Source organism: Ambystoma mexicanum, chromosome 6p (genome assembly GCF_040938575.1).
Source record: "Ambystoma mexicanum isolate Mex_15411 chromosome 6p, UKY_AmexF1_1, whole genome shotgun sequence".
NCBI classification, from domain to species: domain Eukaryota; kingdom Metazoa; phylum Chordata; class Amphibia; order Caudata; family Ambystomatidae; genus Ambystoma; species Ambystoma mexicanum.
Window position 1 is genome coordinate 447,950,716 of NC_090935.1, and position 72,089 is coordinate 448,022,804.

Below are 72,089 nucleotides of genomic sequence, written 5' to 3' on the forward strand. Positions count from 1 at the left end.
TAGCTGTCTGTGATAGATTGTGGTGAAAATGTGTCAGCAATTTCAGTAGTGTGTTTAATATATAGGGTCTCTTTACGAGTTGGGCAGTATTCTGGTGGTCTGTCAAATGGAATTACTGTTACCTCCACTTTGCCCGCAGAATTGCTGCTGGATTGCAAGTGGTGGTGGTAGAGTTAATCCCCATTGTTTAGAGTCCTTTAGACAATATGGGGCCTTTCTGGTTTACTTCCTTGTACTTGTCCACTGGCCTGTTGATTGTGGACCATCCGCTCTCACTTTGTATTGAACATCGGTCTTCCTTTAGAGTTCCTCCACAACATCCTGATGGACCTGAACAAAGTACTGGATCAAATTTGAGGTTTCCAAACTTTGAGATGGTTTATTAGATTTCCTTTGCAACACCTTCCCACAAAAAATACACTGCATGTCCTCAATGTCCGTTTTACTCTGTTGTTCCTTTATCCAAAAATAATGTAAACTATCAGAAACAGTTTGGAGGTAAAGCAGAAGACACCTACATCACCTCATCATTGCTGCTGGTCCTATGTATGTTTCTTTAAATCCATCTTGGATTTGTTTCCCCAATGGTCCAATGATAACAATTTTTGACGACAACACAGTGTTGTTGTGTACACACATTGTAAAAGCAAAAAGAGAATATCGAGGCTGAGTACCCAAAGAGGAAATACACCAAACGCGGGTTTACAAAGATACACAGATCTTTATTCAAAGTAGCTGAACAGTTTTCAAAGGAAAAAAGTATCAGATAGCTATCTAGCCCTCAGTACATCACAACGAATACCAGCCCGTTCGGTGTGAGAAGTGAGTGGGGCTGTACATCAGAATATTTGCTTTTTTATACAATTTTGTAACATGATGTTCAGCCCATTTGCAAGTTAACCATTTCTCGGGCTAGGGGTTCATGCCGAGTTCACTCTTAATTTATTCATCTATAGGCATATGGATTATTTCTAGTATAGTCACAAATAAGTCACAATGGCAACAGTGTATTCTTTGGATTTAACATTAAGCATTCGTACATGTTTTATACAATGTAGTCAAACAAGTGTTCACATTCAGTATTTAAACAACATTGTGCTTAATATATGCTTGCAGATCAGTTTAGTTGGTACAGGTAATCCTTGATCTACAGGTCAATGAAGGACAAGGTCTCATTACATGACCCTAACATTTGGCCTAAGGGCAGTTTAGGCATTAACTTGCACTTAGGGGTCAAGACGGCCATGTTACAAACAAAAGAACACTGTCCACCATTTTAGAACACAGAATCAAAATGGCGGATGAACCTAAAATGGCAGCTTAATTGATCTAAGGTCAGAACCTTGCAATGCGGATTTCTTCACAGAGCAACTGGGCTTTGGCCAATATATACAGTAAAGGAGGCACAATATAATATCCCGTTTAACAACATGTTGGATCTCACATAGTGCATGTGATGCACTACATATGAGATATGAGGGTAACAAATGTGACTATTTAATTCTGTTTCATAAGGTGTGTGTGTTTTAAAACTAATTTTCTTGCTTTTTTTTACGGATAGAAGGATATTACTGTGTCTTTCCATTTCTACATCCAGTTAACATATTTGCAGCATATCTACCTCATACATTAACTATACTCCAACCTCTGTATTGTTATTCAATTTACACATATGCAGGGATGTCAATATTTTCTTTTTACTTATGTGCATAACCACAGCTCCCGTATTGCCCAGTGGGGTGTTGAATTTTGGAGGTGTGGTCAACTGCAGCAATGACTGGAGGTCATACCTGCGTGTTCCATGGATTTTACCCACTGTTATTAATCCTCAATATGTTGAAAAGTACACTTTATATACCTGAAGGAGTAATTTTTAAGAACTACCTATTACATAAATATGTATACATGTATAAAAACCTATGTGACCCCTCTGAGTATCTTGTAACTGTAAATATAAAAAAAGTCAATGAACTCTAGCTGCCGTTATACAGAAAAACAAATTAGGATTTTCTTTTGGATTTTATTTGTCTATTTGTATGTGATAAGTAGTCCTAGGTTCACTGTTTTGGGGTACACTGAATACAGAATTTCTGCACATTCGGAGTACTGCTTTGATGTTATGAAGAAACGTTTTGCATTCCTCGCAGTCAAAATCATTTAATTGTAAAATCACTCAAATTCACTCAAACCTCGGTACATGTTAATAGTTAGTTTCTTACAAAAAGCCAATTACCAAAATAACCAACTGTTTCTGATCATTCCTGCAGTTTTAATACCAGCCATGATATCTGCAATCTTTCTCTGTTTCCAGGAAAATGACTCTTAGTTTGAATATCTACTAAATTGTAAGAGTAGGGTATGTGTTTGTTTAAGTGTTTGTAATTGTTTGATGTTTCTGTTGTAATTTTGTACATGTCTGTGATAGGTTACAGTCAAAATGTTTCATCCATTTGAGCATTTTACCCCTTTTTATGGTTTTGATTTTGGAAAGTATGAAAGGCTCAGAAGAAGCAACGTGCACAAAAATCAATTGCTGACTGATAGGCAATATTTCCGGGTAAAGGACCAACATAGCAATAATGAGATTGAGGATGTCATGTGCAATTTATGTGGTAAGATTATGAGGAGAGGACCTTCGCACAAGCTGTTGTAAAGCTTGGGTACATCAATGTTAATTCAAAATTGTGTCTGTGTTCATTGAAATGAAGTGGATGAATTATATTGGAAGGCTAATGTGAAACTTAAGGTCAAAGCATATGGAGCAAGATCAGTTCAGCAGTATTTATCATCCATGCCATAGACTTCGAATACGATTACTAGCTATTTTCCACCAACTGATACCCAACCTCAGTCCATCCTGCCTGTGCTCAATCTGTCTAACTTTATCGTGAGGTGACACCCTAGACGGTTTGGGCACAGCTCTTTCAGAACATGTGGCCAATTGCCAGATCTAGGTATATTTTTAATTGTCAATTTTGTACTAAATTGTTTTGAAGAAGAAAAAAACACAAAGACTACTAGACATGGCCTTTGACCGTGAGCAGTTTGTACATCTTTTATCATTGTCAACTGCCTATTTAAAAATACTAACATGCCAAAAGCAATGTTCTTTTGCAGTGTTCACTGTGTATTATACAACACTAACTAGACACTAGGTATGGCTTTCGGGCATGCACATTGTGTATTATATTCACTAACCAGCTACTAGGCATGGTCTTCAACACTATAGTAGTCAGTGGCCATGGCCTTTGCTGTGCAGACTGTACATTCTAGCATATTAATATGCACTAGCTATAGCCCTTAGCCATGTCTACAGACTACAGCTTTTAACATTGCCTGTTTTATATTTTAAAACAGTGATGGGCTACTAGACATGGCTTTTAACCATGCACATTGGTAATTTGCAAAACTAACTGACTGCTAGCTATGGTCTTTGATGATGGTCACTGACTAGAGTATAGAGGAGGAGCCAAGTACCCCCACTCCAACTGCCCCGCCTACATTACCTGAAACGTATGAACCAAAGTATGTGACGTACACTGAACAAATAAATAAGCAAAGAGAAGAGCGTGGGCTCTGTGCAGTACCCATAGGAATACCTATACCTAAGAAAATATGGGAGGTAAACTACCCACTGAGAAAACCATACATGCATTCAAGATAATATGATGGCCATTTGAACGAGATTCCTGAAGAAGCAAAGAAACTGAATCACCAGGATGAATGGTGACGTCATACAAAGTGGAATCGACACCCATATAGAAAGATAACCAGACCAGCGAGGCAGACGATTTATAAAGAACAAAGAAGTACCAAGGATAAATGACATTTTGGGATCAAGATGAAGAGACTTATGCTACAGACCTGATGAAGATAGATAGTTTAAGCGTGTACAGATGCAATGAAACACAAGCATCAAAGCAATCATGAAGCTAACCACATGCTTTTAAATAGATTAGACCGCGGCAAACGCCAACATATACATATATATCTTTATAGATACATATGGACAAGTAAAGGATGAACATTTCCACTACGTATAAAGCAGTACTGAACAAGGCGAGAAGGCCTCTTTCTAGTATGGCAGTTGAGAAAAGCCATTGAATTAAACAGAATAAAAGTGCAGCTAAGGAGTTCACTGAGCCAAGAAAGCCAAGGTCTTATCAAACTGGAATTGGCTGACATTGGATACAATTAACGTGAAAGGACAGAATCTCCTGATCAGAGACGTCAAGCAAAAACAAAAAATGTCAGAGGACTATTGACAATGAAATCAAATACACGAAAAAGGCTCAATTCATGGTGTCCTGTCACGTGATGGAAGAAAGTTGGATGAGCAAGATGATCAAACCTACCCATGGAAGCCGGCTAGTGCCTATACTCCTTACAAATTTTCAGAGAACAGTACAAACTCAAGGCCAACTTCAAAGTACTATTTGACACTGGCCCTTTGAGGTGATGATGGATGATATTTTAATTGGTGAGAAGCTGGTATCAAGACGAGCTTATCCGAACCTGGTTGTTCAGTCTGCATACTGCTAACGTAGATAGGAAAACTACTGATGGGGGTTAGAGCCAGCCAATTGTAGGGGACCACATATTTGGGGGTCCTATATTATGTGTAGCCGATGGGACGTCATACATTTAGTGACGTTCATAGTGGCCATTTTGAAGGGAGGGCTTAGTTGCCCCACCTGATGCTAACTATCCAATTAACTCTTTCTGTTACTCCATACAGATATAGAACCTATGCTTAGTTATTCACATAGGACAAATCCCACTTCCCAATAGTAGTTTGCCACATAGGATCACATTGGTAATGACACAGATCAGCATGTCAGTGATGACCACTTTTGGGTACAAAAGCCCAACTTTTTTATGAAGTAATTAGAGTCAGAGTATCATGCGATTGCTGATGTTCGTTGTACTCCCAAATGTACGATATTTGACATAAAAACATACAAACTTTGCCCAACTATTTGTGTCATCTTGATTATTGATGTATGAATAAAATCTGCTTCCGCATCCCCATCTATCTCCAGGGTACCGCTATTCATCTTAAAGGGCTGGAAGCCTCCAGTTCACTTGGTAGCAGAGATTTGATGGTTTGATAAGATACCATTGGCCGTCGACATAAGTAACTTCTGAGTCTGAGCAATATTGCACAACCTTTGCCATTCGGATGACAGGACGTGAAGTTCCCTGCAGGAGTGGTTAGAATAGGTAACTGCAAGGGAAGGTTTGCCGCAACCCCTTTTTTAAAATTCAAACCCCTCCCACATCTATGCGAAGCGGATCGGAAAGCGGTTCGAAGAGGCAGTTACAAAGGTGTTGATCCGGAGGGTCCAAAGACGAAAAACATGCAAACGGTGAGTGAATAGACCAAAGGGATGCATGCATAGTGAATAGCGGAGAGTAACAGAGGGAGGCGGAATAACATATAACGCAAGAGTAAGAGTGTAATATATATAAATATATATATATATATATATATATATATATATATATATATATATATATATGAGAAAAAAGATATTGATTTGAGTGTGGCCAAGTAATATATGGGGAAGAATAGTCGTGAGTGTGGCCACGCTATGAGGATACGCCCTGTTCCTTGACTTTAAAGAGTGCTAGCACAAGCTTTAATTCAGAGCCCCTTACACGGGACATATGGGAGACGAGATTGGTTAAAGACAATCTTAAAGGAATTACCTTTGTACCAAATCGGAGCAGATGTAGAGGGTACAGCGAGTCTTAAGAAAAGATCGCAAATAGTACATTTGGGCGTTCAAGTTTATCTGTTTGTTTTATGTTGTTGAAATAAGAAAATGTTATGTAAAGGAGAAGCGTGAAGTGGAGACGTGAAAATTGATTGTTTTAAAAATTGAACTTTGATGGATGTTTTTTTAGCAAGATCAAAGTAAACAATTGTGTTGTGACGTGATTGGAGCTTGCGACAATTGGTGCTCGCACATATGTGTATTTTGGTTCAGACATAAATTGTAATTAAAGCATAAGCGAGTATTAGCAAAGAGAAAAGTGAAGGTTAGAAATGGAAGAAGTTACTCCATTAGTGCACCTCTGTAAACAGATACCAAAGCATGCACTTAAATTTAAACAATGGAGTGCAGAGTGGGTTAAATGGACTGCAGACAAAATGTTTATGCCATGGCCACAAGGCGGGTCATTATCGAGAGCAGCCGTGCAGCACATGACAGATATTTGCATGCTGCGTACACAGGAAAAAAGTTCGAAAAATGCCTAGCATGTTTAGAACTTTGGAAAATGTATGAACACGAGAAGGAGGAGGAGCCTTCTTTAGATTGGATACTCAATATATGCAAAGAGGGGGGTGAAGAGCTTTCTGCTCTGCCCACCCCATCTGAAATAAGAGAAAACTAAGAATGATGAAGGGTTATACCCATTAAGAGAACTTAAAACAGCGACGGGATATAGTAATCCGTCACATGAGTCACCTACGCAAAGTAGTCATGAGGGCCCAGAGAAAGATACCGAGAAAGATATAACCTCCAAAGTACTGAGGGACAAGGAGAGACGCGATAAGGTGAGAAGTGATCGAGCAAGTACATCTCTAGATACAAGGAGAAAATAAAGAGATGGAAAGGAGACAAGGATAAAACTGATGAGATAGCGCTCTTACAGACTGAATGTTTGGGAGGTCAGATCTTACTTAAACTTGATGGCAAAAGTTTTGAAGATGTAAGACAGAGGAGATCTAGACGAACAAGATAGGAAAACAAAGAAAGGAAGGAACGATTAAAAGCAAAAGTAAAGATAGACAAAGACGAGAACAGTTATATCGAGATGAGCAAGCTACCAAACAGGAGAAAGCAGAGGAGCAAAGAAAACGTGACAATAGAAAGAGAACAGCCGATGAACAGGAAAGGCTAGAAAGGAAAAGAATAGAAGATGATGAACAGGAAAGGATAAGAGAGAAAAGAATACAGAGACGAAGGGGTGATGAAATACGAAGGGCATTTGAATGAAGGGTTAAAAAAAGAAAGAGGAAGATAGAGTAAGAGAAGAAGCGAGAAAGCGCAGAGAAGTCGAAGACGACATGGAATGCAAAAGAAGACAGAGAGCACTTGATCTTGAGTATTTGGAAAGGGAAGTAAGAAATCCCAATCCACGGGTAGCATGGGAAGACATAGAGGAATTCTTTCCAGAAACCAAGTCATTACCAGGCATGTCTAGAATAAATCTAGAAGACAAATTTGGCTCACAAAGTATTGGGGAAAGGAGTGATAAAGTTTACCACAACATGTAAGCCCAGAAAGGATCACACGGAAAGGGAAAAAATGATTGCCTCGAAAGTACTCAGTTGTATGACACGGAGGAAGCCTCCTGTAGTGCGAGGCATAAGGATCTGTCTTTAGACAGACTAACATTAAGCAGAGATGACAATGAGAGAAGTCGCACTAGTTGGGCACAAGAAGTATCAAACGAAGAAAGGGAAACCTTCCAGAGGGAAGAGAGAAGTGATATATGTCATCCAGAGGGATATTCACCTTTGGATAAAGGAGTAAGATGGTCAGATTTAAAGATTCCTATGTGTAAGGCATCAGAGCCACTGACACAGTCAGACCGACATAAGGGGCAACCCCATGGTTAGAGGGGGGAGTCCTACCTTATGTAAGCTGGCTAAGACCAGGTAGACGACGATGTGGAAATTTTACCCCAGTGGAAGATAGACAAATGATGAGAGATGAGAATGAGTTTGGAGCCCCAGATGGACAGGGAACATTTAAAATGTAAACTCCCGAATTTAACATCCGGCTCTGGAAAATGGATACATGAGTTTGAAAAAATGACGGGAGCGAATACATTAGCTATAGGTGATATTAAAGGTCTTCTGATCGCCATACTTGGTGAAAGAGCTGATGACGTATGGACACGGGAAGGTTACCCTGGTCTGACTACAGTCAACACCACGCACGATGGAGCGCTGTTTAACAATTGTAGAGCAGCGATTTGGAAGGCGCTTTGAGTGCTCTATCTGGACACGTCCGATATGGGAGCTATAATGATAAGAAAAAGGAAAGAGGAAGGCGATCCGTTGCTTTACATTCAAAGGTTTCAAGGTGCTTGGACACTTGAAACTCGCGGGGCTTGGGGGAAGTCTATACCTGTATTTTACCATATATTATGCCAAGGGCTGCCAGAGCAGGTACAGAAGCAGCTCAAAAAATTAGTGGGGATTGAAGCCAAACCATGGTCGGAAATCCAGTTAACCATTGCACATTTCTGCAGACTCATGCAAATCGCAAAAGGGATAATACGCGAAAAATGTGAAGAAGCAGAATTATTTCAGAAAAAACTGTCCAAGTACGTCATTGAAGGTGCAATGTTAACTAGCGTAGGTGCATCAAATTCACAGCAGACAAAGAACATGCCACAAGTAAATGATCAAAGACAGTTTCATCATACAAATAATGGATATGCTCCACGAGGAAAGGGATATCGAGGAAGAGGGTGGCAAGGTAATTAAGAGAATTGGCAGAATAATCAGGGAGGTTTTCAGAATATGCAAAATGGTAATCAAAACATGCATTATGGGCAGATAGGGAGACCGCTGCCCATATTTTGGACATGTGGAAAGACAGGGCACATGGCTCTATAGTGTAGAAGCCAAGGGATGGTGCAAAATGATCAGTTTTCTAGACAGGGAATGCCAAATCCACTTGCATATTTGCACCAGAATGGAAATGGATTTGTGCAAGATCAAACAGTGCAGCAACAAGCGCCGAGAGTGCAGCAAGGCTCGCAATCACAGCAAATGACAGGTAATCAACCACAACGACAATCACAGCAATCTCCTATGCAACTTCAGCAGAACATGAGCATAGAACCGCATTTGACACCGAGAATAGGAGGTGTCACTGTTGATGGAGAAAATCCATTCACGAGTGATGGAGTGAGACTGGACCCGAAATAGGACAGCTCACTGGGAGACCTGATGTGTTAAGTCCTAACTGTAAGGCGGAATCCTCATGGATAGATGTAAATATAGGCGGCAAAGCTTTTTCCTTCTTAGTGGACAAGGGTGCAACATGCTTGTGTGTATGTGAGGGCACATTTTTTACATCTGCCAATGCAATGAATACTCAGGGATTTACAGGAGCGACTAGTCAAGTTTCTTTCACAGAAGAGTTACCAGTCTCCATAGGTGAATACGATATGAAGGTGCAACTGCTTTATTTGAGACAAACACCTGTCAACATATTAGGATGAGATTTAATGACAAAAATGAATATGACCATTTCATTTACAAACAAAGGCATAATATGCTCAGCACCGGGAATGCACTACTTAAACATGTGCAAGATGATCATGGCATTCGAAGGGCAAATAGCACCTTGCGCGATACCCCTTGAACCCGAGCTGTTCCTTTATGGGATACGTATTCTGTTAACATGGCTAACAGGTCTAGTATGCAGAACCATGAGAATGCCAGATGAGTTTCTATTCAGGCCTCAGATACCCATGGACGAAGAGGAGGGGAAAAGTTTTCCCTTACACATGGAAGCAGCTATAGTCTGAGGAAATATGGCTTTGCTTGATGCAACTGATGATAAAAGTAGACGATGGAGCTCAATAATTGCCATGGAGGAAGGTTGAAGAGTGACTGACGTCACTGATGAGGAATTGTTTGGAGATGAACTAGCTGACGATTGTGTAATATTTGAAATGTGCATTAATTATTGGGTAAAAGCGATTAAGAGAGAAGTTCGCAGAGAATGATGCTAACAAAAGAAGTGTCCTCAATATTTTGATGAAGATATGGAGAAAGTGTCAGTTTCATTATGGACACTGGCCCCTATGACGTAGGCTTACTGAAAGGGGTTGGGAAAGTGAAGATTAAATTGAAACCAGGAGCAATTTTACCTCGAGCACGGCAATATCCCATGTCTTCAGAGGTAGATGAAGTCATTTTCAAGACGATTTCTGCCATGATGGACCAAGGTATCTTAATGACGTCAGAGTCACCATGCAATACATTAGTGCCCCCTGTGAAAAATGTAAGGTGGGTTTGTGGCGTTTAATACAAGATTTAAGGCTAATAAACCAAATTGTAGAGTCCGAGTTCTCTTTAGTACAGAACCTGTCTACAATTCTATGTAATATATCTGTTGATGCACAACGTTTCACTGTGATTAACTTGAAAAATGCATTTTTCTCAATCCCGTTGCACAAAGAGTCACAAGATTTGACATTTTTTACTTATGGACAAGTGCGATTAAAAAAAGGCTGCCCAAGGGGTACTTTGAGCCCCCATACATTTTCAACAGAGACCTCCAGATGGACTTGAGCAATATTGCTTTAGAAAGTGCTGTGCTGCAATACGTAAATGAAATTTTAGCTTGCAGCACCACAGATGAAGACTGCAGACACGATTCTGTTCAGCTGAAGATTATACTTGCTGACAAAGGATATAAGGTAGACAAGGAAAAGTTACAATACTGTCAACAAGAAGTGTTGTACATAGGCCAATTGATTTCACGTGAGGGAAAGAAGGGGACCCCTGAAAAAACTGAGGCCATTTTAAAAACAGCTAATCCACAAATGATAATACAGATACAGAGTTTTTTAGGATTATTTAATTATGTCAAGGCATGGGTCTTTGACTACAGCTCGTATACACACCTCTCTTACAGGCTTTGAAGAAAGCACAGGCAACAAAAGAAAAAATGGTGTGGACTGAGGCAATGGAAGGAGGGTTTGATGAATTAAAAAAGGCAATCTGCACAGCCCCAGTTCTAGGGATCCCCAATTATGCAGAAGAATTATTTTTATTTTTGCAATCAGATGGTACTTTTATGACAGCAGTGCTCACACAGAGAACCACGTTGGGGTGCAAGCCCCTTGCATATTACAGTGTAATTTTGGACCCAGTAACGAGAGGTCACTTTGCATGCAAACAAAGTTTGGCAGCCGCCACGTTCGCCATAGAAAAGGCCACAAGCATAGTGATGGGATTTTCTATGACGTTATTTGTTGAACACGTACTATTTGCTATTTTGTAAAAACTGAAAGGTACGTTGACTTCTCAAAGGTCTTAGTCATATCTAATCCAGTGATTAAAGTAGTTTGACGTAAAGTCGTGAACCCAGCTATGTTTATAGTTGAGCCAATCACAGAAGGAGAACCTATACACGATTGCGCAAACTATGAAGAGTTTTGTGATGAGCTCCCTAGAGTAAAGGAGAATGCACTTGCAGTCCTCAAGAATCGATCAAAGTGATGGGCAAAGATATACAGGCACTGCGGTAGTGATACATTTGGCAAATGGAGAATTTCGAGTGCTTGTGAGTACTCGATTGCCATCTCATTATTCAGCACAAGCTGAAAAATTATTGCTTTGATACTCGCAGTCGAGAATCACGCAGACAAGGAAGTGACAGTGTACAGTGACTCCGCCTAGGTGACAGTGACTGTGCATGCAGGATTAGCGCGCTGAAAAAGCTGGAAAAGCTGGAAAAGAAGGGGTTACCTATGAGCGGATGGCACGCCAGTGCAGCATGCAGCCTTATTGGACAGGCTCATAAAGGCACTACAACTCCCAGTGGGCATAGCAGTCATTAATGGAAGGGACAGATTTTATCTTGCGTGGAAATAAAGCAGCAGACGCTGAAGCCAAGCACATAGCAAATACAGATACAAAGATGATGAATATCGAGACCATTGATGTGAATGAAAGGATAAATGTGATGATGACTGTGGTTGAAGGATATAATCATATGCCTAAAACACAGATAGTGGAGCTCCAAGAGGAGGCACCGCAAGAGGAAAATAATTTGTGGAAGAGAAGAGGGTGTTCTTTAAACCCCTCTGAAGCCTTGTGGCAACAAAACAGCACTGGTAAACCAGTGGTGCCTATAGCCTTATTAAGGGTAGTGCTAGAACAGTTACATTACCCAGCGCACACAACTAGGGAGAATCTTGCTGTAACCATTGCTGAGGATTGGTTCGTACTGAACCTAATGGAGCATGTTGCATTTTTTATGGTAAATTGTATTGTTTGCCTACAATTCACGGCTGGGCATACACTGGGCATAGTAAGGGGAGTCATTCCAAGACCTAATGGACATTTTTAGCACTTGCATATCGACTATGTTGACATGATACAAGTATGTTATGGATACAGATACCTACTTGTTGTAGTGTGTCCTTTTTCTAGATATATAGAGGCAGGTCCATGCACACACCCAGTCTCTACCTGTGCAGCAAGGTTCTTAGTATGGGAGGTGTTTCCTAGATGAGGAGTGTGTGAGGTAATGAGATCAGATAATGGACCTCTCTTTGTAAATACATTTTTCGAGCAGATCACCTCGTTGTTTGGTATAAAACACATGTTTTCTTTGGCTTATAATCCGCAGGGAAATGGGATCTTTGAAAAGCTCAATGGCCTGCTAAAGGAAAGAATCACCAAGTTGAAGCTTACTCTGAAAAAAGGGTGGTTGCATTGCCTACCACTGGCATTATATGCATTGAGGAACCAACCAGGTTCTGACCACCACCTTACGCTGCATGAAATCATAATGGGAAGGCGAATGAGAACACCCTTAAAGTCTCCATCCCTAGTTAGAAGTGCTGCTGAGCCAAAGTAAGAAATGTTAGGGCTTGAATTGCAAAACTATTTGAATTGTATGACTTCCAGTTTTTCTATAATTTCAGGACAGTTGCAGAGACAAACACAGAAGGAGATGCTTCAACAACCCAAGCACCCGAATTTCAACTTCCAAGAATTCACCCAGGAGATACAGTCTTATTTCGTAACCACACAAGAAAAAAGTACGACGAGCTCAGATTCAACAGTCCTTTTGTTGTTGAAGATGTAACTCCATCTGCTGTCAAATTGCAGGGTAGGCGCACTTGGATCTCCCTGGGGGACTTCAAGATCTACTCTGGAGAAACCCCTCTGCCTGCACCCCACCGCAAAGAAGCTACAATCATCGGGGAAGAACCACAGCACATGCAGACGAGATCTATGATGAGGAAGAAGGACGCATAACCTGAAAAGTAGAAAGAAAAGAACCCTTTAGTTGGACTATGGCTTGATTTTGGACACTCCCTTTTCACCTATAAAGAAAAAGGTAAAAGGACACATTCACAAACAAAAGAAAACAAGGCAACTTTGTCTTATTATAACTGGCGCTTCTCAGTTGGCCCCTAGAGAGGGCTGCAAGTTCCCAAAGTATTTATATCCAATGTTCTAATAAAATCAAAGCATCAGTTAGATCCGTGCTGTTTTTGCCAGGAATGTTTTATTCACATCCCTGTTTTTCTAATTAGATTTATTCCGAATGTGATCTGTTGGGCAATCATACTTTGCCATCGCATTTCGGTGAAAACCTTCAAGAGGGCTGTATATAGGCTCTTGATTACATCATCAAGCTACGCATAGTCATACATTTTTCAATATAAATTAATTACATTGTTTGTATACAATACATAAACAAATTCACACATACCATTTTGTTTGTCCCACGAGTATTCAATTGGTATGCCAGAAAAAATAAATAAAAAACGGAAATTATCATTTAGTATCACTCTATGTACACAGTTTAAGGATAGAAGAGTGTCCTACCTGATCACTTTCAATGCACTCTCTCTGTCAAATCTGGTAAGCCCCAAAGGCTTTTATTTTGCAACCCTCACGGCTCCAGCCACGTGTGTTGCAGATGCGTGGTGAAACGCATATGTCAATCGTGTCTCTGTGAAAGAAACAGGCTATTAGATAGCCGTTCTAACATGTCTTTAGTGATTGTATGAATCAAAGCGGCGAATGTTCTCTGACGTTTATCTTCAGTTCCTGCGTTGTTCTGCCTTCTGCAGAGAGACATGCATGCGCATGTCTCTTAGTTCTATTTAAACGTTGCCTTGGAGACGGGGTCGAGGCGCCGAGGTCCAACAGGTATGCCGGAGCACGTACGCCTCGCGCCCCACCCCCGAGTGATTACCCTGGGGCGGGGATGTCTCCATGACAACCCCTGAAACGCTATGTGTTGCCAAGCTGTCAGCGCTGTTCTCATGTGATTGACATTAGTTTTGGACTGTTACTGTGATTGCGTGTGCATTGTAGCATAAATGCATGTTATAAGTGTAATAGGTGTTGTATAATTTGTGCTGTTCTAAATTTCTCATTATTGCGGATAACTAGGTATCGCTACCTCTACTGGCTAATGCTTACAGGTTATGTACAAAGCTAACTATCATTAGCTTACTATGTGTTGTATTTTTTTTTCTTCATTTGCGGGTTTCAAACGATAGGTCTTAATGAAAACAGGCACAAGTATAAATGTACAAAAATAGAACTGTAGCGTTTACAATAAAACGTCACATAGGATTTTTCGTCTGAATCGACAAGCAGAAAACCTTCACCTAAACAATGTTTTAGACAATCTAGCACATGGTGTTAGTTAAATTAGAAATATATGTCATTCCAAGTTTCAAATTACGTCCGTTTCATCTGTCGATGTCTGGGCTCCAGACCTGGTTGGCCATTACGATGGCTGCTGTGGGAGTTCATGCGCAATCATGAATGTTTGATTAAAAAAAACACATTAAGTTAATCTCCTCGTTCATTCCTTGAGGAATCAGGGAACTCAAGCGATCTATCCAGAAAGTTTCTCGTTGATTCATTGTTTTGTGAAAGTTTTCATGTGGATCTCTCTTTTCCACTATTTCTAGGATAGCGAATCAAATCTGTGCCAAGTTATGTTTTTTGTCATACCAATGTCTTGCCACAGCCGAAGTTTTGTTGCTGTTACGTATACAGGATCTGTGTTTGTTCCATGTTGTCTTAGCCGTTCTTACAGTTTGTCCGACATAATGCAAGCCACAGGGACAATTTTATGGTATATATCACGTTTTGGGAGTCACATGTTCCAAAGCTTTTTAGTTTTATATTTTCTCCTGTATACGGATGTTTCAAAGAATCACCTTTCATGATGTAGCTGCAATTGCTACAATTTAGGCAAGGAAAAGTACCTGTTCTCTTGGTGGCTTTCTTCTTTTGTGCTGGCCTGGTCTTTACAGGTTTATCTTTCAAATTATGACTCCGTTGATAAGCGAATGTTGAGACTTCTTTGAATAAATGTTCTACACGTTGGTCGCAGGTGACTGTTTTTCAGTGTTTTGTTTTAATAATAGTTTTAATGCGGTTACTCTGTCTTGAGTACTTGGCTACGAATATTAGAGGGGGTTCATCTTCCTTCTTGGTTTTAGTTCTCAATAGATCTTCCCTTTTCAGAGTTGCTATGCGTATTTCTGCTGCTGTCACTTCTTCTTTCATGTATCCACGGTCCAGAAATTTCTGACCCATTTCTTTGACTTCTTTTTCGTACTCTACAGGGTCACTCACTAGTCTTTTTACACAAAGCATCTGGCTATATGGTACATTTTTGATGAGGATTGATTGGTGAAAGCTTAGGAGTAGATTATTCCTATCTGTAGGCTTTCGAAAGATGGTGGTCTGGTATCCTGTGTCGGTTATTCTGATTTGTACATCCAGAAAGTGTATACTTTCAAAAGAGTATTCATGTGTAAACTGTATTCTCGTGTCCTTACTGTTTAGGTACTCAAAGAATTCAAGTAGTTCTTGTTCACTGCCTTTCCATGCCCCAAAGATATCATCGATGTATCTTATCCAGATACCCAGATGTTGTTGCCACCGTTGGTTAAGTAAAACATTTTCGATTTCAAATTTGTGCATGAATGAGTTTGCACACGAAGGGGCCATGGTGGCTCCCATAGCTGTGCCAGCCACCTGTAGGTAGTAATTATCTTTGTATCTAAAGTATGAATTGTTGCTGATGAATTCCAGCAGTGCCATTATGAATTCTTTTTGAGCTCTTATCTCCTCTGCCTTCAGAAGCATCCATTGCACTGCTTCGTTACCCAGATCGTGTGGGATTGACGTATACAAACTCTTAACGTCAATTGTAAAGCAAATGTTTTGGGAGTCAAATGGTATTGAATTCAGATGTTGCAAAAAGTGTGTAGAGTCTCGGATGTATGTACTTGTTTTTGAATCAAAGGTTGTAGGAAGTTGTCCACATAACTACCAAGATGTTCTAGTATGCTGTTTATCCCTGAAACAATTGGTCTGCCTGGCGGTTTGACTGAGTCTTTGTGTACCTTTGGGAGAGTATAAAAGTGTGGTACCCGTGGGTAAGAATTTGTCAAGAATTTTTTCGTGTGATGGTTTATCTACTCAAGTTCCTCTGCTTTATCTAGAAGGATCCCCAGATTTTCTTTAATTTCTGCTACTGGGTCATTTTCTAATGGTGCATAAGTATTGATGTCTCTCAGTTGTCTTACGCATTCTTCATCATAGTCCACCGTGTTCAACAAAACTAGACCACCACCTTTATCTGCAGCTATTATTGTGATGATTGGATCACCATATAAATCTTGGATTAATTTTAACTCGTGTGGTTTCATATTGCGTCCAGTTTTAGATTTAAAATGCATTTTTTCAAAGTCCCTTGTTACCTGTTTTTGAAAAATGTCTACTGATGGGACACTATTAGGAGGGATAAAGGTGCTCTTGCTCCTGAATTCCTTCAATTCTTCTTCTTTTTTGTTCCCTGTTTCCTCATTTTCTAGTTCGCTAAAAAACACTTTTAGCTTCATTTTTCTGATTAGTTTGTATAGTTCAATTTTGGACTCAAATAATATGCTGTCATACATAGGCACAAAGCTTAACCCTTTTTTAGTGTCTGCAGTTCTTGAGTCATTAATATCCTTGCTGATAGATTTATCACAATGTTTTCTTTTGTTGTAACCTTGTGTTCGGTTTCCCTCTTTGTCTTTCTCTTCCCCCTTCTTGTTCGCCTCTGCCTTTCTCTAAAAAAGCTGTTCTTCCTCTTGTCGAAGCTTCTGAGGGCCTTGTATATCCTGAAGCTGTTGGTAGATTCTCTTCTTCTACGTTAGTAGACTCTCTTTCAGTGTCTGTTCCTGAGCTGGACGTCTCACTGGTATTTGTAGGTTTTGGTTTTCTTATTGGAGGGCCATATTTATCCATCCAAGTATAAACTTCATCCTTCAAATAGTCATATGTATCCCTTTTGAATTTTTGGATCTATTTGGTTTCAAGCTCTGCCTTGTAGTCTGCTAGCTTACTGTTAATCTCTTCCAGGATTATGTCAACTTCTTCTCTGTTTAGTGTTGCCACAAGTTCTTTTTATATTTCTTGAATTTTGTTATTAAGGTCGGCCAAATTGTTGGCTAACTCTTGTATGTGAGTAGTATGAGGTCCAGGGAACACTTATTTAATATAGCCTCCCATTTCTTGACAAAGCTCTTACTCTCTTTACACAGTGTTGGTCATAATTGTATTCTTAGCCCTCTAGGGATCCTTTGGCATTTATGGTATCTCCCTAACGTGATGGCATGTAATTTGCGATGTATTTCTTTGCGTATAAGATATTCCAATTGTTTAATCTGTTGTTTAGGATCTTGTGTTTTAGTGCTGCCTGCCCCAAATCCGCTGTCTTTAATTAGCCTGAGAATTGATTCTGCTTCTTCTGTTGTGAAGCCCAACATATCTGCTCTTTTGCTTGTTAAAGCCTCAATTTCTATAAATGGCATTCTTTCTTCCGTCTTGTTGTACTTGAAGTTCAAGATCGATGTGCATCCACCTCAATTGTGCTGAGGAAAAAACTAGAAAGAATACCAGAGAGGTGGGCACCACAATGTTTACTCACTTCTATTCAATGTATACATCTCTCAGACACATTCAAACACACTGTGCATCCTAGTTGCAGAGTAAAGGAAGAATAGCATTCTTAAAAGCCACAGTAGCTTATTGACTTTGGACTGAGGCATGTTTAAGACTTGATAAGAATAAGGATATGCCAGATTCTGATCGTGGACACAGTAATTGGAAGAGGGTACAATACCCTGATTCCTTCTACACAGAGTTCTTGTTTAGTACTACTCATGGTGTTACCCAATGATGACCTTTCTAGGCTCATACTTATTTCGAGTTGATGTTACGCTCTTATCCTATGTTGGTGGGGAGAACTTGCTGCATTTCAGCTTATATTCAAAATCCTGACAATGAAAAGCTCATAAGAAAATTGCTCATAATCATCACTGAAGAATTTTTAAAGTTACCTGAGTACAGTGAAGAAAACACAAATGCCCCTATCAGCTGACGCAGCACATAGACTGGTCCGTGTGGTGTTCTTTTGTCTAATTGAAGAATACCTGCATCTAGTTGCAAGACATAAAGATGGGGAACCTTTCTGAGGGATCCAAGAAACACTGCAAACTTCAATGTAATCCTGGAAGGAATTATAACACAGGTGGCAATCTATTCTGAAAGAAATCACAGAGCTGTGTAGAAACTTTCCTCCTAGGGACACATCGAGGAAGAAAAGAAAGCACAACTTTTGTTCAAACTAACAGGGAAGCAACATGTCATGTGGACTGAAGCAGATTCGAGGTATTAATTGGGAACTGATAAATGAAGCAGATTTCATAGAGCCACACAGGGGACATTTTTCTTCACAATAAAGAAACATTTGCATCCCGACTGGTGAACAAACTGGTTCCAGAGAAATAGAGAAATTCATTTCTTAAAGTATTCAGAAAGCAGATAGTTGATCGAGAACGAATGCTGAATGGAGACAACAGCTTCCAGAAATAATCTAAATATGCAGAGATATTAAAGTTTGTTTTGTCCTTCCTTAGCATCAAAGGATCGAGATGGGGAACCTGAATAGTAACATTGTGTTGCCCTATGAGAACAGACACACACATTGTGCAATAAGTAGATGCTGTAAGCTCACATATCATTGCATCATCTACACATGCATTATATTCATGCGCATATTGCTTTCATTGATAGTGAGAACTGCATTTTATATCGAAGCGCATGATGCAAATACTCCTGGATATGTTTCTGAGCTGAAGGAAAAAATGGATGTTGTTAGTAATAAATCACACACAGAACTTGTTTCAGAAATTGTGTTCAAACGCCAGAAACAGGGTTGGCGAATCGGACAAGGTAAGGGGTTGATAAAGGTTGGACCTAGACAGATAATGCATGCAGACACACCTGGTCCAGTGACAAGAAGCCCAAGCACAAGTCCCACAGCGAAATCACATGCAGAGATTATAGCAGAGTCTTTATGGCCATTTTTGGCTGTTGCTAGAAAAAGACAGATGGATTAAGTATGACTTGCTGAAATTTCGTCTACACAGGGAACCCAGATGTTGATAGAAAACTACAAGAAGAGTTTGAGAACCAAAACAAGTACCCAAGAAGATAATTATGAACTGAATGAGTATCTGGACAACACAGCACACTTGGGAAATAACATATGGTACCAACACATGAAAGAAGTTGGAAGAAGGATGTCAGATGAAGAATGCTTTGTATGTGCACTCTTGCCATACAGTATGAGAAAGTCAAAGGTCTTCATAGCTATTGTAATTGATGTCCTAACTGCACTCTGCATAGCGCACCTAGCTAACTGTAGTACCACAGGACAGTTCATGGATCAAACATCCTCTCTCAAATGGGCAACTAAAGGAACAGATCTGAATGAAGATGACTATGTTCAAGACATAACGACAAGAAACAATGCTAAGACAAAAACATTGTGATCAGATATGAGAAACCTGCAGTAAAAGGAACCAGAATAAGAAGATAATTGAATAAAAAATTGAAAGTTCCAGGACACTCCACAGAAGACAGCCGCAGATGGACAAACAGAGGACAGATGCAGATTTGGGGAACTGTACTATCACCAGATGGCTGTGAAGAAGGAGTAGTAATAATGGGCTACTACCAATCAACAATTGAAAATGCACAAATGTTGTGTAAACTACTATGGCCAAAACTTTCTAAACTACTGACATGGGTTGAAGACAGAGGAGGGGACCCCTGCAGATAATACCAATGGAAAGTTCTAAATTGTGCTTCAGAAATAATGGTACAAGACATATGGGGGAGAATCAGAACTGTCAACAAATCTTTGATGCACCAGGAATGAATATCGGAACAACAGTAATCATGGATCATTATTGGGCATGTGGATCCAAGGCCCACATCAGACTGCCTAAAGATTGGGGAGAAATCTGCACATTGGTGAATGTCCATGTTCTTGCATTGGTGATTCCTAAAAGTGACCTGAACATTGATAGTTTCCCAAAAGCAGATGCACATCTGAGGAAGAAGAGATCTGTGGAGCTGATAAAGTGAATAAAGAGAGACAACTACTTTTCAGCCAAATCAATAGAAGCTTTTGACTATTTCGTATGACCATAGACTGGTCAGCCAGACTTCTTCAGTGTTCACGTTGATCTTAATACCAAGGATCTAGGATGGAGCAAATATCAAATGGCTTCAGGTCACCATATGGGAATTGCTACAGATGATTAATACTACCATAAACAGATTGAATGCAATCAGAGAAGAATTGAGAGATGTAAGGTTGATGACCCTCCAGAACAGATATGTGCTAGACATGATTACAGCTATGGATGGAGGTGTTTGTTCCAAAATCGGAGAATCATGTTGCACATTTATACCTTCTCATGATGATGATAATGGAATATTGACAGAGGCCATAGACATGCTGACGAAACTCCATGGCCGGATGATAGAAGAGGTTGAAGACATTGGTGATGACAGCTGGTTCGGATCACTCTTCTTGTTGGTTCCACAATGGATGGCAGATATGTCCACATTTCTTGGAGCTTTATTATTATTAGTGATGCTTAGATTCTGTGTGATCACGAGAATAATCTCAAAATGCAAGAAGACAGCAAAGAAAGCCATAGGGATGAAGATTATGATTGATGTTGAACCAGGATGGAAGCCTAAAGATCTGACTGATGACGAAATCAGAGACTTTGTGAAGGATAGTATCCATGCACCTGAGGGAACAAAGTTCCTGTATCCAAAGAACCATAAGAAATATGTGGGAAGATGGATCTATTGCAGTCCAAGTGAACAGTGCATGCTCATGACATGGAACAAGGATGAGCATGTGAAATCTGCTGGATGCTTGAAGGGAGTCATAAAGATATAGATCCCTAAGAAACATTTCTTCAGACCAGGAGGTCTGGATGTGGAAGATGATGTGAGAGTGGTTGATAAATCGCCCAGAAGGGCGAGTGTAGAGGAAGAGCCAAGTAACCCCAATCCAACTGCCCTGCCTACATTACCTGAAATGTATGAACCAAAGTATGTGATGTATGCTGAACAAATAAATCAGAAAAGAGAAGAGTGTGGACTCTGTGCAGTACCCATAAAAATACCTATACCTAAGAGAATATGGGAGGTAAAGTACCCATTGAGAAAACCATACATGCATTCAAGACAATATGATGGCCATTTGAATGAGATTCCTGAAGAAGTCAAGAAACTGAATGACCAGGATGAATGGTGACGTCATACAAAGTTGAATCGACACCCACATAGAAAGAGAACTGGACCAGAGAGTCAGACGATTTATAAAGAACAAAGAAGTACCAAGGATAAGTGACATCTTGGGATCAAAGATGAAGAGACTTATGCCACAGACCTGATGAAGATACTTAGATTGTTTAAACGTGTACAGATGCAATGCAACACAAGCAGCAAGGCAATCATGAATCTAGCCACACATGCATTTAAATAGATAAGACCGCGGTAAGCACTAACATATTCATATATATCTTTATAGATACATATGGACAAGTACAGGATGAACATTTCCGCTACGTATAAAGCAGTACTGAACAAGGCGAGAATGCCTCATTCTAGTGCGGCAGTTGAGAAAAAACATTGAATTAAACAGAATAAAAGTGCAGCTAAGGAGTTCACTGAGCCAAAAAAGCCAAGGTCTTATGAAACTGGAATTGGCAGTCATTGGATACAATTAACGTGAAAGAACAGAAGCTCCTTTTCAGAGAGGTTAAGCAAAAACAAAAGACATCAGAGCACTATTGAGAATATTATAAAATACACGAAAAAGGCTCAATTTATGGTCTCCAGTCACGTGATTGAAGAAAATTGGATAAGCGAGATGATCACACCTACGCACGGAAGCCTGCTAGTGCCTATACTCCTTATAATTCTCAGAGAACAGTACTAACTCAAGGCCAACTTCAAAGTACTAATTGACACTGGACCTTTGAGGTGATGGTGGATGATATATTAATTGGGGGGAAGCTGGAATCAAGATGAGCTTATCCGCACCTGGTTGTTCAGACTGCATGCTGCTAACGTAGGTAGGAAAACTACTGACGGGGGTTAAAGCCAACCAATTGTAGGGGACCACGTAGTTGACGTTCATAGTGGCCATTTTGAAGGGAGGGCTTAGTTGCCCCATCTGATGCTAACTATCCAATTATCTCTTTCCGTTACTCCATACAGATGTAAAACCTATGCTTAGTTATTCACTTAGGACCAATCCCGCCTCCCGATAGGTTTTAGTAGTTTGCCATGTAGGATGACGTTGGTAATGACGCAGGTAATACTGGGTCACTACCAACCAACAATTGAAAATGCACAAATATTGTGTAAACCATTATGGCCAAAACTCGCTAAACTACTGACATGGGTCGAAGACAGAGGAGGACCGCTGCAGATAGTACCAATGGAAAGTTCTAAATTGTGCTTCAGAAATAATGGTACAAGAAAAATGGGGGAGAATCAAGACTGTGAGCACATCTTTGATGCATCAGGAATGAATATTGGAACAGCTGTAATCATCAATCTCAACGTCCCTACAACTGCATTTTTTCCTTGAATTTCAAAATTGTTTTAGAATGTATTACTCACCTTTATGTCCCTGCAACTAATTTTTTTCCTCGATTTAGTTTTTTCTTTTTTATAATGTACTACTCACTTTAGCGTCCCTGCAAATTGAGTGTTTTCCTTGAATTTCAGGTTTTATTTTACAATGTATTACTCAACTTTACATTAACATTCCTGCAACAAAGGTTTTTTCCTTGAATTTCAAGGTTTTTTTTTACAAAGTATTACTCACCTTGACATACCTGGAACTAAAGTTTTTTCCTTGAATGTCAAAGGTTTGTTATTCCATACATAATTGACATTAATAATACAGATTATTGGCTAAAGAAAACAATGCATCTTGTGTAGAAACTAAAATAAAATGATATCATGTGATATGGCATTTATAACACACTTATACAAAAGTATTTCAAGGCACGACGCAGCAAGGGAGGGGGAACAGAGGGAGGACAGAGACAATGGTCTTACTAGGCCAGGTGAAATTGAGATTGCGCAAGTGCAGGGGAAGGGGAGGGGAAAAGAGCCTGGGGAGGTAGAGGGGGACAGTGCTGCATGACAATCGTTTGAGGGATTGATCCCAGGACTTGAATACTACCTCTTTCAGTTTATATCGAATCTTGCAAGCAATTGCTGCCGACCTAATTCGAGATTAGAATCCTGTCGGGAGGCTATAATTGAATTTAGACACATGCCATGAATTGCGGTGGGGAATCATTACCTGCTCACAGATGTTACAAGCACTGACTACCTAGTCCATGCAGTCACAAACACCTTCTTCGCTCGACCTAGTTTTCTAATAGGTACACCCAGTCCATCAAGTATTGATACATCATTACCGGAAATAGGCCTTGAAACTACCACAAGGTCGAAACACGTGTCGGCTGTGCATACCATAGAAGAAATCACACCCAGCATTGGAATATTTTGTGTTTTGAATACTGTTGGGACTACCCTTAGCAATAATTATATGTTGAGACTGTTTAATCCTGAGCATGAGTCGACCTTTCCAATTTCTGATCTTTGAGTGATGTTCATGGGATCACAAAAACAGGAAGTGCGGTCAGCAGGTGGAAGGTGCCAGGGTAAGTGCAGCCAGCAGGTGTCCAATAAGTGCAGGGAGGGGACTGTGGGATTACAGATACAGGCCCAAGTTCAAGGGTTGCCAGGAGGTAGTGCGGGTGTGCACCGGGATGGGCAGGGACATGGGCCCAAAATCAGAGGGTAGCCAGGTGACCAGTGCGGTATTGGACAGGAGATCAGCATGGGAGAGGAAGAGAAAAGCCAGAAGCAAAGAGGAAGGTCTTGAGGTGCTTCCGAAACCAGAGATTGTTCTCCTCAAGTTTCAGAGAGTCAGGAAGGCTGTTAAAGAGGGAGGCCCCAGTCGAAGAAAGAGATCTACCCCCAATGCATTGCTTAGAGAATGGTCTGACCCTGAGGGAGTTGGAGGTGGAGGAGCAGAGAGCCCGAGAAGGAAGGTATTTATGAAGAGAGAGTTGGAGGTATTGAGGACAAAGGCCCAAGATGGCCTTGTGGACAATGAAATTGTACACCCACATTCCCCCCAAATAAACCTGTTATTTAAAAACTCTGTTTAGATATGTACTTAACTTTTTCAAGTGTTTACATTTATATGTACTGTTGATGAATTGAAAGCTATTAAAGTGTTACAGTAACAGTGTTCACAGACTACACTCGATATATCTTAAATTAAATCTTTACAAGACTACTGCCCACAAATATATGTAAACATGTTTTTGGCTACCAAGAATGCATGTGCGCCTAAATGTGGCAATTTCTGGTGGGGTTTAGCCCCTTGCAAATGTGCCACTCTGGTTCACCCCCAAATCACTGATCCCATGTGGCCATATATTCTTCTTGTACTAACAAAGAGTAAAACGCCCGTGTCAGATTCAAAGAGATACTTGATTAATGTGTTTTTGAAATACTGTGTTAGATAAGACACCTGGACCAATGTACCATCACTCTTGGAGGTTCGGGTCAAATGCATAGATGATATATATTGTGTATTGAAATGTATGTGTAATGCTAAAATGTGTGTGGCCAAAAGGGCAAATACAATGACGTGGACATTGCCTGACCCTGCACCCCTCCCAGATGAGCCCAGCTGACCAGCGTGTTCCAAGAAGTTACAAGTCGGGAGCTGACCAATCCTAGAGCAACACCCCTACACAAAGTGTAATGTCTAGTCCCCTTTGCCCAATGAGCACTACTTATTGTATCCCCTGTAGTACACGTCATAGATGATGTGTTTTTGTAATATAATGTGTGTTTTCTGTTGCTTGGGCAGAGCGCTCTCGGAGTAGCAGAGTCCTCTGCGTGCCCTATTTTAACTTTATATAAAGACTTGTTTTTTACCTCACTCGCAATTGGTCCTGGTCTCATTCCTTACTCTGGTGCGTCCATTAATGTCTATTATTTGGTTATTTCATTGCAACTGTGGAGAATGCCAGCTTTCATTTGGTGACCCCGACGTGATAGCATTCTTTCGTTCCTTTAGTACAAGACGTCCCCTGGCTACAGCTGTGAGATCCAGGACGCCACTGTGAAAGCTGCCGACCTAGGGCAACTGGTACCCGTACAAGTGCTCACATTAGGACAGAAGGTTCCATGGCTCCCGGCTTTTCAAATGCCAGGCCAAACTGCTCACCGGAGCCGGGTGTGGCCATTGAGTGTGGGGCGGCACCTTGACAGACCGGGTCCGGAGGCTCTCGGATTAATACGGACACGTGAGTATCAATTGCGAGAGATCCTAAAAGAAGGTGGGGGAAACGGGAAAGGAGTCAGATTGAAGTGTTTTGAGAATATCGGGTGGGGATAGAAGCGGGGTGTCTTTTCTTTACTGCAGTTTCTTTCGCATATGGACATTAGGATTTAATAAAAGGTTAAGAGATGGACAGAGGTATGGGAACCTAGCTCCGCGAGGGGGTAGAAGGCGGCGCCGCGTAGTAATATCTCGACTAGTACAGGATTTAAATAGTAAAAAAGTGAACAAAGCAGAAGTCTTGTATAAGGAAAAGAATCAGAGCAGTTTTTAGAAACGCCTTTTATTTTTTCTTCCTTTCTTGTTTCTTAGAGGGCGGTCCAGGAGGTGCCAGGACAGGGGTGAGATTCTAGGTGAAATAAGGGGAGGGGGAATAGGGGACAGTAGGCAGGGTCTATGTTTTAATTTTCATGTATCACATTTTGTTCAATGTTGCATGATCTATATTGTGTATGTCCAATTGTGCGTTACACGTCAAGTGGCCAATGTCCTGTTTAATTTTGGTTTAAAAAGTGTGGTGTTTGAAAGTCTAAGAAAAAGGATCTTGTGGAGAGCATTGCTATACATTTGTTGAAAAAAAGCTTTTTGTTCTTAAGAAATTGGTTGAAATTGATATTAGATTGTCCATAGTCGCACGCACACCCCATAGGTCATGATTAATGCACGATGGGGGCAGAAACGCCAATTATGCATATATGTCAGAGTTTACCAGTGTATTGTGAAAAGATAAAAAAATACCACAAACAATGGCTCACGGAAATGAAAGGGAAACGTATGCCCCAGGTGTGGCCTGAAGGTGGGTCGTTTGATAAGTCAGCACTAGACATGGTAGCAACATACTTGACCATTACATATAAAGGTAAACAGCTCCAAAACAGAAGAGAAGTGTTGGATTTGTGGAGGTTATTCAAAGAAATACCCCCAAGAAGGAATAAGGGCCAAGACACGATACCCCAGGCAATGAACAGCGATGATAGGGGGGAGAGTAAGGAAAAGATAACAGAGCCTACAAGAATATACCCAATGCTAACGAAACCTGAAGATGCATATAGTGACCCCATGTATGTACCAAAGCCAAGTACACCACTGTGTCATCAGCAACAGCCCCACCCTCATACGATCCAAAAGGGTTGTTTGGACAGATGTGCACCCCTCCAGTAAATATAGAACATCTAACACAGGACTTAGACACATGATTAACAATGACACAAGCAGAACAAACACGGCTCAGAGGGATATGTGAACAGAGTATGCCTTTACAGAGCGGCGAGCGGACCCCGCCACCCCAGACGCCCGGTACCCTTGTAAACAAAGTCAGAGATGACTGGAAAAAGTGGGAGATCATGTTTTGTATTAATAATGCCCCTGTCAGAATAATACAAGTAGAGCAATGAGAGGAGCAGGTGAGTACGGGGCAAGAGAGTGTGTCATCTGAAAGGTAGGAAGAATACTGGAGCGATCTAGATGAAGAAGAGGAGGGGAATGGAGTAGGTGAGGTGTCAGGTGAGACGTCACTGCTTAGAGGATCAGCGCCCGGCGAACCAGGGGAAGAGGAAGGGTGACATCAAGGGAGACTAAGAAATAGAATGGGAAGGGTGGCGGTAGCACTTAAAAAGGGAGTAAAGGTGAGTGCGGGAAAAGAGAAGAGCAAGTTACAGATGCCACTGATACATAAGGGAGCAGGGAGGCCACATCATGTCCCGTTGTAACAAATGGATAAAGCAAATCTATTGAAAACATTGCCTCCACTTTCAGGAGGAGCGTGCAAATGGATATACGCATTCGAGAAAAATACTGCTGGGGTCCCCCTAGCAATAGGTGACTTTAAAGGTTTGTTAGTATCTGCAGTGGCCGATCAGGCTAACAGGGTGTGGGCGAAAGCAGGTTCCCTGGGCTCACACTGCATTGTGACTGCTATGATGGAGCATCATTTAACACTGTGAGAGCCTGAGTATGGGACGCACTGAGGAGTACATTCCCAGACACTCCTGATTTGCAGTCAGTAATGCAGTGCACCATGGGGGAGGATGAAGATGCTGCAACTTACATTCTTCAGGTGCAAGATGGCTTGGGATCAGTCCACCTCCCTTTTTTACTTCATAATTAAGAGGGGCCTCCCAAAGGAAGTACAGAAAGTACTCGATAAAATTGCAGAGATGGGCACCAAAGGCTGTTCAGAAATGCAGCGCATCATAGCACACCACTGTAGGAGGATAAAAGAAAGGGAAAAGGAGACGGTTGGCAGACAAAGCAAAGTTAGTACACAAGAAATTGGTGAAGGTCACAGCAGTAGCTGCTGCCCTCCCCGCAGAATGGCATGGAGATGGGGAAGAAGGGCCAACAGCAATACAGGCATGAATGGCGGCAAACTGGGCAGCAAACGGACAAGAACAATGGGCTGGCGAGGAGCAGTATGGAGGGCCACAATGGCAAGGACGGGTCGGAAGAGGAGGACAAGGTGGGAACAGGGGGCCGACAAAGGGGCATGGAGGTCAGGGGCCCAGAGGAGGAGGGCAAGGTGTGTGTTGGAATTGTGGTAGATGGGGCCGCTTTTCAAGAGAATGTTGCAGCCTTCCCGTAGCACCTTACTAAAAGGGACAACAGTATGGCCACCCCCACCCGGGTAGCCCCTATGGCCTACCTATGGGTGGATAAAGACGCGAAGTACAAACAGATCCCCTTTATGAATATGAACACAGAGCAACCCCACAGGATACAAAGCAATATCCACAACCATAGAGTCACATGACACCTGCACGCAGCAACCTATTCGCCACCACAGCAAATTGCGCACCTGCACCATTCAGAGGGAGAGCAGTGGTGGGAGACAATGTTTTCCACAATAATGAGACAATGAGACATTCAGCATAGGACAGCCCACAGAGAGCACTTGCGTGTCCAGTATTATCGACGATCCTCCATGCAGACGAGGAACCACTGGTGGGGGCGGAGATAGGGAACAAACAGTTCAACTTTATGGTGGACTCATAAATCATGTCTAAAAGAAAGCCGGTTTCCGGTTTCAGATCGTAAAATGGAGATGCAACGATTTTCTGGGGCATTGGTCGAGGTTCCATATACTCACGATTTGGATGTAACATTGGGGGGAAAACAGTGCAGGCACCCCTGTTACCTTATGAAGATTCAAGCATAAATTTACTGGGGAGGGACACAATAACACCAGCAGGAGACAGCCCAAGTGCACAATTAATGCCTGGGGTGACGGTATATGTGCGCAGTTTTGTACGGCGATGGAATGCTCCACGATTTCATGGCCCATATATGGTAATACATTGTACGCCTACAGCGGTCAAAGTAAAAGGGCTGAAATACTGGATCCATCTATCGGACGTGCAAAAAGCACATGATAGTGTTGTAATGGAAGGGGAATTAAAAGTTGAGGAAAGAACAACGAAAACGTAGCGCTAATGATCATGCAGAAAATAATTGTTATGCTTGAACTAAAATGGCGCTGATGCGCAATGCATTCTGGGAGCACTCGGAGCCATGATGGATATTTATTTCATGCCGCAGTGAAGAGCTGCACACATTTTGCTGAGTGTTAGATTCACGATGCTGAGAAAAACATGCTTTCCAAACCTGGTATGTGGTCAAGGATATTTCTGCTGGGAAAGCTAACTTTGTTATGGTTTGCCACTGTTCTCTGTGGAGCGTGTTTTTAGAGAAGGGAGGCACTGCGCTTCTTGGGGGGAGCTCTCGATTGACCCAGCTGGCAACCGTCTACGTTCAAAGTATTTGCTCTGCAATTGCATTGGTGATTTATGTTTGTTCCGTGCACTTTGGGGAGAGCAGTACAATTATACAGCGCAAGATGAAACACAGAATTATAAAGAGGGGCAATGAAAACTGAAATGCAATAAAAGAAAAAAAAAGTGTACATAGAACAGAGAAACAAACGTATATAGAAATGATTGATTTCCACAAAATACAGAGCACCTATGTTAATAATTGCAAGAATTGACTGTCTCTGTTCCCTTCTCGCCCCTCTCTCTCTCTCTCTCTCTCTCTCTCTCTTGCTCTCTCTCTCTCGCTCTCGCTCTCTCTCTCTCTTTCTCCCTCTCACTCTCTCTCTTTCTTGTTTCCCTCACACCTAAGTACAACAGCGTAAAGGTGACCATGTAATAAACTCTTGGCAGTAGCCAGATTGTCCGGATCATGACCGTATTCCATGAACTGGACAATCTGGCCACTGCCCATGGCCAGAGGCTACACCTCAGTCATCAAAGGTATATCACTATTTTTTTTTGTACCTACATTATGACATTTTTTGTACCTACATTATGACACTTGTCAAAAAATAAAACACAGGCACATTTGCAAAACCATGCTTTCAGGTCCTTGCCAATGCTCCTTACAGAAGTTTGCTGGAAATCCACATATGTTTTATTTTTTCAAAAGTGTCAAATGTATTTTAGACCTCCCCTCTAATTTTGCCCCTTCTTGACAAAATCCCACCAAACTTTGCCAAAACATTTATATCCAGATCTATAATTCTTTTGAAAACCTTTGTGTAGATTTGTCAAATGGCACCACATTTATAAGCCTTTACAATATTTTGGGACACCCCCTCTAATTGTGTCCCCTATGGACAAAATCCCATCAAACTTTGCAAAAACATTTATGTCTGAATCTATTAGCAGTTTGCCAAACTAAGTGTAGATTCGTCAAATTGTACCTCATTTATAAGCCTTTACATTATTTTGATGCACCTCACGCTTCACTCCAACCAATCAGCAAGCACACCATCTGTCCGTGGACATGACGTAAGCCAATTGGCCAATTGTTGTTCTGTCCGCAGAACAAACAGGAAAGTGTGTCAGCGGAGCGTACATAGATATCACACTGTTTTTTTACTTACGTTTTGGTCCTTTTAAAATAAAACTACTGAATGGATTTACACCAAATTAACAAAAGCACGCTTTCGGGACCAAACCGCCACTCCTGCCACAAATTTGGTGAACATTTGTCCAGCGGTTTGGGCTGTAGGCGTGAGCAAAGTTTTTTCCCATTATGTCTATGGAAAAAAAAACATTTTGGGACCCCCCCTATAACTTTGCCCCCTCTGGATGAAATCTCACCAAACTTTGCAAATAAATTCAGAGTATGCCATATACTATTTTTTGCAAAGTTGGTGAGGATTCGTGCATGGAGAGCAAAGTTATAAGCCGCCCAAAAAAGTGGTCTTTCCATGGGTTTAGCAACTTAACCATAACTATATATATATCTGTATTCCTCTTGTTCTAATCAGTAGCACATTTCCATTTTTTTCTTCTAAAAATATTTATACTAGCTACTAACAGAATGGATATATTTGTTCTTGTATTACTTTCACTTAAAAAATTCTGAGTACCATTAATTTGTTCAGCTGACACATTTCCTATTTTACAAAAGTATTATCAATAACAGGTATTGTTGTTTTATCTGCACTATGTATATGCACAGATTTGGGAACAATGCTTTTTGAAATATTATATTGGGGAAACTTTACATATCTGCAAGCAATCCTTCCTTTTAGCACATTGTTGTTGCTTTGTTTGAGGGCATCAGAAAAAAGCTGTAAAAAATATAATTACTATATGCACACCTAGTCTTGTTATGTTATGTTATGTTACTTTGCATTTATATAGCGCCTTATGTACCAATGGTCTGATCTCATGGCGCTGGTAGTTTGAAAGCCCCCGGGAACCGTAGTTCAAGTCAGTAGAGAGAGAGAGAGAGGTAGTCATAAGGTGCGTGTGAACACTGGATATGTGTGCAGCATGTGTGGTATTTGTGTGATAGCTGCTTCTTAGTGGTAGGTGTGGTGGTTGGGAGATCATGAGTATGTGTTCCTTCTGGCAGGTTGTTATCCGGACCGATTCTGGCTGCGTTAGGCCTGAGGAGAATGCCTAGGCTGGCAGGTGTGTAGCCAGCTGTGTTTAATTAGGATGATGGGGAGTATGAGGCAGGTTATGGTATGAGAACAGCTATACCAAATTTGTCATAGTATCGCTGTGTTCTAGTTGAGTGGTGGAGTATAGAAGAGAGTTTACATTAGGTGCTTGTGATCGAGCGTGCTCCAACCGTTCCATGCACTCCAACTGTTCCATGCACTCCAACCGTTCCATGCACTCCAACCGTTCCATGTACTAAAACTGTTTTTGTACAGTGTCCATTCCGTGCCCTCTATCTGTTTGCATGTATTTGCTCAGTTCTATGCACTCTATCTGTTCAATCAGTTCTAAGTATTCCTTCTGATCCATGCACTTCGTCCGATCTATGCATGTTTGCCCTTCATCATCTGGTCCACATATTTCATCCGTTCTACCCACCTTGTCCGTTCTACAGGCATTATCTGTTCCACCCATTTCATCCATTCTACCCACCTTATCCATTCTACAAGCATCATCTGTTTCACCCACTTCACCTGTTTAACACACCTTATCCGTTATACAAGCGTCATCTTGTTTCACCCATTCTACCCACCTTATCCGTTCTACAAGCATTATCTGTTTCACCCACTTCACCCGTTCTACCCACTTCATCTGTTACACCCACTTCACCTGTTCCACCCACTTCACCTGTTCCATCCACATACTTCTTCCGTTCCACCCGCTTCAGTTACTTCACCCGTACCATCCACATACTTCACCCGTTCCACCCACTTCACCCGTTCCACCTACTTCACCCGTTCCATCCACATACTTCACCCGTTCCATCCGATACTTCAACCATACCATCCACATACTTCACCTATTCAAACCCCTTCACCCGTTCCATCAACTTCATATGTTCCATCCACTTCATCCGTTCCATCCACTTCATCCGTTCCATCCACATACTTCTTCCATTCCACCCACTTCACCCGTTCCAATCCCTTCACCCGTTCCATCCACATACTTCACCCGTTCCATCCACATACTTCACCCGTTCCACCCACCTCACCCGTTCCATTCACATGCTTCTTCCGATCCACCCACTTCACCCGTTTCATCCATATACTTCTTCCGTTCTAGGTACTTCGACTATTCAATCAGCTGCTTCCGCTCTGCGCCCTTCATCCGCCCGCGCCCTACATCTGCTCCACGCCCTACATCCGCTCCATGCTCTGCATCCGCTCTGCACTCTACATCCGTTCCACACCCTGCATCCGTTCCGCACCCTGCATCTGTTCCGCACCCTGCATCTGCTTTGTACCCTACATCCGGTCAACACTCCACATCTGCTCCACACTCTACATCCGCTCCACACCCTACATCTGCTCCACACCCTTCATCCACTCTGCGCTCTCATCCACTCTGCGCTCTCACCTGCTCTACGCTTTCATCCGCTCTACGCTTTCATCTGCTCTCATCTGTTTCACACTCTCATCCACTCCGTGCTCTCATCCGCTCTGGACTTCCATCCGCTCTACGCTTTTATCCGCTCTATGCTATCATCCGCTCCACGCTATCATCCCCACTACCAATTTCATCCACTCCACCCACTTCACCTGTTCCACCCACTTCACCCATTCCACCCACTTCACCTGTTCCACCCACTTCACCCGTTCCACCAATTCCACCCACTTCACCCGTTCCACCCACATACTTCTTCCATTCCACCCGCTTCACCCGTTCCTCTACATTCTTTTTCCGTTCCACCCACTTCACCCATTCCATCCACATACTTCTTCCGATCCACCCACTTCACCCGTTTCACCCACATACTTATTCCGTTACAGGTACTTCCACTTTTCAATCGGTTGATTCCACTCCGCGCCCTCCATCCGCTCCGCGCCCTCCATCCGCTCCACGCCCTACATCCGCTGCGTGCTCTGCATCCGCTCCGCACTCTACATCCGCCTCACACCCTGTATCCGTTCCGCACCCTGCATCCGTTCCGCACCCTGCATCCGTTCCGCACCCTGCATCCGCTTTGCACCCTACATCCGCTCCACACTCTACATCCGCTCCACATCCTACATCTGCTCCACACCCTTCATCTGCTCTGCGCTCTCATCCGCTCTGTGCTCTCATCCGCTCTGTGCTCTCCTCCTCTCTATGCTTTCATCCGCTCTATGCTTTCATCCGCTCTCATCCGTTTAACACTCTCATCCGCTCTGTGCTCTCATCCTCTCTGCGCTTCCATCCGCTCTCCTCTTTCATCCGCTCTATGCTGTCATCCGCTCCATGCTATCATCCCCTCTACCTATTTCATCCGCTCCACTGACTTCATCCGCTCCATTCACTTAATCCGTTCATCCTGCATTATCCGTTCAACCCACGTCATTCGTCGCATGCACTTTATCCATCCCAACTACTCCGTTGGTCCCATGCACTACATCCGTCTCATGCACTTGATTCGTCTATTCCATTTGTTCTGTTTATTCCATGCACTCTTACATTCCATGTCATCTATCCGTTACATGCCCTCTATCTATTCCGTGCACTCTGTGCACTCATCTGTATCATGTATTCATCTTTTCCATCCTCTCATCCATTTTATTCCTCTCGTCTACTTTGTTCCTCTTGTCCATTACATTTATTTCATCCATTTAATTAATTTCAACCACTTTACAGCTTTCATACGATTTATTCTTTTCATACACTTCACTGCTTTCATCCACTTTACTCGTTCTATTCTGTTTGTCCTTTTTCATTTACATTAGCGGATATTAGTTTATGATTTCTCGCTCGGATCGTGATGCTGGATTGTTATTTATGATCTAGCAGTTTGGGCTAATGTCATTGAATTGTTGTTATCCAGTTTGAGTTAAGAGTCTATTTTATGGGAAGAGCCATGTTTTCAGTAATTTGCGGAAAGACACGAGGTCCTCGGTGAGTCGGATGTGGGGTGGCAGTGTGTTCCACAGAGTGGGGGCCATGGCTGAGAATGATGATCCACCTAACCTGACTGAGTTTGTTTTTGGTGTGACTAGGAGGCCTGCAGAGCTTGATCTTAGAGTATGTGCAGGGTGATAGGGTTTTAGTTTGTCTTGAAGATATTGAGGTCCGGTTTTATGCATTGCTTGGTGAGCGATGCATAAGGTTTTGAAGGTCACCCTTCAGGCAACCGGAAGCCAGTGCAGAGTTTTGAGGGCTGGGGAGATGTGGTCTCTTGGGCCGAGCGCTAGTAGCAGTTTGGCTGCAGCGTTTTGTGCTCTTTGTAGTTTAGTCAGTTGGTACGCGTAGACTCCAAGGTAGAAGGGGTTAGCATAGTCCAGTCTTGACATAACAATTGATAGGACCGCGGAGAGTCTGTTGGGAAAGGAGAGGTATGGAAAAATGCACCTAAGAGTTTTAAGGTGGAAGTGGCAGGACCACCACTAACGACGAAGACCATAGTGAACAAATAATATCAACTTACAACCAAGGCACGTTAAAATTGTTAGATCTCCATGCCCCTCTAAAAGAAAAGAAAGTCAGACCCTATTCCAAGCATCAAAAATGGTTCACCACCGAAGCAACAAAGCTTAAGAAGGACAAAAGGAACCTTGAGAGGAAATGGTTAAAAGATCCCACCGAAATTAATAAAACAAATTGGAAGATGGCAGACCACATTTACAAATCCAAGCTCATAGATTTGAAGAAAAACTACTACAACGACATCATTGGCACTGCGTCAAACTCCACCGGAAAGCTTTTCCAGATCCTCAAATCCATAGACAAACCCCTAACACTCACCCCACCCTTTCAACCAACTGAAACAGATTGCGAGAATGTTCAGACTGCATTCCAAAACAAAATTGCCAAAGCCAGAGAAACCATCATTAACTGCTTGACCACAAACACTTCAATTAAATCCCACCTTATAGAAAACAAAAACGAGACAGAAATTCCAAAATTTCAATTCAGGTCCATCACACTCGATGTAATGAAGAAAACACTCTCTTGCATGAGGTGCACTTCATGCTCGGAAAATGTTTTACCACCTAAATTAATTCTAGAAAACCCTGATATCTTTGCCCAAACTGTACCCAACATCATTAAAACGGTCACGGTCACTCCTTTACCAAAAAAACCTGACCTAAACCAACAGCACCCAGCCAATCTCAGACCTATCACGAACTGCAACTTTCTATTGAAGATTATGGATAAAATAGCTATGGAACAATTCCAAAGCTATGTAGATGAAAACAACTTACTACAGGAACAGCAAACCGGATTTAGATCCAGCCATAGTACCGAGTCCGCGCTATTAGATCTTCAAACTGAAATGCTGTCTATCTTAGACAAAGGCAAATCAGGACTTTTGATATTATTGGATTTCTCGGCAGCATTTGATCTGCTAGATCACACAAAGCTCTGAGAGGCCCTTGAAAACACAGGCAAATGTTCATCAGGGGCAATTGAATGAATTGCCTCATTTCTGAAAAACAGGCAATCTAGGATCGTCTGGGGAGACAAAGCATCAAACACCAAACCGGTCGTCTGCGGCGCCCCTCAGGGGGCCAGTTTTTCCCCTTTGCTCTTCAACCTCTACATGCGCTGCCTTTGCACCATGCTATCCCAGATGGGTATTTTCTTTACCAATTTTGCCGATGATACCCAATTGGTGTTTGAACTTAGTGGGGACTACAAATTGGATAACGACAGACTCTCATCCCTATACAACACCATTGAGTGTTGGATGAAAGAAAACTGGATGTGTTTGAACGGCTCCAAGACCGAGTTTATGATATTTGGCTCCACATAGGCCAGAAAGAAATTGAGTCCTTCTTACTCTTCATTCTCTATCAAGAACACCCAAATTCCTATATCAGTAAAAGTGAAGACTCTAGGAGTGTATCTTCAAGCTTCACTAGGTGCTGAAGCACATACAGCTTACCTTAAGAAAAACTGTCAGTATCACCAAATTCTCCTCAAAAAAATCAGACCATTGCTAGATCAGAAAAACAGCACGATCATCGCTAGAGCCACTATACTGTCTAGACTGGATTATGGTAACTCCCTTCTGTTAGGAGCTAACAGTAAATGTTTGAAAAGATGCCAAACAATCCAAAATAATGCCGTCAGAACGATCACAGGAAGAACTTGGAGAGAACACATCACCGGAGAAAGGAAAGCTCTCCATTGGTTGGCTATGAAAGAGAGAATCTCCTTCAAGTCTCTCACCATGGTTCACCGTTGCTTATATGGCAAAGCCCCGATCTACCTCAAAAAACTATTTAAGTGGTACGAGCCACCTAGGCGGCTTAGATCCTCTAACACAGGTAAACTGCAAACCACTAAAACGCAAAGGCAGCACGGCCTCGGCAAGGCCTTCCCGACCTTGAGTATAGAAAAATTGAATGAACTTCCCACTTCATTGAAGCTCGAATCCAATTACCTCCTTTTCAGGAAAAAATTGAAAACATTACTTTTCAAATGAATCCTGGAAGCATACCACACAGAATAATAATGTAACACTGACCCCACATATCTTGTCCCGTCTTGGATTTCTGTTGTCTTGTCTACTTGTAAGCGCTCTGATGCCCGCAGGCTTTTAGCGCTATGTAAACAAATATAAACAAATAAATAAACTTTGAGACGTTGTTGACTTGGCGCGAGAGGGTTAGGTCTGAGTCTAGGGTGCATCCAAGGTTTTTTACTGAATTAGAGGGTGTCAATGAGTTGCCCATGGCAGATGGCCAGGGTAGCAGGTGTGGAAGAAGTTTGGTGTTGCCACATACCATGAATTCAGGTTTGGAGGGGTTTAGCAATAGGTGGTTTGTGGTCTATGTGATCTATGTCGAGGAAGCAGGAAGCGAGGTCGGGCAGTTGGTTTTTGAGTTCAGGAGTTTTAGAATTAGTTGAGTGTCATTGGTGTAGTTGAAGCACAGGATATTGTACAAACAAATTATTCGTGGGAGGGTGGCCATATAGAGGTTAAACAGGAGGGCTGTTAGGCATTCTCCTTTTGGAACTCCAGTGTTGCCTGGTCGGGCGTGGGAAGAGTAGGTGGAGAGTAGGGTTATTTGGTTCCTATTATTGAGGAAGGATGCTATCCATTTGAGAGCGTTCCCACAGATTCCTAGGGAGTGGAGGCGGTCAAGCAGGATTGTATGGTTGATTCTGTCAATGGCAGCGGATAGATCAAGAAGGATTAATGCGGTGCATCCCGCAGAATCTGCAGTGTTTTTACGGTCATCCCAGATGGAGGCTAGGGTGGTTTTGGTTCTGTGTCGGGCTCTGAAACCTGATTGAGCGGGGTCTAGGAGATTGTTGGCTTCGACAAAGGCATTTAGTTGGGAGTAGGCAGTTCGGTCATTGAGTTTGGCAAGCAACCTGGGGTTTGAGATGTGGCAGTAGTTTTTGGGCTCGAGAGGGTTGAGGGAAGGTTTTTTTATAAGAGGTTTGACATGAACCATTTTGAATGCGTCGGGAAAAATTCCCAAGGAAAGGGAGTCCTTTAGGATGGTTCTTGCGTGTTCTCCTGTGCAGGTAGATGCAAAAATTTCTTTGAGGGTTGTGGCTGGGCAAGGGTCCAGCGGGGACCCGGATGGTTTGTGGGCAGAGAAAAGTTTGAGAAATTGGTCGGTTGATATTGGATTGAAGGAGTCGAACGTTGGTTGGGTAGTGGTTGCAGGTGGTTGGATGGGCGGCATGGTCAGTGGATTGCCTAGAGGGTGTAAGAGAGCTAGTTTGTTGGTTAGAGCGTTTGTTCTTTCGAGAGCTGTGGTGCAAAAGTGGAGAGAGAGTGAGTCGCACAGAGATTGTGAGGGGGTCAGAAGGGTGGTGGTACATGTTGGTTTAGTGAATTCGGCTATGATTTTGTGAAGTTCTTTGCTGTGGTTTTTACAGTTTAGGAATCGGGAGTTGTAATGGGCTTTTTTTGCTTTCCGGATTTCAGCCTTGTACTGACGAAGGTGCCGGGCCAAGGTCGATCTGCTCAGGGGTGTTTTCTCTTTCCGCTATTTGCGTTCTAGGGATTTATATAGTTGTTTAGTGGTCTTCAGTTCAGGTGTGAACCATCTAGGAAAAGGCCACGGCGGGCTGATGTTTTGCAAAAGGGTGTGAGCCGCATTAGTGAGGTGTTGAGCCATGAGTCAAGAGTGTCGGAGGTTAGTTGTTCATTGAGTAGGCAGGTAGGGGGAGGAGACTGAAGTAGGATATTTAGTTTCTTCCAGCATTTGCACAGATTGAGAGGTTCTGGTTCGGGTAAGGGGAGCGGGTTGGGTGAGCGAATGGTGAAAGAGACAATGAAGTGATCTGACCAGATGATAGGGGTGGGGTGCTTTAGATGTATCAGGTTGTGGGAGCTGAAGATGGCATCAAGTGTGTGTCCTTTATAGTGAGTTGGGCCGTTTATGTGGGAGGTTAATCGCATCTAGGCCGTCAACCAGAGAGTGGGTCATAGGGTTGGTGGGAATGTCAAGGTATATGTTGAAATCTCCTAGCAGGGTGAGGTTGGGATGGTTTAGTTGGAGGGTGGCAATAGAGTCGCAGAGGTTGTTTGAGAATTGTCTATTGTAGCCAGGGAGTCTGGAGATGATTAGTAAGCTGTGGGAGAACGAAGGGGGGAGGGATAGTTTTACGAGGAGTGATTCGCAGGAAGCAATGGATGGTTGGTTGTCGGTGATTGAGGCGTGGAAGTTAGATTTGAAGGCGATTGTTATTCCTCCTCCTCTAGAGGGACAGTTCAGTGGGATGAGGGAGTAGTCGGGGGGAAGGCTTCATTAGCGATAGGGGTGAAGTCGTCAGAGAACCAGGTTTCTGTGATGAAGACCAGGTCTGGTTTGTCAGAGGTGAGGAGGTCAAAGATGCTGTGTCTGTTTTTTGCTACGGATAAGGCATTAAAAAGGATGCAATTTACTTCGGTAGAGGCGGATGATGTGGGAGTGGCAGAGATGGGGGGTGGGAGGGGAGAAGGTGGAAACTGGAGAGAGAGAGAGGGGTGAGGTGGTTGGTGGTTGATGTGAGGATTACGCGAGCAGAAGAGTTGGTGGGGTTGTGGGGGAGGGGATGGGCAGGTGTGTGGGGGTTATTGGATTAGGCACAAGGGATTTGAAGGTGGGGTGTGGGGGCTAGGAGTTTCAGTTGTGGACGCTGAGAATTCAAGGGAGAGGGGTTTCAGGCAGGGTGAGGCGGGGGGAGGTTGGCGATGATCGTGAATGGGAGGATGAGGTGCTGGGTCGAGACAGGGGAGGCAATGAGTACTGAGAGATTGAGGGAGACCAGGTAGGTTTTCTCTTCAGTGTCTTTGTTGCGATTGGTGTGTGAGAGTGGGTAGAGGATCAGAGGGGGAAAGGGGCATGGCTACTGTTCTTGCTAGGGCGAGGCATGCAGTTTTTTGGGAGGGGAAGGAATGTGGTCGGAGGGGGATGATGGTGGGAGTTGATGAGGAAAGTGGGGGGTGAATGGTTGCTGGGCTGGATGTGCCCGGGAGGCTAGTGAGGGGAGCGGGTTTGATCATAGTAGGCTGATGGGTGGAGCGGTTGGGAGGAGCAGTGGTCTTAGGGTGGTTGGCTTGCCATCGTGCCCCTCTGGCTTGGTGTTTGGAAAGGGGATGGGTAGGGGATGTGGTGGAGGGGGGGATAATTTGTGAAGGGGGACACGAGGTAGGGCTGGCAGGAGGGGGGGCACACGGGAGTCATTTTTGGCAGACCTTGGTGGATTGGCTGCACTCATGGTTAGTAACTGTGATATAGATGGGTTGGATGATTTCGTTCACACCATCCCACCTTCACTATATCACTGGATGTTAATTGTTCACACTTTATATGATTAACAGTACCACAGCAGTACCTAGCAATTATTTGCACTTTCTAAATTCAACTATACCACTGGGTGAGATTATTCACGGTTTCTAGGTTCAACCTAACAGGGTGATATTTATTCACGTATTCTAAGTTGTAATGTTCTAAATGCAAACTAGGCCGCAGATATGCCTTTAGGCAGATTTTAAATGTAGCTAGACCACAGAATATGCTATTAGGCAAACCTTCAAATGTAATTAGACCACAGATATGCTATTAGGCACACTTTCAGATGCAATTACACCACAGATATGCTGATAGGTGGGCTTTCTAAATGCGAACTGGACTACAGATATGCAATTGGGTACACTTTTTAAGTGCAACTACACGACAGACATGCTATTAGGTGGACTTTCTAAATCCAACCAGACCGCAAATATGCTATTAGGCAGACTATCTAGTTGCAACTACAGCACAGCTACGCTATTAGGTAGACTTTCTTCTAGCAAACTAGGATACAAATATGCTATTAAGCAGACTTTCAAATGTAAAAACACCACAGATATGCCTTTAGGTTGACTTTCAAGTGCACCTAGATATGCTATTTAGGCACACTTTCTAAATAAAACTACTCCACAGATATGCTATTTGGTGGACTTTCTAGATGCAGCTAAACCACAAATATGCTATTCACACCCTTTCTAAGTGCAACTACACCACAGATATGCTAAATGCTAGATGACACTTTCTAAATGCAATTATACAAAAAGCAAAACTAGACCACAAATGCTATTCGGGACCCTTTCCAGATGCTATTTCACCACAGATATGCTATTAGGGACCCTTTCTAGATGTTATTTCACCACACATATGCTATTCGGCACACTTTATAAATGCAATTACACCAAAAGCAAAACTAGACTACAGATATGCTATTAGGCACGTTTCAAATACAATTATACCACAGTTATACTATGTAGGAACACTTTCTAAATGCTATTTCATCCCATATATGTTATTCAGGACAGTTTCCAACTGTAATTACACCGTAAAAATGCTATTAGGGACTCTTTCTAAATGCTATTTCACCACAGATATGCTATTCGGCACACTTTCTAAATGCAATTACACCACAGATATGCTATTCAGCACATTAGGTGGACTTTCTAAATGCAATTACACCATAAATATGCAATTATGCAGTCTTTCTAGATGAAAACTACACCATATGCTATTAGGCAGAATTTCTAAATGCAAACTACACCACAGATATGCTATTGGACTGACTTTCTTATGCAACTAGGCAATGGGTATGCTATTCGGTACACTTTCTAAATGCTCAACAGATATGCTATTGGGTGGATTTTCTAAATGCAATCTAGACCACAGATATGTTATTAGGCAGACTTTCAAATGCAACTAGACCACAGAAATTTTAACTTTCAAATGCAACTAGACCACAGATATGCTATTCAGCACACTTTCTAAATGCTAATACTCTACAGACATGTTATTAGGCAGACTTTCAAATGCAACTATAACACAGATTTGCTATTCAGTGGACTTTCAATTGCAACTAGACTACAGATATGCTATTAGGCTATGGAGTGCTACTACTCCACCGATATGTTATAAGGCAGACTACAGACTTTCAAATGCAATTTTTAATTGCAGACTAGACCACAGGTATGTTATTAGGCTGTGGAGTGCTACTACTCCACAGATATGTTATTAGGAAGACTTCAGACTTTCAAATGCAATTAGACTACAGATATGCTAATAGGCAGACTTTCAAATTCAACTAGACCCCAGATATGCTATTCAGCACACTTTCTAAATACAACTTCTCCACTGATATGCTATTGGGTGGATTTCAAATGCAACTAGACCACAGATGTGCTATTTAGCACACTTTCTAAATACAAATACTCCACGTATATGCTATTGGGTGGATTTCAATTACAGCTATTAGGAGCACATTCTGAATGCAATTATGAGACAGGTATGCTATTGGGCAGACTTTCTAAATGCAACTTTCTACATGCAAACTACACTGCAGATATGCTATTAGGAGGACTTTCTAAATGCAATTATGACATAGAAATGCTATTGGGAGATATGCTATTAGATATGCAATTTTGTACATGCAAACTACACCGCAGATATGCAGATATTCGGAGGACTTTCTAAATGCAATTATGCCACAGATATGCTATAGGGCAAACTTTCTAAATGCAACTTTCTAAATGCAATTGTGCCACATATATGCTGTTTGGGCAGACTTTCTAAATGCAACTTTCTAAATGCAATTATGCCACAGATATGCTATTAGGAGGACTTTCTGAATGCAATTATGACACAGGTATGCTATAGGGCAGATTTTCTAAATGCAACTTTCTAAATGCAATTATGCCACAGATATGCTACTAGGAGGACTTTATAAATGCAATTATGCCACAGATATGTTATTGGGCAGACTTTCTAAATACAACTTTCTAAATGCAATTATGCCACAGATATGCTATTAGGAGGACTTTCTAAATGCAATTATGACACACATATGCTATAGTGCAGACTTTCTAAATGCAACTTTCTAAATGCAATTATGCCACACATATGTTATTTGGGCAGACTTTCTAAATGCAATGTTCTAAATGCAATTATGACACAGATATGCTATTAGGAGGACTTTCTAAATGCAATTATGACACATATATGCTATTAGGAGGACTTTCTAAATGCAATTATGCCACAGATATGCTAATGGGAAGACTTTCTAAATGCAACTTTCTAAATGCAATTATGCCACAAATATACTATTAGGAAGACTTTCTTAATGCAATTATGACACAGATATGCTATTAGGAGGGCTTTCTAAATGCAATTATGAAACAGCTATTGTAGAGGACAGACTTTCTAAATGCAACTTTTCTAAATGCAATTATGCCACACATATGCTATTAGGAGGAATTTCTAAATGCAATTATGACACAGATATGCTATTAGGAAGACTTTCTAAATGCAATTCTGAAACAGCTATGCTATAGGACAGACTTTCTAAATGCAACTTTTCTAAATGCAATTATGCCACACATATGCCATTAGGAGGAATTTCTAAATGCAAACTACTCCACAGAATGAAGAGTTTACAACAGATTAGCTTCCAGGGTTGAGTGGTAGGGTAGTATGGTGTGAAGTAATTGCTTCTGTCCCAGCCCTTGCCACACTTACTTATTTGTTGGCTTCTAGCTTCTCCTGCGGATACCTGCAGATACGACCTGGAGCCGTCTTTGTAAGATCCGTCCTTTGCCTCAGGTCCTTAGCCGATGGGCTGCCAGGCTGAGGGCTGCCCTGGGAGAACTGGCAATGGAGGGGAATCCTCCCGTCTGGACCAATCATAGCAGGGGTGGGCGGGATGGAGGAGGGAAGGCCCGGTAGAGTCAGGAAGTGGGGCTAAGGGAGCACTAATGGAGCGCAAAATAAAGCTAAACAAGAATGCCTAGTGGCTTAAAACGAAGAAAAGTGCAGCTGCGCCACTCACCTCACTCGCGTTGTAAAGAGCAGAGAGTGAGCAGTGCAGCTGACTAGGTTGGGAGGCTGTGGGCTCAGTAACCAATCCGAGCGGCGGTGAGCAGGATGGGAGGCGGTATGGAGGAGGGAAGGCCCGGTAGAGTCAGGAAGTGGGGCTAAGGGAGCCCTAAGGAGTGTGAAATATTGCGTGGCAGGGAGGACACTGGACAAAAAAAAGCTAAACAAGAATGCCCAGTGGCTTAAAATGAAGAAAGGTGCAGCTGCGCCACTCACCTCGCTCGCGTTGTAAAGAGCCGAGGGTGAGCAGTGCAGCTGACTAGGTTGGGAGGCTGTGGGCTGGGTAACCAATCGGAGCGGGGGTGGGCGGGATGGGAGGCAGGATGGAGGAGGGAAGGCCCGGGACACTCAGGAAGTCAGGCTAAGGGAGCACTTAGGAGCGCCAAATATTTTGGGGCAGGGGGGACCCTAGACAAAAAAAACCTAAACAAGAATGCCCAGTGGATTAAAATGAAGAAAAGTGCAGCTGCACCACTCACCTCACTCGCGTTTTAAAGAGCCGAGGGTGAGCGGTGCAGCTGACTAGATTGGGAGGCTTTGGGCTGGGTAACAACATACAAAAATTGTTAAATGTGTTCTGCAATGTAATCCTGAAAACGATAGTGTACTTGTTTATTTGGCAAATTCTCACCCAAAAATAATTTGGAGACTATTGCATACATAATGACACTACTGAAACCTTTCTAATGTTGTTTATATGTGCATATTTAACTAATGTGGCCATTTCTACATACATTAAGTATGGGAAATGTAATTGATCACTGGGCCCTGTGTAAAAACCCACAAATCTAAGTGAGTTACATTGCCCTGCAGTAGAACTCAACTAATGTAATCAATAGCTGAACACTATGGAATAACTGAAGAACCTTAAATGGTGGCTGGGCTTTGTGGGAGAACCCATGTTACTTAAAGGACTTGTGGGCACTTTAAATAGAGCCTGGGAAACATGAGGGATTGCTGCAACATATTAAACAGTCCATTGTAAATTATTATGTTTTTGTTACAATTCAAATATTCAGGAATATTTTTGCACAATGCACAATACAATTTCTAGCAAAGCAACATGGATGTTGATCTCTTTAACTACTACAACATTCCGTTTACCAATGACAAGTATCATGAAAATGCATAGGCCACTTTTAAGATCAATGCTAATTTGGTTGTGATGTTGACAAATGTTCCTTGCCTTATTTGTGGATATTTCTGGATTATGCCAGTTTACAGGGAAGGATAATCACCACTGGTAAGTTATCAGTAAACATGTATTCTCTTGCAAAGTGGTTTGGTAATTATACACTAAGCTTTTGGCTACAATATTTCAGGAAATACAAATGTCTTTTGGGCTTTCAAGCCAAATGCACCAGGTAAATGGTTTCTGATAAAATGTGAAGCAAACTGAAGCAGCTGAATTCACAGTTGCAAAGGCCTCATAGTTTGCATCTTTTAGCTTTTCTGCAGTAATCCATCAAATGTCTTTGCTTCTTCTTGTAAAGGTATGACCTTGCAAATCCCATGGTTTGTGCAATTCTTTCACTTCATATGTGCATGCTTTATCATGAATTTTTAAGTTGTAGAACAAATGGTCACTGTGTTCTGTAAAATTAGCTCATGTTTCATTCAGGCTTAGCATCTTGAAAATGTAGTGTGCAAACCACAAATGCATCACAAACTGAGAAACCTGGTTGCCAACACCAATACATTTATATTTGAGTCTAGCTTTTCTGACACAGATTTGAAAGTATATTTCATAAATGCATTGCATCCAGAACACTCTGGGTAGTATACTGTTTAGCACCATTGCAACACATGAGCACAACCTGTGTGCTAGACACAACAAAATGTTCATACTAATTCATAAAGAATAAGCAGCAACCATATTTGGCACTTTCACAATCTGCTTGGAAATGGTATCCTAGGGTAATACAGTGACCTGCTTTGGTGGCATACCATAAGATAACGTATGTTGTTACAAAATGCACAGGCATATGAAGAAGTCAAATGAATGGGGGTGCATAGTAACTCTTACCATCAAACAAGCACCATACCTCTACCCTTGAAAGATATTGCAGCTGTGTATGTGCTTCATAGTTGGATATCAGTTTTGTCCCTCTGACCCTATATTAGTGACTATTCATTGTGTCAGAGTAGTGGAAGTCTTTGAGCGAGGCCTTAAATATGACAAGTCCAATTATGGGTCACACCTGCCACCTTCTCTTGAAAAGTGGTTAGGCAATGATACTTTGAGGTTATGGTTTCAGTATGCCAGGTACTACTAATACCTTTTGGGATTTCAGGCCAAATGCACCAGGTAAATGGCATCTAACAAAATATGAACCAAAATGAAGGAGGTTAAAGTACAGTGGCTAATGAATCATAGCTTGCATTTGGGCGTTTCATCAGTAATGCATCAAATGTCCTTGCCTCCTTTTGTATGGCTATGACATTACAAATCCCATCGTTTGTGCATATCGTTCACTTCATATCTGCATGCTGTATCATATATTCTTAGATTGTGAAATAAATGTTGACTGTGGCCTAAAAGACCAGCTCACATTTTATTCAGGAATGCTATCACGGAAAATGTACTGTACCAATCACACATGCATCCCAACCTGACAAACTCAGTGCTCATCCATTGAAAGTCTATTTTGCTCACATTATTTATGCTAAATGAGCTGTGCAATACCATCCCAGATTATTCAGGCACTCAGAGCAGAATTTTTAAGAATGCAGCACTTTCTATCTTATGTCTGATCCAGCTACAACATTTTGAGATGGTTATCAATTGGGTTAAACATGAAATGCTTCTTCAAGTAAGGATATTCATTTGGTTTACCTGGTTGAGCTGAACCTGAACATCATAGTGAATACCTGTGCCTTTGTAGGTAATGCTGTTCCAGCAGAGCTACTGAGGGATCTGCCTCTATGGGCAATTGGACTCATATATAACAATGAAGACATGCTAGCATTCATTTTGGTCAGACGGTTCAAAGAATGAATGTTCAATTGTTAGTCATATATTTTAGGGATGTTTTTCCCATGTGCATGCAGTGGTGCTTAAAATTATACTAACCACAGTTTCTGGGTGCAATACATTGATGTAACAAATCTGTCACAAAAAAGCCAGACTCAATTTCACATATATTGTTGAGGTAACTGAGCATAGCTGATGTACAAAATACAATTGGATGAGAGCTAGTGCTGCACTGTTAAAATATGCCCCATGTAGAACTCTGCTCTTAGTGCTGGAAATTGTGGGATGGTATTGTGCTGTTCAAATAGCATGAATAAGATGAGCAAAGTAGAGTTTCACTGGGTCAGCACTGAGTTTGTTAGGTTGTTATACATCTGTGGTTGGCTCAGTACATTTTTTGCATGCCAATCCCAAATGAAAAGTGAAATAAACTTATACACCACAGTAACCATTTCTTTCACAGCTTAACAATTCATGATAAAGCATGCACATATAACATGAAAGATACACACAAACCATGGAATTTGCAAGGTCACACCTAAATAAAAAGAGGCAAGCATGTTTGAAGGATTACTTCAGGAAAGCTGAAATACAAACTGTGCAGCCTTAGCCATTGTGAATTGACCCCTTCACTTTGCTTCAAATTTTCTCAGAACCCGTTCACCTGGTGCATTTTGCCTGAAATGCCAAAAGACATTAGTAGTACCTGGCATACTGTAGTCATGACCTCAGACTGCAATTCCCAAATCAATTTGCAAGAGAAGAAATGTTCACTGGAAACTGACTAGCTGCAATTAACTTTCCCTGTAAAATGGAAGAATCCATGAATTACCACAAATAAGGAAAATAACATTTGCCAACATCATAACCAAGTTAGCATTGATCATCTTCTCTCCATCATGAGCCTTGTCATATTTAAGGCCACATTCAAACACTTCCACAAATCTGATAGAAAGGGAGTTACTAATATGGGCCCATAGGGAGGAGCTTGATATCCAACTCCGAAGCACAAACACAGCTGCAATGTTTTTAAAGGGTAGGGGTATGCTGCTTGTTTGATGGTAGGAATTGCTACACCCACTCATTTGACATTTTCCTATGTCTTCCTATGTCTGTGCATTGTGTAACAACATGTGTGATCACATAGCATGGAACCCCTTCCAAAGCACACAATTTCTAAGCAAATTGTGAATTTTCAGATATGGTTGCTGTTTATTATTTATTAATTACTAATAACATTTTGTTTTCCCTACCACAATGGCTGGAATCATGTGCATGAAATGGTGCTACTTACAAATCTGTCACTGAAATATTAGACTCAATTTCACATATATTGTTGGTAAGGAAATTGTAGATAGATGAGGGACATAATGCAACAATTAGACTAGAGAGCAAGTGTGGCAGTGTAAATAAATGACCGAGGTACAGCTCTGCCCTTAATGTGGGATGGTATTGAACATCTCATATAGCATAAATAAGATCAGCAAAGGCGAGTTTCAATGGATGACAATTAATTTGGTCAGGTTGTGATGCATTTGTGTTTGGCACAGTACATTTCTGGATTGCTAAATCAGCATGAAACATGAACTAATGTTATAGACCACAGAGACCATTTCTTTCACAGTAAAAGAATTCATAATAAAGCATTCACACATGAGGGAAACAAATGCACAAAACATGGGCTTTCCAAGGTCATACCTATATATAACAGAAAGACATTTGATGGATTACTGCAGAAAAGCTGAAATGCAAAATATGAGGCCTTAGCCACTGTGCTTTCACCGGCTATTTCTCATTTGCTCAGAAACTCTGGTGCATTTTTTGCCTAAAACCCCAACAGAATGTTGCAGTACCTGGCATACTGTTGCCATTATCTCAGTGTACAATTCCCAAACCAATTTGCAAGAGAAGAAATGTTCACTGGAATGTTACCAGTAGTGATTAACTAGAATCCAGAAATCTCCACAAATAAGCAAAAGACTATTGGCCAACATCATAACCAAGTTAGCATTGATCAAGTGTACTCCATCATAAGACTTTAATGCCACATTCAAACACTTGCACAACTATAACACAATAGCAAGTCACTAATATAGGGTCACAGGAAACAGCTTGATATCCGACTACGAAGCACATACACAGCTTCAAAATTTGTCAGGGTTAGAGTTATGCTGCCTGGTTGATGGTAGGGTTTGCTATGCACCCCCATTCATTTCACTTCGTCCTATGTATGTGCATTGTGTATCAGTATATGTCATCACATAGGGCCTCATCAGATGTTTGGCTGTGTCCGAGCAGTAAATCCGACAGGATTCTGCCAACACAAATAGCGTTACTGGAAGTCGGTCCGGCGCTATTAGCACCAGATCCCAATATGCTGTAAGGCTGTGAGTCTCCTTTTCTTTAAGAGTCTATACGACTCTATGTGGCATGCTGGTTGCTAATACGGTGGTGCAACTTGTGCTGCAGTAATAGTGCCACAAATGGGGGCAGAAGCACACCAGAATTACCTCCAGCTGAAAGGTGGAGGTAAAGCTGGGTGACTTTAATACCAATTCATAGTTGGGCGGAGCGGTAATGCAGCAATAATAGCATTACCACCATATTTATATAGCTCCATCCTGCTTAAGAGGAGGTTCAAAGTATAGTACCCAAGTGGGTCCCTGGCCTCCCAAAGAACATATGTTTATGAAGTACTACCAACATTTTTGTCTGACGAATACCCACATTGATGGTGCTGTACATTATGGTACCCACAGTGTGCTGGATGCAATGCAGTGATGCAATGTATTTTCAAATCTGTAACAAAAATGCTAGACTCAATTTCAGATAATTTTTTAGTGTGCATACAGTGGATACATAATTTACCTAATGCAACAAAACTCAGAAAGAAATACCCTATTTTTTCAAAATAAAATGTGATTTCTTCCCTAACAAATAACGTCTAAGACTTCTAATCACATATTTCAAAAATTCACATAGCCACAATGTCAGAAAATTATCCAATAAATCCTTGAACAAAAGAGTGAGGAATGAACTTTAATATATTTTTATCACCCATAACCATAGCAATTCATGTACTACTGCTCGAACACTCTTCAGAAAACATTTAAATACATTTTGGAAAACACTACTTTCCATGTAGTACCTATAAACTGTACTAAAATACAAACCTAAACATACTTTATACATTTCATGTAAACAACAATTAAAAATTATACATTAAATATTTAAAAAGAACACAATCAGTAACCTTCAGCAGCTGAAAAGAATAAATAGATCTTAACAGTAGCCAAACATAGAACATTTGAACACTCGGAGTTCTAGATTTAGAATGTCCAAAGTTCACACAAAGGTCATTTTCATAGCTTTCAATAATCAATAATACAACAATAGGACTGTAAAAAGCAAGTAAAATGGGCAACACATTTTTATTACAAACTATAACAATCAATAAACCCCAAAACAATCTTTCTAAAGACTACTTTGTAGAAGATTGAAAAACACAATTAAATAAAAAACATTGTTTTACTAGACAAATTACATAACAAGCGGCTATAACTGCGGTCACACGGGGGAGACATCTCATAAGCACGGGTACACATACATTTTTCCCATGGACTGAAACACACATATTGCAAAGGATTCAAATTTAAATCACAAATGCCTTGAGGTGAGAACATCCAAACAGAAAGACATGTAAACATCTGTGCGAAAACATCTATGAAATAATATGATCACTGCACAAAAATAGAAACAACTATTACCACGGGTGCGACCAGCAGATTCATACCTGCGGCTGCTAAAGCCTGCCATAAAGCACAACGTCCAATTGGAGCATTGATTGCCACGGGTCTGTGTTTCAAGATTCAAAAAGACTTATTAACAAGGTGCAAAAATGTAAACAGCACAAAGATACATGTGAGGGCATAGAATCAGAAACACATGTAAAATTGTATAGTGCAAAATCCATGAAATATCATGATCAATGACCCAAAATTGGCATTGTAATACCCATGGCTAACTAGGTAGCAGTTACAGCTGTGGCCCCACCAACCAAAAATCACACAATGTCCCATTGGGGTACTTCTAGCCGCAGCTATAATTTCTTCTGACAGTACGCACTGTTTCATTTATTTATTTATGTATTTATTTACAGTTTTCTTGTTAGGCTCTTATACAATAAGAATATACTGTTTTCAAAACACCCACAGGGCAGGGAGGGAGGGTACATTACAACACAATATTGAGGAGAAGAGGAAGAGGGACAAACCTACTATGACTTGTGAGTATTCAGAATGTGCAAGTGCAGAAAGAAAGAGGGAAGATGGGGGTAAGTGCTGGGGAGTTCGAGCTCGTGGGTGAGCCATGGAGGAAGTGCTAGGAATGATGTTGAGTGCTAGAAGGCCAGAGCCGCAGGAGGTGTAAGTGCGAGTCTCCAGAGCAGAGGGTGTACAGATGCAAAGTGCTGTGGATAGACAGCAGCTGGGAGTAATCACTGAGGAAGGTCAAGGCCCCAAAGACACATACGGGCCAAGGACACTGATTCAGAAACTATGGGACTAGCAGAGGAGAGGGGGAAGGAGGAGGAAAAGAGGAACGTCTTAAGGAGCTTCTGGAATTTGAGATAGTCCTGCTCAAGGCACAGGGAAGGGGAGGCTATTCCAAAGGAGGGAGCCTGCAGAGGAAAGTGAGCGACCCCCTGCCATATTTTTAGCAAAATGCTTTACACACAAAGAGTTGGTGCCAAAGGTGCAAAGAGGTCTATTTGGAGAGTATTTAGTGAGATAGAGTTGAAGATAGTGTGGTCCCCAGACCCGGACAGAATTGTGGATGATGCAGAGGGATTTGAATTTAATATGTGCAGCAACCAGGATCCAGTGAAGATGTTTTAGAACAGGAGAGATGCGGTCCTTGGGCTTAAGGCCAAAAATAAGTCTTGCTATATTCTGGGTAAACTGAAGGGGTCACAGAGTGGAGGCAGGAAGATTCAGGAGAAGGCTATTACAGTAGTCAAGCCTAGAGAGAACTAGGGCTTGGGTCATGTTGAGACTCTGCTGGAAAGTGAGAAAAGGTAGAATTCCTTTGAGAAGGAAGAGCTGGTAGTTGGACTTCTTGGCAATATCCTGAGTGTGAGGGAGGAAGGAGAGAAAGGAGCCGAAGATGACTCCAATGTTCTTCATTCTGTTGAAGGAGCAGGGGGTGTACCCAAGGAGGAAGGCCAGAGTGAAGGGAAGAAAGAGGGGGCAGGGGTCCCAATGGGAAGATCTCATGTTTACAAGTGTTGAGGCAGAGATCATTGGAGGTGCACATGGACTGGATGGCAGAAAATCAGTCAGGAATGATGGAGGGTGCAAGAGGGTCAGCAATGAGTGTGAAGAAGTACTGTGTGCCGTTGTCAGGCAGAGACTTGAAGGTATCCACAGGAACAGCTGAACCCCGGCAGTGCCTCAAAGGCATGACACACTCAACTTTTTTTTTTCGAGAACTGAGCACACCACACCTTCTGTACCCTCAGGGTAATCCACAATGGAAAGAAGAGGGAACAACAATTCTGGTTACGCACAACATTCAACCTCTACTTTCCAGAAAACCCAGCCCAAGTATATCATAGGTTTACCTTTTATTCCTCTGCTGACTGCCTAGATGAAGAATTTTAGTTCAGTCACTGACTGAAATGTGCAGGAATATAATGTTCTTGGAAGTGCTTCTTCACTTGTGGACAGGGCCTAGAGTCTTGGGTGCATGGCCGAAGGCCATGCACCCAAGACCAAAGTTATAAGTACTGAAGTTATAAGCCAGAATGGGTGTGATATGCTGCGGTGTTCGTGGTTGTGATATGCTGCGGTGGTTGTGGCCAGGGCCTGAAGTTATATGCATTGAAGTTATAAGCCACCGTCGGCTTATAACTTCTGTGGGAAAAAAAATCCATGTCGGATTTAAAAAAATTATTTTATGTTGGAGTCTATTTGTTTGTTTTCAGTGTTCACTTGTTGTTTCTGGCTAATGATCTTTCTCTTGGCTTGTTGCAGATTATTGGAGCAGTTAGATACCTGTTGGCGCATTCTAACTGCCTATTTTTTATAATCATTTAGTGGTATTCATTTATCTGTTTGTTTGTTACAGAATCTTGGGGCAGTTAGATACCTGTTGGCGTATTCTAACAGTTTATAGTTTTTTAATTGAAGTTCTATTAATGTTTAAGTACAGATTATTTATTAAAATTTGGTTTTAAGAAGATTAAATAAGTGTTTGTAAGATTTGCTGGTAATCTCCGCTTTAGAGTAATGGTACTATCATTACATTGGAACCATCCACATTCCTTTTTTATGTATGCAGTGTAGTGACCTGCATTGGTTGTGGCTCCTGCGTGGTAGATTATACCTACTGTTGTGAAGGTTTTCTTACTAAGTTATACTTGACCATGTGTGAATCCAGTCAGCTTGCAGTTGTTTTTGGTACCATCTGCATTGTAACATAGAAGCATTAGTATTACGTATTTACTATGTGTTTGTATTATTAAGGTGGAGCAATTATCTGAATTGCAGGTAGTACATAATATACCATGGTTTGCATTTTGTACAAGTTGTTGAAATGGAACAGATTCACAATTAGGTATAGATACATACACGAAGCACTCATTAGGCATTTGTTCCTGTGTCACATTGTTGCAGAGAGTGCATGTATTTTTCCACATGTATCAAATCTGGAATATTTCATTTATAGTTATGTTTTTGTTTTCCAGTACTTGTAGTAAGTACATTAGAAATTCTTGTGGATCTTCTTGTGAGTTTATAGTGAATTTCACCATTCCAGCACAGTAGTCCAATTCTTGTCTTATTCCATGAACACTATATGTGTTGTCAGGATTGTTTGTTGCATTTCTATGAAGTACTAACATTTGCAAACACAATTGGTCTGTACTGTGTAAGTAAATGTTGTCAACAATTGGTGGCAATTGAAATAGAATATTCATTGCTACATTTGCGTAGCAATTTACCCCAATTATATTTGAAAATTTGAATGGACCAGATAGTTCTGTGTCCAAGAAATTTTTTTGGAGTTTATGTTGCTTCTTTGAAGAAGTACCTGAGTTACTTTGAGTAATAGGTTCTTCTTTGGTTGTGGTAATTGATGAAGTATTAGCTTCTTTTACTCGTGATAGTGCTACGTAGTTCATGCCTTCTTTAAAGACTGTGTTACCAATATCTATCAATGCTTTGTCTAGGGTAAGACCTTGGGATTTATGAATGGTGACTGAATATGCTAGAGTTAGAGAAAATTGTTCTCTGCGTACCTACATGTCTTTGAAGACAAGGCATCGAGCTGTTGAGCACCCTATCCTTTTTACTTCTGAAAGTTCGTCAAAGAGTATATTGACAAACTGAATGTTGTTGTCACGTGGGTATGTTTGAAAGCCAACAACTGTACCCAGTGCTCCATTAACTAGTCCTTGCTACAAGTCAAGGTTACGTTTAAGCATTACTCCACAGTTTAAGGATAATTTTAATATTTTCTCCAAACCATCTGTGTTGTGGCTTGTTCACATGTGGGTAGTGTCATGCCATGTACGTCCAGTTTGTCTGTGGCGCAAAATTCAGTTTGTTGGTTGCATTTCTTTTTTCAACATTGTTTCATTGAATTTGGAACAGCTTGCAAGAGTTGGCATTAAGGACATACAATTGACATTTGTGTGCGCTAATTGTACCATAACATCAGTAGCACGTGAGTTATGGCCATAAAGTGCATGGATGTGCCGGGTTTTTAATATTGCTTGTGCTTCTTCAGATAATACACCAACTCCAATACTTTTTAAAATGTTGGCGTAAGTGAGGTCTGCAGATTGGAGCATTTTTTCTGTTAATTCCCTGTATTGGAAATGTTGCCAAAGGTTGACATTTCCTATGGTGCCAAAAGTTTTACGGCAGAGTTTGTGTCCTAAGGTTTTAAAAATAGGTTCACCTTTCACTGTTGTGAATTGAAGAAGATCTCTGAAATCAATAATGTATTTTCCTCCTATTCGTAGTTTGTTTTCAGTACTTCTTGCAATCTGAGGTAAATCAAAGCCAACATGCTCACTTCATCTATTAGTAGCATTTTCATTTGTTTTAACACTCTGCGTAGTTCCATTGCAGCTTGTGTAGAAAGTTTGTAATATTCTAATTTGTTTTGGTGTTCTTCTGGAAGGAGTAGTAATTGGTGTAAAGTGAAACCACCTATGTTGTAGGCAGCTAAACCTGTGGGGGCAGTTAGAACAGCTGACAGTTTGTTGTTTGTCAATTGTTGAAGGAACTTGCTGATGATTTTGATTAAGAATGTTTTGCCTGAACCAGCTTCACCACTGACGTACAGTAGTATAGGTATGTAATTTTGGCAGGGACATTCTTTATTTTCATGTTGTACACCATGTGCAATTTATTTTGTTATTTATTGAAAAGTGATGCGCTGCTCTGTGTTCAGTTTTGATTGCAGTACATTTAAGTCTTCTGTATCTTCTTCATAGTGACACATGGTGTTCTCTACTTCTGTAATATCTAATTCTGCCTCATTTGGTATTAGTGGCTGTCCCAGTAGTTCTTGATTTCCTGTTACAGAAGGTTGACTACTTCTGGGAGTGTCCTTATCTAGTTGGGCCTGGAGTTCTTCTTCGTGTTGCTGTTCATTGTGCAACATTGTTTTGTACTGAGTGAAGTTTATATCAGTGATAGTGTGACTCATAGGAGTCATAGTTTTCTAGTATTTCTTCTTCTTTTCTCCATGGTTTAAAAAGTTCTAGCAGGGACATGTAATATAGTTCTTTCTGTTGAGGAGTTTTTAATGACAATTTGATATGATTAATTAAGCTTTGTTTGGTAAGTTTCACTAAGCGGCCTTCACAATCTGTCACTCTATATCTACTTTTTCATCAGGTTTTATATTAATTTTGTATGAAAGGTTTTGGGCTACGTGGTATAGACACATGGTTTCCAAAGTGGTACTCCTGTTCGGGTAGTATGTGTCTAATACATTGTTCTTCAAAATGTCTTGGCTGTTGGGATCATTTTTGGATATTATTTCTATGTCCTCATATGATTTGAGAACTCTTTTTCTAGATTTAGCAGGACCAAGCCATACTATATTTTCAGATTTTCCATACAAAGCAGTACCGGTTAAATGATCTGCAGCTTCATAGGAGCCACATTCTCTATGAGAGAGCATTTTTATGTCCAAGCTGTACAATTTCTGAGATAGTGTTTTGTCTGATGATAGGTCATTCCAGAGGTCTGGAAGCTCTGTTTTTTCTGCTTTTGTTAAGTAGGCTATAACATATCGTGCAACTGCAGTGGAATTGTCTGCAATGTACTGCACATCTATGTTTGCATTCCATAAGAGGGCAATGATTGTATTGTAATCATTGATATATGTTGATTCTTCTGTTCTTTTTATCTATATGTGTTCTTAGGTGATTTACCTTTAACACTATGGCCCTCATTATTAGTCAGGCGTTAACCCTTAACGCCTGATTCACACTTTAACGCCTGCTTTTTGCAGGCGTTAAAGTCCAAGGCGCTAAGCGACCTTGGTGCTAATCACGGCACCGTAATTTACGGTGCCGTAATTAGCGCCTTCCCCGTCCCCATTATGCCCTATGGGGCAAAAATGGGAATGGGGAAGGGCAAATGGTGAATGGGGAATTACCGCCCCACTCACCTTGGAATGGGGCGGTAATTCCGCCATCCACCATGGCAGAATCCAGCATGGACCATGGTGCTAATAACACCATGGTCCACCGCCTGACTTGTAATGAGGGCCTATGTCTAACTGAAGACATGAAGTTGTTCACTTCACCTGTTTCTGTAACTGGTCTAGGGAAACCAAAGCAGCATTTGGTGTAGTATTCCCTTTGTTTTTGTATTTGCGACAATATTTGAAACATTTGTGTCTTTGAAATTGTACAATTTGTGCATGAAGATCACTATTTGTTGCTTTTGATGGAATTTCACAAGTCACATATTTTTCGATAAACTGTAAAACAGTGGAATCACTGTCTTGACCAAATTTAGGGTCATCTTTAATCCATAAAAGCATGTTGATATCTGGTACTCCTCTAGCTTGGTATTCTTTTCTCCAAAAGAAGTGTTGCAGTTCTCCAAGGGGAGGAACAGTTTTATTACAAATAAATTGTAGCATAGCAATGAAACGATGGTGGAAATATCTTGAAACATTAACAGGATCTAGAGAGCAAAGTTCTCCAGGTGTTAGTATATCTATGTTTTTTTTGTTTTTGTTGGATATGCGTAGGAAATCATGTAAATCTTCCCATGCATATTCTGCACAACTTAATGTAACAAACCAAGTGGGTGGGCCAAGGTTTCTTATCATACAACGTACATCTCTGTGACGTCGTAACCAGTACTTTTTCGTACCACGCATGTTTGCAAACAGATTTGTAATGCTTGAATGTAAAAACTCACCTTTTTCTTGCACTTTTTGTATAGCTGACATATTTTGAACGTGGGTTCCTGATTTCAATATGTGTGCAACTCCGTAACATAGAGTTGCTAGTTCACTTTCAAAGAGTAGGTGGAATATGTATTCCACATTTTGTCTAAATCTGTGATCTTCAGAATACATTCATAATGAGCGGTATTCTGATGCAGTTATCTGAGTGGGTCTATCATGGTACCTTCCTCCTTTGCCAGTAGGAAAGAGTAGAGGAAAATCACGTGCTTCTATACTTTTTTCCCATATGCTCATTCGTGATCCTTTGGTTTGTCGCATTTGGTATGTTTCAGTTGTTTCCCTTAAGTCTTCTTCAATATTTATTCATTTGTAGTATTCATTATTGTCTTTCAAATATTGCAAGGCTTGTCTAACTTTATGTAAGTCCACGAGTTGTTGCCAACATTTTTTGTCTTTTGTTGGTACACCATTTACTAAGACAATTAAAGATTGCGGTATTGGTAGTTGCGCTCCCAGAGTGTGCACATTTTCTTTCAGATCTAATGGTAAATAAAGTACTTTCCCACGAATGCCTTTCACCAATTCAGAGGGAGGTAATTTTGCTGTTTTTGGTTAAAGGCGTATTATTGCTTGAAATGGGTGCACTGTTTGAATTATGATGCTCTCATATAAATTGAGTTGTTGCAGGGGTTTTGGTAGTGGGAATAATTCCAAGTTATTTGTGATAGCACGTGAAGGAGTGTGGTTGTTGTCAAGTTTTGTAGTGCAGTAACTGCAAAGTATTAAGGGGTAAGTTATTTCGTATTTGTTTTCTGCTACAAGGTAGATAGCTAATTCAAACCATTTGGAATCTTCATTGTCTTCTATTGTGTATGTTATGTCAATAGTTTTTGTGTTACTTTTATAAAAAGTTCTGCAGCAACACACACACATGGTTTGGTACTTCAGCGGATGTACTTTTAAATTTTAGTATTTCTTTTTTGTTTGTGTGTAGTAGAAGTTTGCCATGTGCAGAATTGTTGCTAGTCTGTCGTAAAGCTATTGCATTTTGTAAGTGGCTTTCACTTTCAAAATATTTTCTCTGGATACGGTCGATTTCTTCTTGTAGGTCTTTGGGTGTACCATGTAGAAGAGTGTTAGTTAAATTGGCTAGTTCTAAAGCAGGACATTTAGCATAGTACAGTTTATAGACTAGATTTCTTATAGTTGAATGATGTGTTGATATCATTTGATATGATGGAAGGTGCTTTTGCAAATAGGTCCTGAAATGCAGGTGAATGAATGTCCTTGTAGTCCTGTGTATTTGCGCACTGGACAGGTATCCATATTTTGCAGCACTTTCATTTTGATTTTGTCTTTACCTTTCACATACTGATTGAGGAACTGGCGTAAAGATTTGAAAGATTTTTTGGGAATTTTGCACATTGTCTTGCATGACCTTTTGTATACTGGACGTTCTGGTTCAGTTGAATGGACAAGTAATTCTGAGCTTTTTGGTGATCTTTTTGTAAGCAGTATTTCTTGTTCCATTATGGTATTATTAATTTTTTTTATAACCTCATCCACTGCTATGAATGGCAATTGTGTTCCTTTGGTTTTGTTTGTATGCGTCTTCACTAAAATATGGTTCTGTGCTCGTGGTGTGACTCCATTCACCTACACAAATATTTAAGAAGTTATTTTTGTTGAAATTCTGTTTATTGAGAAGTTTCTTTTGTAATTTAGTAGTTAGTTTTGTTAGTGCTTTCATTCTGTTAAATACTAAAATGAATAACTTTCTTTTCAGAAGGATTGCACTGTCTATTAAAGCTTCTAAGATTAATTTTCTACGGTAAGTTTGAAGGGTTGTGCATGATTTGTCTCCTGGTTTTATAAGATTCTGAAGGACTCTGTGGCGGAACATTTTTGCTAAAATACTTTTTTTGGTATGGTTACTTGCTAGTATATCAAGATTTATAGGAGCAGTTTTAGCAGTAGTGGTAGCCGAAATCTTGTTAAGCATTTTTTGTTTCGTTTTACATTTTGATATAGGAGGTAAAGTTTCTGTACTAGAAGCTTGTTTTGTTTCGCTAAATTACTGTATTAGCTGTTTTGCTTGAACATTTTGTACAAACTCTGGTAGAGATGGATGCTTATTTTGGACAATTTATTTTCATTTGCTCTATTTCTGCGTTGCTTTCTACGGACTTGCTTTTTGGTAGGCATTCTTTGGGGTCTGTTGAAAAAAAGAAGAAGGTATAGATTGGGCCGTTTTGCAATGTATGTGTGCTGTGTGCATGAGTGTCTCAGTATGATGGGAAAGATATATGTGGTGGTGTGTGATTTTGTATTGGGCAGTTAAAATTAGTTGGGAAGGCTATTCTTTATTTGTGTGTTACTAAACTGCGGTTCAGATGAGAGTAGAAAGTCAGCTAGTGGTGAGGAGAAGCATTAATAGTAAATGTAATGGTATAAAATTAAAACAGTTATTTGTTTTGTAATACTAACATTCTAAGGGTTGAGTATGTTATTTGTGTTCCAAAAAAACAGGGATTTGTGTGCCATTCTGCCTGCTAATCTCTGTTTAATAAATGGGGATTTGTGGGCAGAATAGTTCGGAAATCACTGTTTGTTTTGGTGTGCAAATTACATGAATGAACCACACAGTGTCTTTGAGGAACAGTTAGAATATTAAGGTAGTATTGTACTTACTCTTTTTTTGTGGAATGAGCAGGTTTCTTCAGATATGTTGTTTGTAGTTCAGATGCTGCTGATTTTCAGGAGAGTGGACTTCACTGCAATTGTAAAAGGAAGAAGTTAGTAATTGTGTGTGTTTATAGCACTGATGTTAATGTAGACGTTGATTTTTATATTTTTGTGGTAGTATTCTTGTTTGATATCTGAACATAGCGTATGCATGCATTTAATTTGACTATGCGCAGCCTTTATATTTTATTTACAATATGTTAGTTTAACATGCTTTGCAAATTAGTAGAATTTTAAGTTCAAGTTTAAAGGTGTGTTGTAGATAGCAGACAGGTTTGGAAGTGACAGTTGATTATAGTATATGGGAAAAATTTCAATAAATTCATTTTATAGGTAGACGTGCCAACAATCGGGAGCCCTTGAGAGGGATATTTCACCACAGCAATCGGGAACATTTATTTTACCATAGGATTGCATTGGGTTTAACATTCATTTTGGTGGCAGACAGTAAAAAATAGTGCGATTTTTCAATGAAAAATCAGGAGTCACGCACCTAAATCGGGAGGGTTGGCATGTATGTATAGGTTATGCGGGAGACAGTAAAAAATGGTGTGATTTTTCAATGAAAAATCGTGAGTCTCGCACCTAAATCGGGAGGGTTGGCATGTATCTATAGGTTATGCGGGAGACAGTAAAAAATAGTGCGATTTTTCAATGAAAAATCGAGAGTCTCGTGCTTAAATCGGGAGGGTTGGCTTGCATGAATAGGCTATACAGGTTTAGTGGCATTACTATGGCATTACTCTGTTTATATGCATTCATAAGAGTTGTACATGTACTCTGAATAAAATATGCATACCGGTATTTTGTATTCATGCATGTGGATATGCATGGAGCTGTAAGTAGAAATCTTGGAGACTTGAACAGAAGTTTTTGTAGTATGTGCTTTCCAATGATATGAGACTTGTACTCAGAGTGATCAACAGTACATTTGAAGTGCGGAACTCTGATGATGAAGTTAGATGTAGAGGTCTTGGATGTGATTGGTGGATGGTTGTGTGACTGCTTAGCTTTATTCAATGAGAGAATGGCACCGAGAGTGATGTGGAAAGTGTAGAAGGGCTGGCTAAGAGTTACATGCCGCATGGACACCACAGCTGTCCGCGGATAGGGCGTGCCACATCCGGGGTTTTCCAGCAAATCCAGTATGGAAAGGGGACTGTAGGAATCAGCCAATCAGATGGTGACTTTGTGGATTTTTGAAGAAAGAGAGTGTGTGTAGTGAAGATGTCAGAGGTGGAGAAAGTCAGGGTTTTGGTGCTCGGAGAAATGTTTGTCCATGGTTTACAATGCAGGCATGTGGCAAACAATTTTGATGTTAAAGGAGTGGAGGTGGTGTGGAGCGCTGTGCCTGATTGCAATGTAGTGGGAATTCTAGAAGTTTGTGAAGATATGCGTAGGATGAACAGTCCCCATCTGGTAGTTTTGCACTTTGGTGCTTTCCATTTGGCCTACTTGAGTGCCCCTATTTTGTTGGCAGATTTGGAACAGTTGGTTCAAGCAGTAATAAACCTCCTTCGAAATGCGAAAGTAATTTTTTCTGGATTACTACCTAGGGCAATATGGGACAATAGTTCTATTTTTTGTCCTCAGTAAAACATTGCTAGGTGTGCAATCAATCGAGGCATGTGCGCTTTCATGCTTAGAGCTGGTATGTTTTCCTGTAATAATGAGAATATTGATTTGAGTAATGCTGTTTATTTTGAAGAAGATTGTATTGTTTTATCTTTTTTGGGAAATGCCATGCTGTTTTGGAATGTAAGGGTTGCTTTGGAGAAGGTTATGTGAAGATTTTAGTTGGAAAGTAAGAAGGAAAAAAAAAAATACAAAATAACAACAGGTGTCTGTCAAGAATCTGCAAAAACCCCAAAAAAACAGCTCTTTTCAGAGCCCACCTCAAAGGGGAAATGGGGAACACTATTTAAATGTACATTCACCACGCTCAGATCTTTGATATGTCCGCGGACATGGCGGCTGTCTGCGGACAGTGTGTATTACATACGGGGAATCTGGGGTGGAGAGGCATGCAAATGAGATAGAGTGAAGCTAGGGATTGGTCAGTAAAGTTTAGTGGGTGTGTTGTGTAAGGAGAGATTTTGTGAGAACGTCTTTTTCCTGAAACAAGAACAGATAGTTATGGCTGTGTGTTTTTTCGAAAACAGATTATCTGGATTTTGGGAGACTCATGGATACATTGGTTGGAGATGCTTGGAGAACGTTGTGGAGTAGCTGCAGATCTTGGATTCCCTCATGTGGAAGTGCACTGGCATGGAGTGCGTGGAATGAAGTGGCTGGACTTGGTACCTCTCTGTGCTACTTTAGAGACAGAGCATCATCCATACATAATTATAATTCATTGTGGAGGGAACAGTTTAGGACGTGTGTCTGGAAATTATTTGCAATTTGCAATGAAAGAAGGACTTGAGAAGGTCATGGACATGTTTCCAAATTCCCAAGTAATTTTTTTCTCGTAATGTGCAAAGACAACTGTGGCTGCATTCTTCTTTATTGGTCCACAAATGGAGAAAGCAAGGCACACATGCCTCGATAAGGCTGTTTGTGCCTTTCTAAGAGATGATGGCATGTTCTCTTTTCACAATGAAAATATTATGTTTCGTAACACATACATTTTTCACAGAGATGGAGTCCATCTTACTTTTGCTGGCAATCAGATTTTTCTGAGAAATGTACAAAATGCATTATGACCTTTTTTGGAATTAGAATGACCTATTTTGCAGTAGAAGTACAATGAAGATCAGCTATGGGGTGTGGCCTTTTATAGGGGTGGAGGAGTGTTCCTCGCGAACATATCAAACACCCAAAAAGGTTCAAAAGTTTATGAAAAAGTATGTGGAAAGCCAGGGCCATTGTCTGGGACATGTGAAATGGTGAATTTTTACTGTAAAATAATTTCGATTGTCTGAATAAGTTCTTTTAAAATGTTGGGGAACCGGACAGTGTTCGCAAATTAGGACACGCACTCAGCGTGGGTGTGGTCACATGATGATGTCGGGAACACGTCCTCAAAGGGAACGGGTGTCCGCAGGACACCAAATGCATGGGAACAGTTTTGCGCATGCGTGCTGTTCTACGGTGTTCTACAGACAGTGTTCGGGTCCAGAAGCTAATTAAAAGTGCGACACAAGTGAGACGGACAGTTACGGACAGGCACAATGTTCGCAGGATTTACGGGTGTGGTGCGCATGTGCGTAGATGTTCTGCAGATTGTACAGCCAGGTATTGTGTCCTTAGGACACCTCCATTTTGTTTGACTACAGACATCCTGGACACCGTGCATGTTCTTTGGACAGTTTCAACTTGCCTGCAGACGGTACGGACAGGTATAGTGTCCTTAGGATTCATCCATTTTGTTCACTTACGGATATCTCGGACAGCAGGTGTGTTCTAAGAACAGCTCCATCTTGTTTGTAAATGGCATGGACAGGTATAGTGTCCTTAGGACACCCCCATTTTGTTCATTTACGGACATCCCGGACACCAGGTGTGTTCTAAGAACAGTTCCATCTTGGTTGCGAATTGTATGGACAGGTGTAGTGTCCTTAAGACATCCAATTTTAGTAATTAGGGACAGGCCGGAAAGGCACGCTGTGCCTGGACATTTTAACTGCTTAAAAAGATAATAATAAGACACAAAGAATTTCATTAAAAGAAACATACATGTTTTTTATTACATACATATACACAATTTATAAAAGAGAGGGGGAAGCAGAAACTGATACAAATACAGGGGAATTAGGGGTTTGGAGAGGATGGTTAGGAGGGGATGAAGAGATGGACGTCTCATAAAAACGTTTATCTTGGTGTTGAGGGTTTGGGGATAGTTCACTGGGACATGGAGAGGGGGCACAGGTACAGGTGGGACAATGGTATTACATTTTTTTTTTTATGTTGTCCTCCACTAACTATTTCAAACCATTGAAATTGTCCTTGAGCATGTCTATTTTCTGTTCCATGCGTTGCAGAGTCTTTTCCAATGTGTCTTTTGGTGTAATATTTTCAATGTTTGTATGGTCTGTTAAAAATAAATATATATATGTTAAGTACACATAAAGTAATGATTATTAATTTGCTTATATAGAGAAGTGTCTACCATTATTATCACTGTCTTCAGACATTTCTTCACGTGCATTATTTTCCTAAAGCCACTCCAAAGTACTGCACATTTCTGTGTGAAAACCAAAAATATATAAATTGTAGTGTACCTAATACAAAAAGTTCAGAAATATATAAGAAAAATGATGTTTACTTACTAGTTTCTGGTAAGTTGTATTTGTAGTGTTGTGTAGGTCTACTGTTGCTTCTAGCTCTGCAGTTTCTGTGAGGTAATTATGTTTGAGGCATATCTTTTTTGTTATGGTATAATCCATTTTATTGCATATGGTATTTAAATGGATGGTTGATGTGTTAAATATGTAGGTTCCACTGCTTATTTATTATTCCATATAATGGGCCTCATTACAACCCAGGCGCTAATGGGATAACGGCGCCGTAAAAGGCTGCGGCGCAATTAACCTATTAGCGCCTAATTATGAGGTCCCTTTGCGGAACCCGACCTGAACGGCTGGTTTTACCAGCCGTTAAAGTAGGGTGCCGCAAAGGGACCTTAGTGCTAAGTACAGTGCCGCAATTTGCGGCACCGTACTTAGCGCCTTCCCCATTCCCATTGAGCCCTATGGGGCAAAAATGGGAATGGGGAAGGGCCATGGTTGCATGGGGAATTACCGCCCCGACAACCTCGGAATGGGGTGGTAATTCCCCATTCCGCCATGGAGGACACCGGCATGGACCCTGGTGCTAATAGCACCATGGTCCTCCGCCTGGGTCGTAATGAGGCCCAATGTGTTTATGTGCTGCTTTTTGAACTTGTGCAGTGTGTATATGGTATGATAGAACAATTTCAGGTAACCCTTGAGTATTTGTGCAGTGTTGATGTCGTCCGCGACCGTCCGCGGACATCAAAATCATTAGCGGGGGTTCGGTATGTTCTATGTTACGTGTATATAAAGTAAGGGAATCCTAGTAAACATCTATCAAATTTACACTATGAAAATGTATTTTCAGTAAAAAAAAACATTGTTAAAGGGACGTTATGGTTAAGTTGCGCTACTAAAAACCTACGAAATTCAGTAAAAAAAGTTGTTAAAGGGGAGTTATGGTTAAGTTGCGCTACTAAAAACCTATGAAATTCAGTAAAAAAACTTTGTTACAGGGACATTATGGTTAAGTTGCGCTTTGATGTCCTGGGTGTTAGTCTTAGCAGTGCACGGTGGTGGCGCGAGTTATGGTTGCTTACCTTACCATAACTGGCGAATTTCAGGGGGTTTTCGGTTTTACTTGGAACCATAACGTCCCTTTAACAAAGTTTTTTTTTACTGAATTTTATAGGTTTTTAATAGCGCAACTTAACCATAATGTCCCTTTAACAAAGTTTTTTTTACCGAATTTCTTAGGTTTTAGAAGCGCAACTTAACCATACGGTCCCTTTAACAAAGTTGTTTTACTGAATATATATATATATATATATATATATATATATATATATATATATATATATATATATATATATATATATATATATTCATGTAATAGATAGTTCTTAAAAAATACTCTTTCGGGTACATAAAGTGTACTTTTCAGCACATCAAGGGCTAATAACTAAGATCCATGGAACCCTTGGCTACGACCTCCAGTCACTGCTGCTGTTGAGCGCCCCTCCAAAATTGAACACCACATTGGGCAATACGGTAGCTACGGTTATGCATATGTATATATATATTTTTAAATTTTGCCATATCTATACATTTCTAAATGGAATAAGAATAAAGAGGTGGGAGTATGATTAGTTTTTGAGGTAGAGAGGCTGTTAATATGTTCACTGGATGTAGAAAAGGATACAGTAACATCCTTCTATCTGTAAAATAAAGAGAACAACACTATGTAGAAATCACACACATTTTATGAAACACAATTAAGGGGGTAATTCATAGAATTTCGTGCACAAGTGGCGCACGCGACTGGCAAACACTGTGCGAGTGCGAATGTCTGCGCAAGCCGTGTGCGCTAAAATCGATTTCCGCGCACAGCGTATTCATAAATTTTAGCCTCCAAAACCAGCCTTGGCGCAGAGTAGTGCAGCGACCCTGCAGCAGCGCCAGTTACGCCCCCAAGAACGCCCTTGCGCAAGGAAAAGCCATCAAAACCCCAATATAGCGCAAAGGGTTGCGCTAACCCTGGACCAGTTTACAGGGCTGTCAAACAGCAAACGCCAAGAGGGGAACGTGTATTACTGGGGTTCGCGTGAGGTTTCACACGCGAAAGGGCCTGTGCGAGTGGGGTACGTGTATAACTGGGGTTCGCGTGAAGTTTCACAAGCGATTGGAGCAGGGTATGTGTATTACGGGGTTCGCTGGAAGTTTTACACGCGAAAGGGCCTGTGCGAGTGGGGTACCTGTATAACTGGGGTTTGTGGGAAGTTTCACACTCGATTGGAGCAGGGTACGTGTATTACGGGGGTTTGTGGGAAGTCTCACGCGATTGGAGCAGGGTACGTGTATTACGGGGGTTCGCGGGAAGTTTCACACCCGAAAAGGCCTGTGCGAGTGGGGTATGTGTATAAATGGGGACCGCGGGAAGTTTCACACGCGATAGGCCCTGTGCGAGTGGGGTACGTGTATTACTGGGGTTCGCAGGAATTTTCACATGCGATTGGAGCAGGATACGTGTATTAGGGGGTTCGCAGGAAGTTTAACACGCGAAAGGGCCTGCGCGAGTGGGGTACGTGTATAACTGGGGTTCGCGGGAAGTCTCACATGCGATTTCAGCAGGGTACGTGTATTACGGGGGTGCGCGGGAAGTTTCACACGAGATTTTGCTGTTAGAGTGGGTTACGTGAATTTCGGGGGTGCGTGGGGAGTCCTACACGTGAATTGGCAGTGTGGGTCCTCCCAGGTGTTGCCTCTACACCCTTCACGGTGCCTGCAGGCAGCCCACACCACAGGTGACTACCCTGCACCCCTGGTCATGTCCCGCAGGCAGCCCATCAACCATGGGCATGTCCCCCAGCCAAGCCACATGTCAGCTTGCACTACTGATCACCAACGCATGACCCCCTGCACCCCCACCCCCCAGCAGTGCAGGGAATCTGCCAGCAGGACCCCACTCATATCCCCTTGCACCCCCAGCAGTGCAGGGCACCTGCCAGCAGGCCCCCACTCATGTCCCACTCATGCCCCCCTGCACCCCCACCCCCCAGCACTGAGGGGCACCTGCCAGCAGGCCCCCACTCATGTCCCCTTGCACCCCCACCCCCCAGCACTGAGGGACACCTGCCAGCAGGCCCCCACTCATGTCCCACTCATGTCCCCCTGCACCCCCACCCCCCAGCACTGAGGGGCACCTGCCAGCAGGCCCCCACTCATGTCCCACTCATGTCCCTCTGCACCCCCAGCCCCCAGGAGTGCGGGGCACCTGCCAGCAGGCCCCCACTCATGTCCCCCTGCACCCCCACCCCCAGCAGTGAAATGCCGATCTCATGACACAAACCAAAAGTCAACTATGTACATCAACACATGTCCATCACACACATACACTGATTGCCATTGCTTGTGTAAACCCACATTTTCACATGCATCAACGCAATGAGCGAATCCCACACATGGAACTAAAAAATGAAAATGTCTTATGGACATAAAATCAAAAATGAAATGAAAGCATACCAAAATATGAAAAATGAAATGAAAAGCATGTGAAAAAGATGATTGAATGAAAATGATACCCAATCCAAAAAAACTTGAAAGAAAAACAGTCCAAAGTCACCCTCCAAAAACACAAATCCAAAGGAAATGTAAAAAAAAAATCTCCATTGCTTCAGGTTCATAATAAAAAAAAAGAGAAATCAATCAATAGTCCAACTATTTACAATCCATTGTCCGAAAAAAAAAAATCCATTGCTCCATCTCCATAATGCAAAAAAAAAAAATGAATACATGATGAAACTATATACAATCCATTATCCAAGGATGTGAAGGGTCCATGATCCCAACCAAACAAATGAAACTTACCTAACAAACTCTCCCTAAAAATATAACTATATACAAATTTGTGTGGCATTGTCCATTGACCACAAATAAAAGGAAAAAGAAAAGGAAACCTAACTTTAAAAACTATTTACAAGGGCAGCGGGCTAGTCTGATGGCTCACTTTTGGATGTCCCGGGCCAGGGCATCATCGAACTCCTGCTCAATGTCCCGGAGGCGGTCCTCTTCCATGGCCCCGAGGGTTCGCAAGGACGATGACATGTCCTCCTCCAACTCCTTGCGATTTGCCTCGAGGCCCTCAGCCCGCCTCAGGGCCCTCTGCATGGAGTTCTCCACCCTGACCATCTATAGCATAGCCTAACCGCTGCCACATGGAAGACACTTAAAGTCATGGGTCCTCCTGCCCTCTGGCTGATGCCTGCCCTCCGATGTCGAAGGCCCCGACCCATGATGGCTCCCACCTTGTTGCTGCTGCTGCATATCCTCCTCCAGCTGGGGTGCATTTGTTGAGGTGGCCACCCCTGCTGGACGTCCGACTCCCGACTGTGGCAGGGATGTGTCCTCCACCAGCCTGGCCGCAGGGTCAGAGGCAGCTCCACAGGGTACCCAGGTGATACATGGGTAGGAAGATGGCATGGAGTATGACTGGGGCATAGGGGGTTCAGTTGAGGAGGGGGTCGGAACAAGGTCCAGAAAACGGAGGAATCCAGCCCTGGTAAGCTGTCCCAGTAGGACAACGAGCCATTCGAGAAGTCGTGCAGTCTCCTCATGAAAAGACTGCAGGTCACCTCGCATGGCCCGTTGACGCAACGCCACCCCACCCAGGACAGGCTCAACCCGGTCCCGGATAGCCACGTCTGCAGGGAGAGGAAGGCCAGTTATTGTAAGCGGATCCCCTCCCTGAAAACGGGTCTGGACGTAGGCATCCCTGCTGGTGCGGGATGATGCAGTCACAGGATCGGGGACAGGATTACACACAGGCACCTCCGCGGTGGCCTGTGCTGCCTCCTGTCCCTGCCCCTGCACTGCACCACTAGCACTAGTGGAATCCCCACCTCCAGACCCCATGTCTGTCCCTTGCACGACCTCCTCCTCCACCAAACCCCCCACCAACCTGGATGACTCTGTGCCATCTTCCTCCGTCGCACCCTCTGGGGTCTCAGCTGCCCCTTCTGCTGCCGAGGAGTTCAACTCCGACCTCTGCCTCTTGGACCTTCCCTAGGCAGCTGCGGCCTGGGATGCGGCACCGGACTCTGGGAGGGGAGCTGGGCCTTGCGTCTCCAGCTGGTGGGATGATACCTGCCGCTGTGCTCCACAGCACCCTCTCCACCCTCTTCTTCAGTTGACGCTGCAGACAGGGAGAGATAAAACACAGGCATCAAGGCACTGTACAATGGACTGATACACACATGACAGTTGCACATGAGTGGCATTGTTTAACTACAGACACGGCATCACACTCCATGACACACGTCATTTTAACTTACACACATGAACATTTCAACAGCAATATTACACCAGGCAGCACCATCCATACACATACAACAGCATGAACAGCCAAAGGTGAGCCTGACATCACAGGAAACACAAGGAGTGCACTAGACATGCACACATGCCACCACACTTACATGCATGTCTACATCTCCTCCAACTGTTGCACTGATGAGATCGCCATACATGTCACATCTGCCATTCATCCTTCTAAATATCAGTGTCACGTGCATCCATGTTGCATCACAGTTGCACACTTGTCAAATACACATACATGCACATGTACACAGTGCAGATACATGCATTATGAACCATCATCCATGCCACAACCATGCCAATGTACATACACAGAAATTCAAACATGTGTGCTCCCACACCTGCATTTGCCCAGCATTCTTATCAACACATACACCGTCAATGTGTCTCACAACTGAGAGGACTCACATGTGGCAGCCTCACGCCCATGTTCATACACATCCCCACATGGCCCTACATAAACACATGTGCAACCTGCACACTACTGGCACACCACGACACGCACAGCGTACTATCAACATGCATGTACACTTACCGCTCGAATCCAGACGGGTCTGCCTCGCAAGGATCTGGACGTAGAGCGCTGGGCATATGCGTTCCAGTACCCTCATTTGATGGTTCGGCAGCTTGCCCCGGCACCCCTTGGCATCAGCTGGTTTAGCGAGGCGCCGGGCCTTGTTGAGGGTCCTGGACCTGAAGTCCTCCCAGCGCTTCTTGACATGATGTAAGTCGCGGACTGCCACCCCCTCCACGTTGATGGCAGTCACGATGTCCATCCAGATCCTGGTCCGTCCTTCATTGTCGGTGCGCGTAGTTCCAAAGAGGGCGTCATACTGCCCCAGGACTTGCTCCACCAGGACACCAACTTCGGTGGCAGTGAAGCTGGTGGCCCTCTGCCTCTCTGGCTGGGGGTTGCCAGTGCTGCCAGATGGTGTTGTGCTGGATATGGCAACCCCAGAGGCAGGGGTGGGTGGGCAACTGGGTCCTGGGGCTGGGCTGTGGAGCGATGGAATCCCAGTCAGGAGTCTTCGGTTCCAGCAGGGGTGGTCACAGCAACTACACCCCTGGCTGATGTGCAGGCAGCAAATGGCAGGACACGTGGGCAGCAGGCAGTCAGGCAGCAGCAGATGGCAGGTGGGAGCGTGCTCGGGGCTCTGGGGGGCAGTAATTCAGCTTTCTGGGCAGGAGCGTGGTCTTCTGTTGGTTTTCACATGGCCAGCTTGATACGGAGTGATTTGGCACGTGAAAAAATTGCACGTCAGCGTGTAATTCAAGGAAAGGGCCTTAGCGCGTAAGCACGTCAGCACATGCACGCGATTTCATTGGACCAAAGGCCTTTAGTGCATAAGCGTGTTAGTTACATTACGCGTGCGGGCATTTCCCTCATAGCACGTGATGACAGAGCACACGTGGAAAAACTGCACGTCCGAGTGTCATCACGTGTAATTGGAGGAAAGCGCGCGCGTACACGCGTTTCTGACGTGTACGTGTGGGCCGGTTTAAAAGCTATGTGTAGGACGCCATTTCCTTGTATGTGCTTTTCGTGGAGAGCGAGTGGGTGAAATCTGTACTTCTTGTCGGTTCACACGCGATTACTTCACAGCGTTTCTAGTTCGCACTCTCTGTTACCTCTGACAGCTCTTTTCTGAATTTTTGTTGGGCCTGTTTCCTCAAACAGAGTTCACTTCTCCTTTTGTCCTGTCTCCTCAGACAGCGTACAATTCTTCTTTTGGCGGGGGTGTTGCCAACACGCACACAAGCGTATTTTTCACGTTCTTTTTCCAGGCAGACGGTGTGTTCCGCACATACTTAGCAACTGTGCTTGCCCCGTGTGTCGCGTTCCCCTTCAGAGGTCAATGTAGGCTGCGTGTATTACGCGTACGCTTAGTTTTGTGTTTCTGGGTGCCACAGCATAGTGCGGGTTCATTTTTTCACGCACGTGATCTACGAGGGGTTGCGTGCACGTTAATTTTTGATTTTGGGCTGCCTGTGCGTTGCGTGACACGTCATCTTCCCCCAGGGGTCACAGACATCCTTGTTATAGCACTAGGGTACGAATTCCATCTGGTATCCTACCCCTTTGACCCCCAGTTGCCCAGGACAATAGTTTACTGCAACTCCCATACGCAAAACAACATCAGTGCCATGGTTGGGAGGCGACCAAGCGGTAAGGGAGGCAAAGGTGGCCGACCTTCAAAAGGTGGGCGTGGTGGGTGTGGTAGGGGACGTGGCCGGGATTTGCAGGGTGCCCCTATACCCCCATGTGTGGAGGAATAATCAGGGACACCCATGCCCCCCCATGGTTGAGGGAAACGTGGCTGACACCATCCCAGCTCAGCCCCTGTTGGCCCAGCCCATTGTGGCACCTGACCTGGCACAGGATGACTCCCTGGCTGACTTCCAGGTGAGCAAGTCTAGGCCACGTGTGGCAGTGCAAGTTGTTGTCACCAAGCACTTGGATCTGGGGCAGCTATGTCATCTGCTGCCCCAAGTATGCAGGGTGGGGAGGCTGCAGGGGCAGCTGCAGCTCC